The sequence below is a fragment of the Macrotis lagotis genome, chromosome 1, assembly GCF_037893015.1.
Source record: "Macrotis lagotis isolate mMagLag1 chromosome 1, bilby.v1.9.chrom.fasta, whole genome shotgun sequence".
NCBI lineage: Eukaryota > Metazoa > Chordata > Mammalia > Peramelemorphia > Peramelidae > Macrotis > Macrotis lagotis.
In genome coordinates, this window is record NC_133658.1 from 591,594,395 (window position 1) to 591,666,483 (window position 72,089).

General features: G+C 37.7%; 1 protein-coding gene across 1 annotated transcript; it reads right to left on the reverse strand.

The window, feature by feature from the left end:
* Positions 1-4,579: 4,579 nt before the first annotated feature.
* RBP1 (retinol binding protein 1) lies at positions 4,580-47,190 on the reverse strand. The gene is made up of 4 exons (XM_074214885.1): positions 46,824-47,190; positions 46,016-46,194; positions 5,495-5,596; positions 4,580-4,841 (listed from the first exon to the last, which is right to left on the reverse strand). The coding sequence occupies exons 1-4, from the start codon at positions 46,894-46,896 to the stop codon at positions 4,788-4,790; spliced, it is 408 nt and encodes a 135-aa protein (XP_074070986.1). The 5' UTR covers positions 46,897-47,190; the 3' UTR covers positions 4,580-4,787.
* Positions 47,191-72,089: the final 24,899 nt, after the last annotated feature.

A 72,089-nucleotide genomic window follows, 5' to 3' on the forward strand; every position in this document is an offset into this window, starting at 1 on the left:
AGAGCACATAAGGAATTAAAGGAAACATAGGAAGAGTTTCCTGAGGTGATCAAGAATGACGAAAACTGAGCCAAAAGAACAATGTTATGTTTCTTCAATAATGCTTCTGGAAAACAAAAAGACAGCTAAGTTCTAATTTAATGCAATAAACCATCTTGATTGGAGAGAACAGATGAAACATCCGCATGAAATGTTGCAGGAATTGTAAAATTCAGTAGATTATCAGTTAATTTTGTTTTATCTCTTTTTCTTGATTACAAATGAGGATTCATGGAGGGTAAATATATATAGGGAAATGATCATAATGTAATCAAAAACAAAAAAAGGATGCAGTAAAAATAGAGGGGAGGAAAAAAAGGATCACATAGGCAGCAGCTACCTCTTTTCCCTTTGGGAAAAACTCATCTTGATTTGTTCAGAGACTTCTTAGAATGAAATTTTTTCATGTCTTTGAAACCTTCTTGATCCTCATTAAGCTAAACTCCAAAAGTACTTACTTAATCATCTGTATCAGTAACCTGTAAAGTGAGAGTGCTTGGTTCAAATCTGTAGTCAAGCAAAAATATTACTTGAAGAACAAAGTAATGTGATGAAAATAATAGGTTTAAAGTTAAATGAGCTCTGCCCCTGGAACAGGACTCTGGGGCTCTGACAACATTCAGATCCTGATCACAGTCTAAGCCCCCCCCCCCCCCATAGAACAACAGGGCCCCCCCACCTTGGCCCTGTGGCAGACAGGGGCACTTATGTTCATTCACACACCAGGAGGGAGGACAGAATCTCACACACTGAGACCCTTGTGGGAGTGTCCCAAAAGCTCAGGAAGCACCCCCAAAACAGGCTTAGGCTGGGAAAATGAACAAGCAAAGAAACAAGAGGAAGACCGTTGAGAAATATTTTGCAAATGAGCCCAAGAAGGATCAAAATACTCAGTCTGAAGATGAGGAAACACAAGCTCCTGCATCTAAAGACTCCAAGAAAAAAACAGAAATTGGGCTCAGGCTATGATAGAGCTCAAAAAAGACTTTGAAAATCAAATGAGGGAGTTAGAAGAAAAACTGGGAAAAGAAAGGAGATGCAGGAAAAACATGAAAATCAAGTCAGCAGCTTAGTCAAGGAAATCCAAAAAAATGCTGAAGAAAATAGCATGCTAAAAAACAGCTTAGGTCAAATGGATACAACAGTTCAAAAAGTTATTGAGGAGAAGAATGCTTTAAAAAGCAAAATTGGCCAGATGGAAAAAGAGATAAGAAAACTCTCTGAGGAGAACAAATCCTTCAGACAAAGAATAGAATTCAGGGAGATTGATGAATTTAACAGAAATCAAGAATCAATACTTCAAAACCAAAAAAATGAAAAATTAGAAGAAAATGTGAAATATCTCATTGAAAAAACAACTGATATGGAAAACAGACTTAGGAAAGATAATTTGAAAATTATTGGAATACCTGAAAGTCATGATCAGGAAAAGAGCCTTGACATCATTTTCAAAGAATTACTACAGGAAAATTGCCCTGATATTCTAGAAGCAGAGGGCAAAATAGAAATGGAGAGAATCCACTGGTCCCCCCAAGAAAGAGATCCCAAAAAACCAACCCCCAGGAATATTATAGCCAAGTTCCAGAACTCCCAAGTCAAAGAGAAAATATTACAAGCAGCCAGAAGGACACAGTTCAAATATCATTGGAGCTGCAGTCAGGATCACACAGGACTTAGCAGCAGCTACATTGGAAGCTCGTAAGGCTTGGAATACAATATAATAGAAGACAAAAGAGCTTAGAATGCAGCCAAGAATGAACTACCCAGCAAGGCTGAATGTCCTCTTCCAGGGAAAAAGATGGACTTTCAATGAACCAGGGGAATTTCAAAGGTTCCTTTTGGAATGGCCAGAGCTGAACAGAAGGTTTGATCTTCAGATACAGGACTCAGGTGAAGCATGGAGATTGGAGGAGAGAGGGGGAATATGAGGGACTTAATGAGGATGAACTGCATGTATAGAAAAATGATACTGATAATATTCATATGAACCATCTCAGTTAATAGAGCAGGTAGAGGGAGCTTTTATAGTTGAAGCACAGGAGAAAGCTGAATTCAAAGATAAAATATGGTGTAAAAATGGAGTCAATAAGAAAAAAAGTGAAATGGAATGGGAGAAAGAAAAAAGGAGAGGGGGAATAGTCCAGGCTATTTCACATAATAAGATTTTTTTTTATTACATTGAGCTATTGCAATGATATGGAAGGGGGGAGGCAAGGGGGAATGAGGGAAACTTTGCTCTCATCAGAGATGGCTAGGAGAGGAAACAGCAAATATACTCAATGGGGTATAGACAACTGGAGTAAGAAGGAGGGGGGAGCAGGGGGAAGGGGTGGGGATGTAAATAAAGGAGGAGAGGATGGACCATGGTGGGACAGTGGTCAGATATAACACATTTTCTTTTTTTACTTCTTGCAAAGGGCTGGGATTGGATGGCCTGCCCAGGACCATAGGGCCAGGTGGATTCTGGGCCTAAGGGGTGGTATGGGGGCTCAGGGCTTCTTGGCCCCAGGGCCAGGGATCTGTCTGCTGCACCACTCAGCGACCCTACAGCAGAGTCAGAGTGAAAGGAGAGAGAAAATATAGTACATGGTAGTGGAGAAATAAGAAAGGAGGGAGTTGCGATCAGCAATGGCAACGTTGGGAAAAATATGGAAGTAACTTTTGTGATGGACTTATCATAAAGAATGTGATCCACTCATGACAGAGTTGATGGTGTTGGAACAAAGACTGAAATACACTTTTTGTTATTATTATTTGGGGGAGGGTGCAGGGCAAGTGGGGTTGGGTGGCCTGCCTGGGGCCACATAGCAGGGTGATCATTGGGTGTCTGAGGCCGGATTTGGACCCAGGTGCTCCTGGCTCAAGGGCCAGTGCTGTCTGCCACCCAGCCACCCCTACTATTCTTACTATTTTATTTTATTTTGGGTCTTTTTTCTTTCTTCTTTTTGGTTTTTGCAGGGCAGTGGGGATCGGGTGGCTTGCATGTCACATGGCTGGGTGATTATTGGGTTTACGAGACTGGATATGGACTCGGGTGCTCGTGGCTCTAGGGCTGATGCTTCGTCCATTGCACCACCTGGCCATACCTACAATTATTACTATTATTTTTTTTAATTTTAACTTTTTTCTTCCCCCTTTACTTTTTTGCCCTAGCAAGTCTATCTATATTCATGGGGGGAGGGGTATTTTGTTTACTTGTAAACAAGTATATCTTATTAATGTAAAGAAAAACATTTGTACAAAATGAGAATAAAAAATAAATTTAAAAAAAATGAAAAAAAAAAGAAAATGTATGTTGGGGGTGCAGCTAGGTGACGTAGTAGATAAAGCAGCAGCCCTGGAGTCAGGAGTACCTGGGTTCAACTCCTGGTCTCAAACAATAATTACCTAGCTGTGTGGCCTTGGGCAAGCCACTTAACCCCATTTGCCTTACAAAAACCTAAAAAAAAATGAATGTTGAAAATTATCTTTTCATATAATTGGAAAAAAATTGAAATAAATTTAAAATAGAGACAAATGCAATCAAATTAAAAAAAATAAGGGGGGCAGTTAGACTACATGATTTTTTAAGGACCTTTTTAGCTCTAGAGACAAGGAGGCCACATCTTCAGTTGGGTAATTGACTTTCTTAACTCTTTTTTTCCAAACTTTCCCATTACTTTCTCCCAGTCACCTAGGCTTGCAAACTCAGTGACATCTCACTCACACTTACCTGTGATCTCCAATTTGTTGCCAAGTTACATCATTCCTACTGTCCTTCTCTCCTTTCACATAGCCTGAGGTAGACCCTATTTCCCTCACACCTGGACTATGATCTGCCTGTCCTGAGACTCTCCCCCATTCCCGTCCATTCTTCCCTCAGCAGTCAAAACAATCCTCCTTAATGAGATCTAACCATGACACCCCCTGCTCAACAAACTTCTATGGCCTTCTGACACCTCCAGGAACAAATAGAAAAGATTTTAAAACTTTTCAAACTTTACCCTTTCCTTCCTTGCTTCCTTTTCTAGCTTCCCTTCCATATTTCCTTCCTTTCTTCTGTTTCTTCATTCCCTTTTCTTCCCTTCCTTCCTTCTTTCCTTCAATAACTTAAGTGCTTCTGTGTCCTCTTATGATCTACCAGCACTGATGTTATGCCATTTCTTGAACATGATAGTCCATCTCCTAAATCTGCCTGTGCCCTTTTGTCTCCCATGCCTGGAATGTTTTCCCTCTTCACCTCTACTTCCTGGCTTCCTTGACTTTTCTCAAGACTATCTCAAAACCTTCTTTCTTCTGGAGACCTTTCCCAGGTCCCTTCACTGCTGAAATTGTATCGTTTACCACATACATACATATACATACAAACATACACATGTGTTTGCATGTCACCACTACCATTTGATTGTGAATACCACATGTGCAGGGATTAGTTTTGCCTTGCTTTGTATCCAGGTAACCTCACACAATATCGCACATATGGCACATAATAAACAATTAATAAAGTGTTCTTGGCTGAGAGTTCAGAAAGAGAAAGAAAAATCTGTATACAAGAGAGTCTTCACTTTTTTATGTCTGGCAGTGATAATGTTTATTTGTGACAATTTCTTTTTTAATAAAGAAAATATGAAAAAAAGTGAGGGATTAGACTCTGATGACAGGTGCACTGGAACATTTAGGTTCTCTAAGTGGTCAGGCATTCCTGGCCCTTTAATAGCAGGAAGTAATGCGGTCAGACAGACATTTCAATGCTTCTTCAGATGCCAAAGTCACTGTACTTTCTTGAAGACTTGCTTGCATATGACACCTTGTACCCTCATTTCCTGGAAAACAAATATGATGCATAAATATCATTATGATGATTCTCATTTTACAAATGAAGAAAATGAGGTTTAGGAAAGTGAAGTGATTTGTTCACAAGCTCATGGTTAGTAGTTAAGCTGAGATATCTGACTCCAAGTTCAGTGGTCTTTCTCTTATACCAAATTATCTCTCAAAAGGAAAAGTTACAGCTTCTGGGCCTTGAGTTACATACCCAGTGAGGTGATCCTTAGAAGACCAGGAGAAAGAAGTCTTTCTCTCCACCTGATGCAATCTCAGTTCTTTGCCCTCTGAAGCTCAGGCTGGTGTTAATTTTAGTTTACATTACTCAGTTATCACTAATATGTCATCTAGGAACCTATACAACTTAGCCTCTGATAATGATTACATTTGGATTATACAATTCCATCCCGAAGCAAAAATTTATGTATTTCAGAATACATAAAGCAAACATAAGGAAGTTGAAAGCAGAGCTAATGTAATTTATCTGCCGCCTGCCTGGCTTCCCTACTTTCAAGACAAAGTGAATGCATTGGCAATTCTTGATTTCTACCCCCTTCCAACTTGGCCACATATCATGTAATAAAACTGCTACTGTAGGGGTGGGGGGGGGACTAAAATAAAAACAAAAAAACAAAGGTACTTAGTCACATACCAGATGCAGCTCATTGCCTTCAATCCACTGTGTCCACCCTCGGCCTTCCTTCTCACCTTTTTGTACACACTGAAGTTTGTCACCTTCCCAGCTCACCTTGGTCTGCCAAACAAACATAATAAGTGAGTAGAGGGTAAATGGAGGACAGAGTCATACTGGGGTTCAAATTCCCCTTTTATCTACTATTCATTAAAGGAATTCTGTAACAACACAATGGCCATTCTAATTATCCTTTCTAATTAAAAAGCCTAAATCATTTTTTAAAAAAATTTATGAAGCATTCCAGAAATTTCATTTAAAAGTAACAATTAGTGATAGAAAAAAAAAGACCCTGCTGCTAGAGGTTGACCACCTGAGGATATGCAAAAACTGAGGAAATGAGAATACCACAGGGGTGAAGGAAGAATTTCCAAACTTTAGTATTCACATTAAGAAGTGGTGGTGGTTGAATAAACAATCAGTGAGTGTTAAGGCTATTTGTGCTTTCCTGCATGATTGCCAATGGTCACACTTCTGAGAAGTAGCCAGTGTCTATCTTCTGTCACTTTGTTTAATATTCATTTAGTACCTAGGTATAAGACACTGTTGAGCACCAAAAGGGCTTAGGAATTCAAAGACAAGCAGGGTAAATATGCAATTTACTTTTAGTCAAAGAAAGGAGAAAATACATATGCACAAATACCTTTAAGGAATAAAAGATGAACAACAAGAAAGAAAAAGTACATTTTATAATGGCATAAGGGGGAGTTAACAACAAACTGCCATGAGAATTCAGAGGAAAAGATCATTTCCAGTTCAAGGAATAGGAAAGAATTCATGGAAGAAGTGGCATTGGAGCTGGGTCCTGAAGGATAGATAGGATTTTAATCAGTGGGAGTGAGAGGAAAGAGCATTTCAAAAAAAAAAAAAAAAAACTGAAGTGCCAAGAAAAGGCACTTTCAGGAAATAGTGAGAAATCCACAAGTGACTGAAGGAGTTAATGAAAGTAAAGGCACAGTGGATAGAGCTCTGGGTCTGGAGACAGGAAGACTCATCTTACTAAGTTCAAATATAGCTTCAGACACTTACTTCTTGTGTGACCCTTGGCAAATAACTTAATTCTATTCACCTCAGTTTCCTCATCTGAAGAATGAGCAGGAGAAGCAAACGACAAGCCCTTCCAGAATCTTTGCCAAGAAAACTCCAAAGGGGATCACAAAGAATTGTACATGATTAACCAGCAATAGAAGTAAACTAGAAATAAATTTTAAAGATGACTGAGTAGCAAAGAATTTTCACATTTTTCCCCTGGGTCTCATTTACCACCACCACCACCCACCATCACATTCTTTTAAATGGAGCTACAATTGTGATAACTCTGGGAAATGCTGTAGCTAAAGATTATTTGGACTTTAGTAAAACCTTTAATAAAGTATCTTACACAATTCTTGTGGAATTGATGGTTTCATGTGGGATATGCAACAATAAAATAATTAAAGTTAGATAGATTTGGAACTATTGAAATGGCTAGAATTAGAGTAGTTAATGGTTCAATGTTAAACTGAAAGTCAAATACTTTAGAGCTTGGAATACAAGTAGAAAGGACCAAAGAGTTTTTATTTTATTCAAAAGGAACTCAGCAGTCTAACTGAGGATACCACCCATAAAAGAAGGTACATTGGAAGAGCAGTTGACAAGATCTGGAACTCTTAAAGAGTATCAGTGGATGTGACTTCTCAAATCTCCTGAGAGACACTAGGATGAATGTTTGGTCCCATGCTGTTTTTCACTTATAACATTGACTCAAATAGAAGCACAAGATGGCATACTCAACAAATTCATGTCACAAAAAATTGTAAGGGATAAGTAATACAATGAATGATTGATCAGTCATTTAAAAAATCTATTATGCATCTACTATGTGTCAGACATAGCAGACACAAAAAGAGGTAACTGTCACCCAGAAGGAGCTTATAATCTAATGGATCAGTACTGATATCCAAAATGATCTTGACAGACTGAAACACTGTGCTGTATCTAATAAGATGACATTCAGGAGGGAGAAATATAGCCTTATACTTGAGTCCTTGAAATCAACTCTGCAACTCTAGAATGGAAGGAGGCATACTTAGAAAATACTTTGAGAAAGATGAGCAAGTTTTAGCAGACTCCAAGCTGAATATGAGTTAGTAATGTGATGTGGCAATCAACAAAGCCAATGGGATCTTGGCTTGCATTAAGACAGAAATTTTGTTGTTCTGTTGTTTCAGATTCTTTGTGACTACATTTGATATCTTTTGGGCAAAGATCCGGAGAAGTCTGTCATTTTCTTGTCTAGGGTAAAAGAACTTGCCCAACTTGCCACACAGTTAATAAGTGACTGAAGTCATATTTGAATTCAGGAATGCAAGCAGAGCAATCTATCCACTGTGCCACCTAGCTGCTCTGAGAGAAATAGCTTTCAGGGATAGGAGGCAATAGTTTATACACAGTTTGTCCTAGTCAGACCACTTCTGGAATATTATGATCAGTTCCACATGGTTAAAGGGCTTTGAGTCCCTGCCTGAAGATCTGAAGGAGAATCTAGGTATATTTAGCCTGGAGCAGAAGATATATGAGGGCAATGATAGCCTTCTTCAAGCATCTGAATGACTTTCTTATAGAAGAGGGATTAGATTTGTTTTATTTGACTCTGGAAAGAAGAAATCAGAGCAATTTCTAGAAGATGCCAAAAAAATAAACACAGGTTTAACTTCTTTTGGGGGGGGATTTTTTTTTGCAAGGCAATGGGGTTAAGTAACTTGCCCAAAGTCACACAACTAAGCAAGCATTCAGTCTCAAACTGGATTTGAACTCAGGTCCTTGACTCCAGGGCCAGTGCTCTATCCACTGTACCACCTAGCTGCCCCCAACACAGGCTTAATTTCAGAAAAAATTTCCTAATAATTAGAGCTTAACCCCCCCCCAAAAAAATTAAAAAGAATGAAGTTAAGGGGAAAGGGAAAGAAAAAGGGAAGGAAAGAGAAGTAAAAAGGAAAGGAAAAGAAATGGGCTATTTTGGATGGAGGTAGATTCCTCTTTAAGTAAGATGGGGTGCTTACTTGTCAAATATTATAGAGGAAAATCCTTTTTGGAAATGTATTGGACTAAATGACTGGCAAAATCCTTTCCAATTCTAAAATACTGTGATTTATATTTTTGGACATGGTCAATCTGAGAATTTATTTTGCTTGACTGCATATTTAATATAAGGGTATCCTTTCGCCTTTTTCAGATAGGTTACATTAGAAATAAGAATATGAAGAAAATTAAACTCTCCCCCCACACCCTTCCAAAAAAAATTTAAAAAACCAGTTTATCAAAGCAGTTTTAAATGCACAGAACAAGGTTTTTTTTGAATTATAAAGATTTTATTTCTTCTGAGTTTTACAATTTTTCCGCAGTCTTACTTTTCTCCCCCCCCACAGAAGGCAATTTGCCAATCTTTACATTGTTTCCATGTTATACATTGATCCAAATTGAATGTGATGAGAAATCATATCCTTAAGGAAGAAACATTAAGTATAAGAGATAGCAAGATCAGACAATAAGATATCAGGTTTTTTCCCTAAATTAAAGGTAATAGGGGTGGCTAGGTGGCACAGTGGATAGAGCACTAGCCCTGGAGTCAGGAGTACCTTAGTTCAAATCTGACCTCAGACACTTAATAATTACCTAGCTGGGTGGCCTTGGGCAAACCACTTAACCCCATTTGCCTTGCAAAACCTTAAAAAAAATAAATTAAAGGTAATAGTCACAAGGAGAAGTTTTAAAGGAATCACAGATGAATAAGACAACTTTGAAGGATAAATATTGAATTTATTATATACAATATATAAGAGTTTCATACATAATTCTTTTTGCCTTCTATTTATTATGTCTTAAAAGGTATTTAAGTTCAAAATAAAAATATTCAATTCTTTAAAATCTGTTTTTCTGCTTCCTAATTTTTAACTATGAGCAAAACTACAAAAATAGTAAAAGTACTACGCTTTTCCCTCTAATTTTTGCTGTGTTGCTTTTTCAGTCATATCTGAGCCTTTGTGATCCCAATTTGGAGTTTTCTTGGCAAAGATACTGTAATGGTTTGCCATTTTCTTCTCTAGCTCATTTTCCAGATGAGGGGAATTGAGGCAAACCAGGGTTAAATAATTTGCCCAGTGTTAAACAGTTAGTAAGTATCTGAGGCTGGGTTTGACCTTACTAGGATGAATTCTTCCTAGTCTAGGGCTCCATCCACTTTGCTACCTAGCAGGAGCTAATGTAAACTAACTTCTTAAGGCTGGCTTGCTATTGACATATGGGTGGAGAAGATCCTAGTGAAGGGAAAAGGCTATCTATGTCTAAGACACTTAAGCATTTAAGTCATTCAAAAGGCTTTGAAAACCCTATAACAGAACCCAAATGAAACTAGTCATATTCCCCAAACCAATCTGGTTTTCATTCTCTGAATTTAAAAAAAATCATCCAATAACCCATTATTTTTCGATAGCCCATTATTCTCAGGTTCCTAGTATCTGAGGTGAGTTTTGGCCATTTTAACTGGTTCTAGATCTCTGAACCTCCTCCTGGTCTGTTCCAGATCCATTCCATGTCTTCTTATCTCAGACTATCACCTCTCCCTCCTCCTCCTCCCCAATAGACATTAGGATTCTGATCTTGGGTCCCCCAACTCAGAAAAATGAGATTTTTGTCTTATCTTTCCCAGCAGTATTGCTCCTGACCTAATTGTGGCTTGTGTTCTATTGTTTCACCTACTAGAATGTCAGCTCCTTGTGGGTAGGGACTACCTTGCCTGTTTGTGCACATTTTACAATTAAAGAAAGTAATGTTAATTGATTTCTCCAATGTTTCAAAATGTATGAGGCTGGGTTTGAACCCAGGTCTCCTTGACTACAAGTCCAGAGTCCTATTTTATTTTCTGGGTTTATCTGAGGGAAGGAATGGGGAAGAGAAAGCCATGTAGAACAAGAAGTTCTGAGTGTTCTAGGAAAAAATCTAAGTCTTTCCATTTTTCAGCAATTTGGATTTTCCTATAGCCCCTCTCCATGCTGAACCCCTAGACTGGCTTTCTCTGCCATGCTCTATGCCCAGGCATCTTCATTTCTTCCCTTCCTCAAGGTCCTTTAAGGTGTTGTCCCATTGGAATGCAAGCTCCTTGAAGGCAGGAACTGTATAACTTTTAGCTTGTATTTGTATTCCTAATATTTAGCACAGTGGCTGGCACACAATAATTGTTTTTTGGTTTGGGGTTTTTTGGGGGGGGGTTTGCAAGGAAATGGGGTTAAGTGACTTAGCCAAGGTCACAGCGGTAGGTAATTATTAAGTGTCTGAGCCTATTTTGAACTCAGGTCCTCCTGACTCCAGGGCCCATGCCCTATCCACTGTGCCACCTAGCTGTCTCCCTCACATAATAATTGTTAATGAATGCTTATTGACTTGACTGACTAGTAGATACAACCACAACACCCAGGAGTCAAGTCAGGGAAGATATTGAAGTCCAAAGACACTGAGCAGTAGCCCATTCCTCTGGGGTAGATAGGAGTTGAAAATCAGATCATGGAGGTTAAAAGGGACAGCATAGGAGCGGCTAGGTGGTGCAGTGGGTAGAGCACCAGCCCTGGAGTCAGGAGTACCTGGGTTCAAATCTGGTCTCAGACACTTAATAATTACCTAGCTGTGTGGCCTTAGTCAAGCCACTTAACCCCATTGCCTTCAAAATCCCTAAAAAAAGGGGGGGGGGGCAGCATAGGAATCCCTATGATATAGAGAAGAAATTGGTCATTATGGTGGGGTAAAGAAGGGACAAAAAGTAAATAGTAACCAAAGTCTTGCCTCAAAAAAGTTTGATGAGGGAAGAAGTCTTAAGGGATAAAGTTCTTTGCTTTCTCCCCTTCATCCTTTTTCCCCCTGTCACAAAGCAGATTCTTTCTTTTCAGGACTTGGTCTTACATAGAATAGAGTGACTCATATACATTACTTAAAGGAAGACTCCTTGCCTATGTTCCACAGTGTCTAAAATTATTTTAATTCAAAATTAATAATAATTAATAAATAAGTATCCCTGAGAAGCTCAAGGGAGACATTATCAGTCATTCCTATCTTAAGGTGAAAGCTTATGTTGCCCAGGTTTAGTGTCTATAGGGCAGGAATATACTTTGGGCCTTGGATGCAGTAGAGGAAAACACTTAGTGTACAGGAGAGGTGAGACTGAGGTCTAAAGCAATCCCTGGTAATTAACTCATCAATAGCCATGAGTGTGATGTAACAGTGGAAAAAAAGTGGATTGGGAGTCAGGAAATTGGATTCCAATCACTGGCTCTGTCAATAAAGAACTTCATGATGTTTCAAAAGTCTCATCCCATCTATAAATTAGGGGCTGAATTTGACAGGCTCTAAGGCTCTTTTCAACTCTAATATGTGATTACTATATCCCCTCATTCCCAACTCCTCAATCTTCTCCATAACCAATTTCTTCTTGTTCCTCCATACCATCCCCTCAGTGAATATCTATGGTCTGAATGGAGATGAAGTTTTGAGTCAGCTTAGCAATAGAATTTCTAAGAAAGACATTCTTAACCTTTACTGTGTCAAGGATCCCTTGGGCAGTCTAATGAAAGCTATCAACCCTTTTTCACATAATGTTTTCAATGCAGAAATAAAATATATAGATTATAAAGAAATCTAGTTAGCAAAATATATATATTTATTTATTCATGAAAGGGAATAATATATAGTTTACATGTATTGCTGTTGTTCAGTTGTTTCAGTCACACCATATTCATGACACCATCTGGGGTTTTCCTGGCAAATGTACTGAAGTATTTTGCCATTTCTTTCTCCAGTTCATTTTATAAATTAGGAACAAAGTCAAACAGGACTAAGTGATTTGCCCAGGGTCACAAAGCTAGTAAATGTCTGAGGCTAGATTTGAACTCAAGAAGATGAGTCTTGATCCCAAGTCCAATGTTCTACCCTCTTCAGCACTTGCCTGTTTATACACACACACACACACACACACACACGTACCAAAAAATAAGATCATGGAACTTGGATTAAGAACTCCTGATCTAGAGTATCATAAGACTGAGTTTAGAAGGAACCATAGCAGACACATGGGTCAGTCCCTTCATTTTACAGATGAGGAAGCTAAGACCCAAACAAGGGAAATGACTTTTTAAGTGATAAAGATGAGATTCAAATTCAGGTCCTCTGACATCAAATCCAGAGAGAAAGAAAACTGAGAAATAGACATCTGGAGTTCACTGGCTCCTTGGAATTCTTCTGACTTTTAGAACTATCAAGGATAATAAAAAGAGCATTGGATTTGAAATCAAATTCCCATCTCTGCCACTTTATCCCTACCCAACTTCTCCTGTATAATGCCATAGATTAGACCCTCATTATTTCTTGCCTGGATAAGAACTTCATAAATACTATCCCTGCCTCTTCCTTCTCCAATAATTCCTTCATGCAGCTGTCAAATATATCTTCCAAAATACAGCTATTATGTTAATCTTAAACTCAAAATCTTCTCTTGCTTCTAGGATAAAACAAACTCTTAAGCCTGGCATTTGAAGCCCTCCACAAGCTGGTTCAAGTGTGACTTATTTCACATAACTCCCCTTCATGCATTATATTTTACAGCCAAGACAATTTATTATAGACATTCTCCTTTCATTCCCTTTCTCATATCTGCCATGTCTGTGCCTTCTCAAAAAATGTCTCTCTCTTTATGAAAATTCCCTCCTCAATTCTACTTCTTAAAGTCTCTAGCTTCCTTCTAAGCTCAGGTTAGGTGTTAAGTCCTGTGAATATTCTCCCTTTTCTCCTTTCTTCCTTCTTTCCTTTTTTTAAAATTAACTTTCTTCAATAATTCTTTCCTCCCTCTCTTCCTTTCTTTTCTCCTCCCTCCCTTTCCTACTTTCTTCATAATTTCTCTTTCTTTCTCTCCTTCTGCCCTTCCTTCTCTTCCTCCTTTCTTTCTTGGCCTTCTTCCCTTCCTTCCCCCCCTTCTTTTCTTCCCTCTTTTATCCTTTACTTTTTCCTATTGGTCCTTCCATTCTTCCTTCCTTCTTTCCCTTAATGACCTTGGTCAAGTCATTTTCTTTCTGAGTCTTAATTTCTTCATTTGTAAAATGAGAGGGTTGGGCATCACTAATACTATCCAATTTCTGACATTTTATGATATTCCTTTTTTTTAATGACTTCCATGTTTTATCGCTTTGATCCAAAAACATTCATGTATTAGATCTTTGGATCAACTATTGCCCTCTACTGACTGGATTAAAGCATGCAGAAATTATGGTCTGAACCCATAATGAGCAGATTTTGAGGTTAGCGATTTAGCATAGTACCCCCTCCCGCCCCTGACTCAAATCCAATTTATGTGCTTGTTATGACACCACCTCCCTGATGTCATGGTCTTTTTAAAAAATGAAGGACAAACATTATTATTATTAGCACTGGCTAGAAAATGCTGAAGATTTTGGTTTGATCTATGAATTATCTGGTTTGTCTTTCCAGTATGATTCTCTATCATGGAAAAATTCTTTCAGGTTCATCCAGACATCCAACAAATTTTCACCATCAATCAAAAGGAGAATCAGACACAAAAGTATCAATGGTTCTCTTATCTCCTAAAAACAAACAAGCCAATATTATCCCTACCAACAACAGTAACAAGGACAACCACATCCTAAATACTTTGTCTTCCACAGAAGTCTTCTTGGATACTTTTATTAGTAGTGACCATTCCATTTAGACTTCATATAGCATTTGTTTTGTTTTTATCAAGTAATGGGGTACATTATTTTTATCTGACTTTGTATTTTTACTTTGAACCAGACTAAATACTATGGGGTCAAGAGGCTATGTCTAGCAAATTTTGTACTTTTTCTGGTGCCTAGTCTTGTGATTACTAAGTGATATTCACATAGTAAATGTTTAACCAATGTTTGTTGAGTTAAATTAAAATTTAAAAGTATTGATAAATTGACAGGGAGTAAGCTGAATCATTTTGTGAGCATGATGACACATTAAGTCTGGAATGGGCAGAAGAAAAATTAGATAATTCCTGAACTAATCTTACATTTCTACTTTTATTATACAGATTAATTTTTAAATTTTATCTTGCCTTGATTAGCACTATCAACATATATATATGTATACATATACATATATATATATTGGGTTGTATGAATCTTGTTTATAAGAATACAAAAACTTTCATTTATCAATAGTCAGAATCAAATTTTTATATAAATACCTAGTTTTAAGAACAAAGTATTAGCACTGTGAATTTACTAATTGCTTACTAAGCAATTCAACTAAGATTTTACATACATACATTTATGTGTGTGTGCATGCATGCGCACATACATACACACACACACACACACACACACACACACACATATTTTCCTGGATTATTAAAACAAGAATGGAAATTACAGCTCATCTAGACCACCTTTCATTTTATAAATGATGAAACTTGAGACCAGGGGTTAAGTGATTTTCTCAGAGTTAAATATCTAGCTAGTGGCAGAATTTAGGTCCCAACCCAAGGCTTCTGATTCAGTCCAGTATTTTTTCTATTAATACAGGAAGAAACAAGAGAATCATAGAAATCATAAAAAACTCAATTTATTCACTGATAAAATGAGAATTGTGGACTACACAGTCTCTCAGATCCTATAAAGCTATGGATTATGTAAGATTATGCAGGAAGAAGATTATATGATGTAAATGATGCATACATGTATTTAAAAACTAATTATTATAAACACAAGTAGTGTGAAGGATTTGGTTCTATGGGGGAAAAGCAAAACCCAAGAACACTGCAGTATCCTGTGGCAAGGAAGAGATTAGAGACTACAAATGATATCAAGGTCAGGTGATTAATATCCAAAAACTTCAAAGTCTATTGATCAGTTTAGCTCAGAGGAAAGAAATAGATCAACAGAACATCAGGCTGGAAGTAAGGGAGAGACTATAAGGAGACAATCTTGAGGAGAGGCATCATTTAGGCCAACATTCTTGGTACTGATGTCATGTGCCCTAATATCATTGTAGAACAATGAGTAAAAGTGTTAGTTTTACCACCAAGAGCAAAGTTAACCACATAATTCAGCTTGGTTAATTTTCTTTTGTTGGATCAACCAAGAAAAAAATAGAGGATAGGAAGGCAGGATAAAGATCATCCAAAGCATAAATATGGTCGCAGGTTTGAAATCCAAGATGAGGTTAAATTTGTGAGGTCAAATAAGGAGTATGCCTTATCTGGAAGTCACAGAATTGGGTGGGGGGGGAGAGATGAGAAATCTCATCCAGGTTCAGGATCAAAGAGCCTAGAGTGGGAGAATATTTCAAGACTGCATTCCTGAAGCCATATAAAACCAAGTTCAATTGCCAAAGGGAAAAAACTTCCTGCTCAAGGTCCTGGTTTCCCAGTCACAGAGTTAGGAATGCAAAAAGTATATAATTATGAAAATAAAAGGTACTTGGAAGAATGGATCAGGAATTTTTCCCAGAAGGTGATGCTAGAGTTAAACCTTGAAGATAAGGGTTGGGAGAAGTAAAGAAAGAGAATGAGGGGATTCTAAATATGGTGGAAAACATACAAATGCATAGAGGCAGGAATTAGTAAGGTGAATGGGGGAAGCAGTTAGTAGGTCAATTTGACTTGAGTACAGAATGTGTGAAGGGATTTACATAGTATAAAATAAAGCCACAAAGGAACATTGTTGCCACATTGCTGATGGCTGAATGCCAAGGAAGGAATCTGTCTTGTTCTAGAGGCAATAAGGATCTATGGAAGGCTTCTGGAGTAGAGAAATGAAAAAGTCAGATATATTTAGGAAGATCATTATGATAGCTGGGTGGATGATGAATGGAGAATGGAGATGGGAGGCAAGAAGACTAATTAGGAGCATATTGTAATACTCCAGGAGAGAGGATAATGAGGGCTTGAACTAAAGTAGTGGCAATGTAGGTGGAAAGGGGGTATTAAATGCTATGGGAAGAGTAGTAAACAGATCCTGAGATTACAGAACCTGAGTGGGAAGTGGAGCCTTTAGACTACTAAAGTCAAGAGGTGACTTAATCTGCTTAAGGCCACAAAATTAGTAAATAGCAGAGACAAAATCTAAAGCTAGTCTACATTTCCATTGCTTTTTCTATAGCATGTGACATTTCTGTGAACTAAGGAGGTCTTGCCCTAAGACAATACTTTAGAAATATTTATTGAGTTGATACTTTTGTCCTGTGGGAAATAAAAGTTAAAATGAAATAAAACCCATATGTAATTTCACTAGCCTAATCTCCTCTAAAAATGTGAGATGCTTTCTGAGCTCCATCTTTTTTGGGGGGGGTTTCTGATTGAACTTGTTCATCAAAGCTGGCAGAAAAATGCATATAGCCATTGTCCTTTCTTTTATTAAAATTTAGAAATTCAGAAAGGGACCCTGCATGAAGTCTACCAAACCTTGAGACAAGAATCACTGAGACTTTGCCTTCCATGAGAAACTTAATTAGTCTTTGTTTAACTAGAATATTTGTTTAGTGGCTGCTAACAGATAGTTACTACTAATCTCAGAATGTGATTTAGCTCAGATGACTTACCACCTTCAGGCATTGTTCCACATTTGATTTTAGTGAAGGCAGAAGATTTTTTAAGTCTTTTATTCTCTTTATGCTTTTGAGAGCAGGGTCATGTTTAAAGGAACATCACATTCAAATAAGAGAAACTATAGCTCTGAGACTTAGGAAGAAGACTTTGTAATATCCAGTAATAATAAGATTATTCTCCCTCTCCCATCACCAAGATGCACTAGACAGTCTCTTAAGTGGTCCTTCAAATCTTGAGGACATTGAAAACATTTAATATACAAACTGTCATCAATGCTAAATAGAGGAAATCAAGAGAGGAACAAAGAGTCTTTTTTGTATTTTGGAGCCCTTTAATGATGATAATTAGCTAGCATCCTAGAGCTAGAATGATCTTTAAGAAACCAATAGGTTCAATTCCCTTTCTCCAAATAAATGAAGCATTAGTATAACTGCCCATTCTCTTGGTAAAGAGATAGAAATGTTACATTTTCCCTCAATCACTCATTTTTTTTTGTCACACAATTAGGTAATTACTAAGTGTCTGAGGCCAAATTTCAACTCAGGTCCCTGACCAGGGTCAGTGCTCTATCCACTTCAACCACTTGTTTCAAATTTCACTGCCTCATCCTGTTGGGAACAGTATCTTTTGGTGGGTCCACTTGAGTTAGGACAGTCATTTGTTGGAAGGCAATGTGAGCCCCCCCCCAAGATGTTGGTGCTCTGGATTAAAGTTTCTGTCACCCTGTGCTAGTTTGGGCAATAGGCCCAAACTGACTCATGGCAAATTGCTTGGATGTAAGGCCACATGTGATTCTTTGAGGTATGATAGATGATTCTCCAAACTTGCCTTACATGCACCTTCTGGCCCAGTTTCTAAATTAGATTTAATTCATACTTGTTGATATGAATTTTTAAGTTAAAAAGGATATTATGGCACATCTGGTCAAAATTCTTTAGAATCCAATTTCTTGGTCCAAGTCCAGTCTTCCCAAATAAGAACTAGAACCCGGTTCTTCTGACTACTTCTTCATTGAGGAGGAAGACTAAATACAAGATGTCCCTAACTAAGGAGGTGCTACAATTGCCCAATGGCTATACTTTTAGCACTCAATCCATAATCCTTTATCAAATAGCCACTAGATAATAGGCACTGTATTAAGTTTTGGGATTACAAGACCAAAGAAGAAAACAGATCTTTCCCTCAAAAAGTTTACATTCTAATAACGGGTATAAAATGTAGACATTTAAGGATATACATACGTGTGTATGTAGCTACATGTGTGTGAATATGTATATACATACACATAATTGATACAAAATAACTACAAGGTTGTTTGAGAAAGGAATTACCCAACAACTGGGTTGGTGATGAAGGAAATCAGCTAATGCTTCATGAAGAAGATGATACGACCTGAATCATGAAGGAAATTCTGGCAAGGTGGCAGTGAGGAGGGAATGACAGAGGAAGAACATTCCAAGTGCAGCAGAGTAATATCATAGAAATGGAAAATGGAGGGATTTTGTGTAACAGCAATAAGAATATATGAGGGGCAATCACATAATTGGTAGATGGAAATGATATGTAAAATTACTGAAAAGACAGGAGGGCTCCAGATTGTGGAGAGATTTAAATGCCAGAAATCTAAGTTTATATTTGATTCTAAAGATAGTAAGAGAACCACTGGGATTTAGTGATGTTAGATATATACTTTAGGAAAATCACTGGCAACTCTTGGGAAGGGTGATTTGAGGGAAAAAAGACTAGAGGTAGAGAGATATATAAAAATATTGACAGGTTGGGTTTTTTGTTTTTGAGGTAGCCAAGAATGAGAATCTGAGAGGGTGCCTTTTGGGAAATAGCTAAACTAATTAAATTTATAATATGTGATAGAATACTATTGTGCTATAAAAAATTATGGTTTCAGAAAAACTTGGGAGGTTTTTTGACCTGATGCAAAATGAAGTGAATATAACTAGGAAAAGAATGACAAAAACACTATAAAGACAAATAAGTTTGAAAGACTTAGGAACTTTGATGAGTATTATGCCTACCATGATTCCAGGGACTAATGATAAGACCTGCTATCTACCTCTTGAGAAGTGAAAGACTTAAGAGGGCAGAATTAGAACTACACAGATTTTATATATATATATATACATATATATATGTATATATATATATATATAAAACAAGGTTTTTGTTTTTCTTTCATTCTCAGTTGAGGGAGGAGGGAAGATGGAAGGGAAAGAAGGCGGAATATTGCTGACTGTATGTTACCTATCCCCTGTCAGCGAGGTGATGTACACAAGTGGGAAAGACATGATCACTGTATGCATATATTTTGCTCAATTATGCTATAAGGACTTTTATTTTCTTCTAAATTTTTAATAGTGAAGTGGTTGGAACAAAGGAGTAGAGTTTAGTAATAGTGATTTCAAGAAAAAGAGAGCCATTTAAACACTTTTAAATACACAGAAAAGAAGGAAGTACCAATAAGCCAGACAGTTTTGAGTGTTATTTATTGAGTTTATTAAAAGTATGAAATGAGGGGCAGCTAGGTGGCACAGTGGATAAAGCACTGGCCCTGGAGTCAGGAGTAACTGGGTTGAAATCCAGTCTCAGACACTTGAATCATTACCTAGCTGTGTGGCCTTGGGCAAGCCACTTAACCCCATTTGCCTTGCAAAAAAATAGCTTAAGAAAAAAAAGTATGAAATGAAAATTTGTGGGTTTATGTACAACCCTTTTTTTGTATTTTACTGTATATGTGGACATGCTCCTTTTTGGGTCTTTAAGTTCAAAAAGAAAGTTTCAAAGACAACAAAGAAGAAGTCATTAGATTTAACAATTTAGAAATGATTGATGTTTTTGAAGAGGGTAGTTTAAGTTGAGTGATGGGATAGAAAAGTCAGATTTTAGAAAGTTAGTCATAGAATAAAAAGAGGAAATATAGGTATTGAGTAATATGAATGATTAAGAAAGGGAAAAGGATAGGATGATAGTTAAAAAGAATGATGGGTTAGGGGCAGTTAGGTAGTGCAGTGGATAGAGCACCAGCCCTGAAGTCAGGAGGATCTGCGTTCAAATATGGTCTCAGATACTTGATATTTGCTTAGCTGTATGACCTTGGGCTTAACCCCATTGCCTTGCAAAAAAAGAAAAGAAAAGAAAAGAATGGTGGGTTATGCTAAAGTTTCTTTGGACAATTTCAAAATCATCTAAATACCAGATTTAGATGAAAGATATTTGGGTATAGTTTTAAGAGTAGGTAAAGAACTAATATAGAAAGGCAAGATTAGACAGAGGAAGGGATGATAGTGGGGGTAATATGCTAGAGAAGATACAAGGATAAGACAACAAGAATGTATGTGAAAGGATTGGTCTTGGCAAGGAGAGTCACCATCTCTTTGGATTCTGTAGTATAAAAAGATTTGGCTAGTGATGATGATGAGGATCTGTGACATGAGGAAGGAATAAGTTCTCAGTGAATGGCCTAAATTTTTTTTTTCCATGAAGTATGAAATAAAGACTTCAGCTGAAATAGTGCTTTAAAAGATTTGAAGAGAAAAGGCTTGGAATAGCTGTTGTGGTAAGCAAGATAGATAATTATTCATGGAGAAGTAAAAGAATGCCTTGCTGAAGGGTCCAGTTGAGATTAGACAACAAATCTGTAGTAACTATAGTCAGCACACTTGTTTTCTGTTAGCTCCAAAAGAAAAGGGAGAAAGAAAGTAGCTGATAAGAGTATTCTACCAATCAAAGTTGGGGCTTGGAAAGTGAGTAATACAAGGACAAGAGAGCAAGAGATTCCAAAGTGGAGTGGTTTGTGGAGTTTAATTGGTTCACTTAAGATTTGCTTGATTAGGAAGTAGACCATGACCAAAGCAAGGGTGATAGTCTTGCAAAGTACTGAAGGTGGAGGGACTGCAGGTCATGGTGAGGATTAAAATGTTTCAGAGTAAGGCAAAAATAGAAATGATAGGAGTTTATGATTGGAAGAATTTTAAGCTTCTCAGATGGATATGAGACTCCAAAGATCCCCATTTCTGCAAATTGCAAGTCTTCTCATCCTTCATGATTCATGTCCATTTCCCCCATAAATTCTCAAAGTACTAGAGAACTTTGTCTAGTTCTTTTAATATTTTGTTGATACCAATGCCAAACTTGAATGATCCAACATTTTATCATTCCCAATGCTATGCTGGAATTACATTTGTGGTAGGATCCATTTTATAGCTATGAATTTCAGTTGGTTTCTTCACTTTAAAAGAAAAAGTATTTCATTTTCTTCCTTCAAACTATGATCAACAACTTCCATTTCTTCTAATGCTGATGGCCTTTATATGATGGAAATACTCAAGGAGAGCTTTATGTCTGTGTGCTATGGATCTTTACACCAGTTGATCTGTCATTTATTTATCACTATTGCACTATAATCAATCACAATAACCTTCACCTTAGTGGAGCCCTGGAATGGACCTTAGAAGTCCTTGTTCTTGAAGAGGAAAAAACAAAACAAAACAAACAAAAGCCAAAACCAGGGTCCTGAGATTCCCTCAATGTCTTAGCCTGGGTTGAAGGATGTTCCCAAGATTAGTGAATCACAGGATTTTCATCTTTATCCTCTACATAGTTTTTGGTTTTAATTTTATTTTATTTGCTAATTCTAAGTCCTAGAAACCTAAATGCAAGCTTGCCCAGATGGTGTGGAGAAATGAAGAAGTTGGGAGAAAAGGAGCTGACTAAACCTTGGTAAAATTATGTTGACAAAAGCTTGTTTTAAGTCTCTCCCTATCCTAGTCTCTACAGTCTGTTGCTTCCCTTTTACCTTCATTTGGTGTTCCTCCTCCCATCCATTTTACATCACCCCAGCCAGTTCAGTGCTATATATTTTAAGGAATTTGAAGGGGGGAGACATGAAATATAGACTTTCTAATAATAATATTTTTAGATGCATAATAGTTAATATAATGCTTACATTCTCCTGGGTAAGTGGGGCAGATTGGAGAGGGAGAAAATTTGAAACTCAAAATTTTAAAAACTGAATGCTAAAAATTTTTTAATTAAAAAGTAATATTTCAGGCATTGTAGCACACCAAAAGAGGAGATAATTTTGGGCAAGGGGACCTTCCTAGGGCTCTATATACTATATAATTGACCTTAACTTCTTTGTCTGTAGGTACCTCCTACCCTAGAGGTGGCTGAGAATAATGCAAATAGTCACTTAGCAGTAAAGAAAATGAAATCTAGTGCCTCCAGGAAAAGCTCAAAGCATTGAAATTGCATTGAAAGTCTAAGAAGCATCAATATCACTGGGCCAAGAATGAGATTACAATCTGGGCCTCTGATACCTAGATATCAAACTGGTGTACCTCCTTCTTTCTCTTCCTTTTGCCCTTACCTTCTTCAGCAAACAGTGCTAGAATCCTATGTCATATAGCAATCTGATTCCCCAGGTCACTCAGAGAAAGACAGGTGAGAAAGGAGAAAATGTAAAGCTGATCTAACTTTTCTGTTAAAACTACAAAAGTGGCTAGGTGGTGCAATGGATAGAGCACCGGGCCCTGGAATCAGGAGTACTTGAGTTCAAATCTAGCCTCAGACACTTAATAATTACCTAGCTGTGTGGCCTTGGGCAAGCCACTTACCCCATTTGCCATGCAAAAGCCTAAAAAAGAAACTACAATAGCCCAAATATGCCCACACACTTGTGCTTTCCTAGCAACCTTTCCAGGAAGAAAGGCAATGACAGTCCAAAGAAGACAGATTTACTTAGAGTTGGATGAATGACATATCACCTTAGCCATCATACTGCTCCTTTGCTAATTTAAAAGCAGCAGGAACCCAATGATGCAGAATATCTGGTCTGGGATCAGTGACACAGAAAATCTGGTCCTCTGTAACCCATATGCAGGAAGTTCATCTCTGGAGAAACTATATTCAGACAGTACAATAATCTGAAAAGTGACAGTCAATTATGAGATATGACAGACATTTCCCTCAAACTAATTTCTCATTGCTGCCTTTGGTTTAAACCTCATGAAATGATTGAACCTTGGGTCTGATATAAAAGTCTATAAATTCTATATTGGCACACCAACTTCAAATATTCTAATTTCTAGTAGTTCAAAAATAGTCAAAGGGCAGCTAGGTGGTGCAGTGGATAGAGCACTGGCCCTGGAGTCAAGAGTACCTGAGTTCAAATCTGAATTTAGGCACTTAATAATTACCTAGCTGTGTGGCCTTGGACAAGCCACTTAACCCCATTTGCCTTGCAAAAAAAAAATGAATGGTAAAAACAGTCAGTCAAGATGGTTACAGACCCTCCACATCTTAGGAAATGATTTTCATGAATTATTGATATAAATTTTTAAAAAACTGATGAAGAACTATAAGAATTTGCTGTGTCAAAAAAAACCCCAAATATCTGGGGCAGCTAGGTGGTGCAGTGGATAGAGCACAAGCTCTGGAGTCAGGAGTACCTGAGTTAAAATAAATCCACCTCAGAAACTTAATAATTACCTAGTTGTATGGCCTTGGGCAAGCCACTTCACTCCATTTGCCTTGCAAAACAATAAAACAAGCAAACAAACAAAAACCAAATATCTGATGTCCAACATCTAGCACTTTCTCCTTAGTTAAAGTGATCCTCAGATTACTGTCACTCTATATACACCATGATGACCCCTCACCTTTCTGGGGTTCAGTTTCCTCATTCGTAAAATGAGGCAGTTTGACTAGATGACTTCTAAAGTCTGTTCTAGGTCTAAATCTTTCCCTATGATCTCTAGATTTGCTTGACATTCTCAGACGACAGACCAATCTCACCAGACCTGTATCTGAAACACTTCCAGTTTGATAGGACCTGGCAGAACCTGGCTTAACTATCTGAAATACAGGATCATTTTCACATAATAATGGGGTAAGGACGGACACACACACACACACATATGTGTATGTGTATATATATATATATATATATATATGTATGTATGAATGTGTATACACATTTGTATATAAACACATATATACATATATACACTTTACACACATAATACAAAGATACATAATACATATACTCCATGCACACATATATTTCAAAGACCATTCCAGTCTCCTCTATTTAGCCACTAAAGCAATCTTGCATTTAACAAAATTCTATACCAGTGCCTGACAAGAAATTACTGTGATATAGAGAAAGTTTTAGTTCTTCTATCCAAAGGGTATTTGATATGTGAATAAGCTGGTTCCCCTTCCTTTGATCCTGATCCATTCAATTAATTTGAAATCTATTAATGATCACAGTTCCCACCCCCAAAGAACTTACCATCAAGTTGGTGGGAAGAGAAGAAGGAATAAAATATATACAAACATAAATGTTACAGTTAAGTAGCATGAAAAATACATAGAAGAGATGAGAGAAGAAAAGATGATTTCTGGTTGGTGGCTTCTGCGCCAGGTGTTCCTTTTTGAACCTAATGGTCTTACAATCCATTAGGGAAGGGTGTGTTATGGTATCAATCTCAAATTGGTCTCTTCAGGTATGCTCAGTGGACTGATTATGAATGTACTTCTAATATACTACTCCTACCATTATAACATTACCATCACCATTATAACCCCTGCCTGGCAGTCAATTGGTATGTGAAATACCAAAGAGAGAGGTTAAACCTCTTGACTGAGGGCTTTGATCTCTGACAAAATGAAAAATCTCCAAGTAGGGTTCATACTTTAGGAGATAAACAAGATAATGTGTGTAAAATTCTTAGCACAGTGCCTGAATATAGTAGACTCTTATTGTTTTCTCCCTTTCCTTCTCCCTCCCACTCAAAACCTTAACTTTACTCTGATTTAGCTTCCTCATCTATAAAATGGGAATAATAGCACTTAGCTTCCAGTATTGCTGTGAGGATAAAATAATGCTTGTAAAACATGTTGTAAAACTTAAAGTAGTATGTAAATACTATTGTTGTTTATTATTATTATTGTTATTTTTTTATTATTATTCATGATCATAGTAGAATTGTTACTGATATGTGTTAACTCATATCACAAATAGGCCCCTAAACAGAGCTATTTTGGGGGGGAAGGGGAGACTAATCAGCAAGTATGACAAGTTCCAATGATTCTAAGTCAGCAACCATTCTTGTTTCTCAGTGCTTCTCAGTTTTAGCTTAGTTAGTTCACTTGATGTGATCTGTCAAAGAGAGGGGACACATTTCTCCCCTAGTATAAGGCTTTGCTGCTTCCACAATGGTCGCCAGATTTCTTGCCAGACAAGCATTTTGCGACAGAAAATCCAAACCTGGGTGGTAAGAGGTGAGCTCCTACTATGCAGGGTCAATCATCAACATCTGAAATCAATTACTTCTGAAATCTGTGTTCAAAGGGTAAAGAAAAAGATAGTAATAATCAATGCATGGAGATCAGTGATTGAGAGTGGTGAAAAGTGCCCTGAAATGAATGGAAGTGGAACATAGCAAGACCACAAGACCACACTGAGCTAGAAGCCCAGGGCAACTGAAAGCAGGGGGAGATGGAAGTAAACCTTAGAAAACTGTACCACAAATGGATTTTTTTCCTCAGAAAAAGTGTTCTTCCATTAAAGTCTTAGATTGTTTTTTTCTTTTGCTAAGTGAAAAAAAAAAAAGCAATAAATGGTTTCCTTTAGAGAAACTGAACTGACTCAGAGCTTTAAAAGAGGGAAAAAAATTCAAAGTCTCTAAGCCATTCACCTCTGCTGCCAGACAGGGATTCCATCCAAAGGCCATTATTACCTCCTGCATACAATAAATGACATCCTCTGGGTATGCTAGGGGACTGAGTATATCACATAATTAAGGATGTTATTAAGTGTCCCTTAAAATGTTTGACAGATGGATGGGTCTGGGCATAGGACTGGTGAATACATTACCAAGCATGTTCAGCTGAGGCAGGTTGGTTACAAACAATGAAGGTGTTTGTTTTAAAACAGATGGCCAACACTAAAATGAATTAAAGGGATTTAGAAATATGTGGCCAAAGTAACTAAATTGTGCCAGCAATACCATTACTAGGCCCCTCCTGCCAAGAGTCAAAGGAGATGAAAAAGGCCCTTGAGTACAAAAATATTTATATATAGCTACCCTTTCTGTAATATCAAAGGCCTGGAAATGAGGAGTTTATCTATCAAACGGGAATTTCTGAACAAACTAAGAGCATATGAACATAATGTAATAAAATTATGCCGATAAGTGATGAAAGGAAAGTTTCAGAGAAATTTGGGATGATTTGTATGAATTGATGGAGAGTTTAGTGAACTGAATCAGGAGACTAATTTGCATATAACAATAACACTATAAAGTCAAAGACTTTGAAAGACTTCAGAACTCTGATCACAATATAATGATCAAGAGGATGGATAATGAAGCATTTTACTCACCTCCTGACTGGATGTAAATGTAATCAGGAAGTAAAATGAGAGACATTCTTGGTCATGACCAGTGAAGAATGTTTTGTCTAACTATACATATTTGATACAAGGGTTCCCCCCCGCCCCCCCAAAAAATGGGTAGGGAAAAGTGGGAGAGAAAAAAAGTGCTTGGTAATTTTTTTGTAATTTAAAAGAATTCTAAACTGAAGTGTTTGATGCTTGCAAAAACATCTGGCAAATAAAGACCCAATTTACTCAGACAATAAAGAACAGGAAGCCTATCACAAACTAGAGATTCACCTCACCAAGTAGGGATGCCTGGAGAGGAAAGTGGGACAAAGAGGAGCCAAGATGGCAGAGTAAAGGCTGGATATAGCAGTGGGTGGTAGTGAAGGGAAAAATTATTTTATAAAACCTGTGATGAGCTAGGCAGGGCAGCTAGTTGGCATACTAGACAGAGCATTGGGCATGAAGTCAAGAAAACTCATCTTCCTGAATTTAAATTTGACATTCGACATTTGCTGGCTGTGTGACTCTGGGCAAGTCACTAAGGCTATTTGTCTCAGTTTCCTCATATGTAAAATGAGCTGGCGAAAGTGACAAACCACTCCAATACCTTTGCCAAGAAAATCCCTAATGGGATCGTGAAGAGCTGGACATGATGAACTGCAACAGTATGTGCTTGGCACTATGGTAAGCATTTTAACTCAAAATCTGAAGTAGAAGAAGTAGGTTCCATTATTATCATCATTTTACAGTTGAGGAAAGTGAGGTTAAGTCCAAGGTCATATATCAGTAAGTATCTGAGGCTGAATTTGAACTCAGGTCTTGGTGACTCCAGATTTAACACTATTTACTTTGTCAATTTAGGGCAGCTAGGTGGCATTGTGGAGACAGCACTAGTCTTGGAGTCAGGAGGATGGGAGTTCGGATCCAGTCTCAGGCATATGATACTAACTAGCTGTCTAACTAGCTGTGTGACCTTGGGCAAGTCACTTAATCCTGATTGCCTCCCATCCACGTCATCACCAGTTGTCCTGAATCATATCTGGTCATTGAATCCAGATGGTTCTGGAGGAGAAAGTGAATTGGTGAGTTAGCATAGCCTCCCCCTCACTCAAATCTAATTCTTGTGCTTGTCATGGCACCATCTCCCTGATGTCAAGGTCTTCTTTAATATTATTATTATTGTTGTTATTACTATTATTATTATTTATTATTATTATTACCTAGTGGTGGTAGGTGATTCAATTGGTCAGTAAGGCAGGTTGAGGTTATGTCAGCATGACTGATATGGTTTGGATATAATAGGTCTTGAAGGGCATGGAATTCAGGTTGATAGGAGTATCAGGGTCTTTGTTTTTGTTCATCATTTGTTTTCTGAAAGGATCAAGGACATCATGATATTCTAGTCAGGGTGCAATGGGTTTGACATCACCCATCAATTACTATTTTACTATCAGAGTCTTCAGTGTCACTAACAATGGGAAGAACAATGAGGGTGAAAAGGGGAGGAACACTAGGAGACAGACTGATAGGAAAGGTCTGGAGATTATGGGCTATAACAGAAAATGTCACGGGTCAGAACAGATGCCCTCTGAATTTCTTTCCTGCTATGGATGAATTTTTGATTTTAAGCTGTCTCAGAGTTCTTCTGAGCCAATTACCAATTTGTGCCTTTCATTAACTTTCTTAGGCCAACTAAGCAACATCTTCTTCCCTGACACCAAATGTGAACAGCACAAGCTATCCAATCTTAGATGTAACTTCAACATGAAAAACAGAAACTTACATTATACTCGGTGCTTTAAAGTTGATTACTGATAGCCCCAAATTTATGAAGCACTTCGAGGTTTTTGCAGAGTATTTTCAAAAGCCCCTTCTCCACAACAACTCTGATAAATAACTAATGTAACTAATAGAATTATTTCCATCTTATAAATGAGGAAACAGACTCAGCAAGGTTAAAGTGACTTCCTGAAACACTAGGATCTCAGAACTAATAAGTGACAGAGTCAGAACTAGAACCCAGCTCTTCTTAATTTTCTCACTATTGCAATGGGGAAAAGAAAACTTGTATTAACTATCTCATAGCATCAATAAGAAAAAAGTATTCTATACAACAGGAAATCACCAAGATTTCTGAGCTGCTATATTCCATCTCCAAGTCTTGTAATCTTTCTATTTCACCCCATGGGTTGTCTGGACACTCATACTCACACTTTCCCCTCTACATCTCCTTACCTTATATTAAATACAAAAGCTTTCCTTGACTCTGTGACCCTGTGATGTTCTCAGGGCAATAACCACTTCAAGAAATCCCATCCTTTTACTGGTTTTGTCAAGAATAGTGGGAGACCATAGCACTGGGAATAGAGGATAGCCACACTACAAGGTAAGAGAGACCTTTCACATGATAGTAACTTACCTCTACTTCCAAGGAAACAAGAGTGTGTGTTCATGCTCTCAGTCTTGAAGCATTGGGAAATTGGGATGGATACAGCAGAGAAACCTTGAGTAAATAAACTTTCCTGTCAGTGACTTTAGCAAACTTGTTAAGATAGGCTAAAGTGTTCTAATTCTTCTGAAGTATCTCTTCCTCTTTTCATTAGGAAATATTTTGTTATCTCAAATCAGTTTCCTCATAGGAAATGAAGGAACTAAGAAGTATTGGTGAGTAGCATGTATGTTCTAAGTATGAGGAGAATACTATGCAAATAATGGAGATGAGAGATGGCAAAACATGTATTAGTGTGTAAGAATAGTGGTTGAAAAAAGTTGTGAAGGACCTTACGTATAAAATCATCATCAGTCATCATGCTAAGTTGGGTCCTCATCACCCAACTTCAAAAACTTCCTAATTAGTCCTCATCTCCATTTTCTCCATCTCCAATCTGTCCATCACACAACTGCCAAAGTGATATTCCCAAAGCTCAATGACTCCTCAACTGACTAGTGGTGTCTATCTTTTTTTAGGATCAGATACTCTTCTCTTATTATTTTCAAAGTCCTTTACAACCTGATTCCACCTTTCTAGATTTATTATAATTAATGTGAAGTCTTTTGAACTCTTCATGTGAACTGGTTCTTCTCAAACTTTCTCACACATGACCTTTGATCTCCTTTTTCCATCTCTTTGCATTGGCTATCCCCTTATACCCGAACATACCTACTCCTCACTACTGTTTGTTACATCCTTAGCTGCCATCAAAGCTCAGCTCAGGCACCATCCTCTAAATGAAGTCTTTCCTGAGTCTAAAAAATTATTTTGTATTTATTTTATACAATGTATGCTCCTTAAGGGCAGAAATCTTCACTTTTGGTTTTGTATTTCTGATGGCTAGTACATAATGTGAATTAATAAATGATAGTTAATAGATATTCATGCCACCTTCCCCCTTCCCCTTCCCAACAAAAGCTACTTTCAAGAAAAGATCTTATAAATTCATTCACAATGAATTACAAATAAATGTGAGGTTTAATGTATTATCTGTTCCAAATATATTTGCAGTTTTTAAAAACTTCTTGGGCAATCATTGACTCCTTTGGCAGAATTTTTCAACATATATAAATTGATCTTGGGAAAGAAGAAAGGGCTTTTCTCAAGTCCGTAATACTTTGAAGGTGAATGGCATCCAGGTTTAGATTTGGATGAAAGATGGAAGGTCATCTTAAGGATCAGTTACTCTTAAGGATCAGTTACTTCAGCTAAATCACTTATATCCTCCTCAATAAGAAGCCTTTAGATAAAGTACATGAAGGTCTCTCTGGAGAGACCTGGACTCTAAATGATTACAAACAGTACCAAATACAGTAGCAGGCCACAAGGGCCTCAGTAATAAAGAGATGATCAATGAACATCTTAAATATTTTAAGGTGTGAGTGAAACTTCATCTTCTAACACTAGGCCTATAATTCTTGACTGCAGAAAAAAAGCAACAATTCCTCAGAGTCCCCAAAACTGCAAGTTTACCTAACCTTTTACCTGCCCTTTCTGTGACAAAAATCAATGACCATATTGACTCTTGAAGTTCCCATTTTGATAATAATGATAGGAGAGGAAGATTTTTTGACACCAAAGAATCTCATTCTCTATGAGTTATATATCTTTACAGCTGCTCTCAATCTCCAGTCAACTAGCCAAGAATCTGGATAGCAATAAGAGTAATCCTATAAGTTAGGTATCCCTGTTTTACTGATGAGGAAACTGAGGTTCAGGAAAGTTAAGTCCCAAAGAAAATACAAGGTTTGCAATCTATGTAGCTGTGTCTGTGTGTCTGTCTGTCTGTCTGTCTGTCTGTCTCTCTCTCTCTCTGTTGATTTATTTTAAGTTTCTACTCATTTACAAGATCTTACAAACTGATTCAAAACAAGTGGATTTCTGCTTTGTGGACCAAAGAGAATCCATTGTGTCAAGCCTATCAGAAATGAAAAACTAATAAATCTTCAACATGTTTCAGGATTAGCTCATCTCCTCCATAAAACTGTTCCAAGTCCATGGTGCTCCCTGCCTTTCTTTTCTTAATTCTTATAAGCCTTGCTGACTAGGTCATTCATTTTGATACTTGATCACATGCCACCTCATATTACAGTTTGAATTTTCATCCATACTGAGGGAGATTTAGTTCTTCCTGGCAAGGCAGAAGATATCAGTATCACCTGACTGTCAATTCTTGTCCTTGCCTGAACAGTGACACATCTATGTTGCCCAATCACTACAATCCATAGTTCATAACCCTCTTCAAGAATAAGGATTTTTTTTTTAGTATTAGAAAATATTCACAGATTCTCATAGAATGGCACTGAGAAAGCAGAATATGACAAAGCTATTATGTAATTAATTTTTCTAATTAATTTCCATTTTAAAACCAAGCTCATACATTTGATAAAAAGAATTTATTGTATCTCTTTTGCTAGTGTAAAACATCAAAATTACAAAGTGCAGTACACATTTGGATTTAGGAACCTCTTGAAATAACTTTCTCCCCCTCTCTACATCCCTTGAGAAATGAGAGTCCTCATGTTGGATACTAGCTATTCTAGATTCCTTTTGTTGTTTCTGAGTTGACCTTTCCTCAGGGACTTGAAACCCAATCATCTCCCCTTTTCCTCAAAAGGATCTTCATTCAGAATTTCATTTTACTCTGTGTGGTTTCCTTTCATCTTCCTTATAGAAGAAGCAGTCAAGGAGCCAGTCAGCACAACAGATAGAGCACTGGAGAAAGAAGATCTAAGTTCAAATCCAGCCTTCAAGACTTAGCAGCTGTGTAACCCTGAACAACCTTTTTGCCTCAGTTTTCCTAATTATAAAATGAGGCTAATAATAGCACTTTCCAGAGTTGTTGTGATGATTAAATGAAATAATATCCATAAAGTCAGATTCATATTAGGTGCTATATAAATGCTTATTCCCTTCCTAATAAGATAATGTTTGACAATTAATAAAAGCCTATATTCTTCCTTCCCCTATTTTTTTTAGGTTTTTTGCAAGGCAATGGGGTTAAGTGGCTTGCCCAAGATCACAGCTAGGTAATTATTAAGTGTCTGAGGTTGGATTTGAACTCAAGGACTCCTGACTCCAGGGCCAGTGCTCTTCCCCTATGTTTTATCTGAGATGGGAAGGGTAAGAATAATGGAAGGAACAAAGATTTGCCCTTTTTCAGGCAGGCTTGACTGGGTCATTTAATAAATCATCTTAGTGACTTGTTGTTGTTAGTAGTTGTAGCAGTAGTTTTTTAAAAAACACTTCAAAAATACTTATCTCTTTGCTCACTTATAATCTGTTTAAATTCATTCACTATGCAAGAGGTCAAATATTAGGTGTGGTAAACCTGTTTCCTGTTTCAGTTGTCACTCACTAGTAGGATTTCATTTCTTTTTCCTCAGGCTCTTTTTTTTCTTTTCTTTTGAAAGGCAATGGGATTAAGTGGCTTGCCCAAGGCCACACAGCTAGGTAATTATTAAGTGTCTGAGGTTGGATTTGAACTCAGGTCTTCCTGACTCCAGGGCCAGTGCTCTATCCACTGCGCCACCTAGCTGCCCCTCTCAGGCTCTTTCTATAATTTTATGCTTCATCTCTATTTCACATACAATCACAGTACCATCAGCTTTCAATCAATTATTTTTCATCCACATGGTCTGATAAAAGATTCACAGATCTAAAAGCTAAGAGAAAGGCTAAGCTACTATCTAGCTATGTAACCTTTGAAATGCATAGAAACAAACCTAGGTCTCTTTCCTCATCTTAAAAATGGGGGTGATGATGTCTATTTCCATTTCATTTAGGGATGATTATTGTGAGGTTGAAATGAGGTTGGTTGTAAAAATATTGTGCATAGCTAAAAAACATACAAGTACTCATTCAATCTCGAAGGTACAAACAGGAGAAAACCACTTGATTTGGAATGAAACACAAATTTGAAATCCTAACTTAATATTTATCAACAAGATCAAGTGAAATAACATTAAGTGCTTTGAAAACTGATGTATTATATGCTTTTAAAATTCTATGACATCTGGGGTGGTTAGATGGCACATTGGATAGAGCACTGGCCCTGGAGTCAAGAGAACCTGAGTTCAAATCCGGTCTCAGACACTTAATAATTACCTAGCTGTGTGGCCTTGGGCAAGCCACTTAACCCCATTTGCCTTGCAAAAACTTAAAAAAAAATTCTATGACATCATTGTCATCATTACTATTATTATTATTATCAATATTTCTCTATGGCATCACAAGTCACCTCACTGTTTGAGCTGCCCATACCTTATTTGTATAATGGATATAACTGTAGTGCTTAACTCACAGAACTGCTACAAGTATCATATAAAATGATATATAGGAAGTGCTTTGCTAATCTAAAAAATGCTGTCTAAATGTCAGTTGTCATCAACATTACCTGTAAAAGGAGAAAGTTTGACTAGGTACTTTTGAATGTCCCTTACATCTCTAAATTTTGTGATTTTATGATTGTTAGGCATCATCTTGTGCGACTCTTTTATTTGGGTGATAAAGAAATGGAGTTCCTGAGAAACAAGATGGCCCGACCCAAAATGTACAAAGCTGTTCACAGTTTTGGGTTAAAACTCATGTCCTCCAATCCTGCTTCAGACACTTGCAAGCTATGTGCCTTTGGGCAAGTCACTTATTCTCTCCCAGCAGTTTTCTCCACTGTAAAATGAGAGGGTATAACTAATTAGACCCCAAGGACTGCTGTAATTCTGGGATCCTATGACTAGTTTTATTCTTTTATTCTTTTATTCTTTATAATAGCAGATTATCCCATCCTACCCTCACAACATCTATGTAAAGCACTTTGCAAACCATGTGTAGCAAAGGGTTTTGTAAATGTTGGATATTACCACTAGTTTTGATAGCAATGCTTGCATATCATGTTCCAAAAAAAACTCAGATCCCATGAAGTCCCTTTTCCTGTTCTACTTATATTATACTTTCTTAAGGAAAGAATAGTCCAAGTGTACATTTTATTATCTCATTGTGAATTTTATTTCCATCCCTTTCATCATTTTTCATGTAATTTTTTTTGATGTTACTAAAACAACATCATAGAGAATCATTCTGTGTTAGGGAATTATTCAGTTAATTAAAGATCTGCTTTTAAAAGGTGTTAATTCTACAATTAATTGGATATTTTTTAAGCCAACAAAAAAGAAAAACAAGTGGATCCTTGCATCTGAAGACAATGGTGTGAAGAGGACTTTAAATCAAATGAAATGTGATGGAAGAGTCAGAGTAAGGACAGAGCTGAAGCAGATGAGGTCACATGAATGAAGTATTAGATGAAATTGCAACACTGTCTGCCAGAGGAAAAGCTCAATGCAAGATTGATAAATTTAAGTCAATATTATTGAAATGAAAAATGTATTTGGAGACTGCCAGAAGACACAACCTCTTGTTTTCATTTCTGCAATTTCTGGCTTGGGTTCATTCTACACACACACACACACACACACACACACACACACACACACACACACACATGGATTCAGCAATAAGCTGAAAAATATGGGAAGCTTTGGGATGAGAAATGATTAATAAATTCCAAGAGAATTTCTTCTTAGCACTAAAAAACCCCAAAACTATTGCATTTGTTAGCAGTTAAATGAAAACAGAACACTGAAATTAGATGGTAATTTAAAACAATGCTGCATCTTAATTTTTTAAATTGCAAATCAAGAGAAGTTATTTGTGACCAGAAAATATTTCTGCATCTATTTAACACAAACATGGCCTTTTCTCTATTTCCATGGAAATAAAGGTCACATCAACTATCAGACCATTCATTACCTGATTGGAGAAAAATCCAAACAGGAAAAGGAGTGATCAGAAGGCAGCAAAATTTCTCCCCTCCTTTTTGAAATTTGAACTTATTCAGCCCTTCTATGAAAAGGCACCAAGAGCCAAGTTTCACTGTTCTAGAATTACCATTTATGCTTTCACCTGAAAAAGAATGGATATTTATGTAAAATAGTAAATATAATATTAACAAAGAATCTGTAGCAACATTAAAAATTTTATGCACTATAATCAGGTCAGATTTTATCCAGGGTTCCTTTAAAATGAGGAAAATTATATCCTTATTAGACCATTAATAACAAAGTAATGATAAGCAAATGATAAAAGCATTTTATGATGAAAGCAGCACTAGGAAGCAGAGGAATAAATGGACTTTTCCTTTAATGTGGCATTCTAAGATCAAGAGTCAGCACTACTTGTAAAGAAAAAATACTAGAAGAGTATCTAATAATACCAGGAATAAAGCAAGGATATCAATGATTATAATAATTATTATTATTTTTGTTTTATTTTTAATTTTTTAAATGAACTTGCCTTCCATCTAACAAATTTAAAAAAAAGTGCTGTGTTCCTGAATTATGTCAATATTCCCTTACATTTGATAATATCATTACCAGAAAAGTAAACCCTCACAGAAACCATGCTGAAGTTCTTGCTTCTCAATTATATACAGAATGCAAAAGACAGAAGAATACTATCCCACACACATACATTCACATCATCAAAGCTGTATTAACACAGTTCTTTAATATATAAAAAGGGTTTGGGATTTGTAGAATTTCCTTTGTATTTTAGCTACCTCATTATTATGTGATATTGTTCTAGAAATGCCAGCTCTAGCAATAAGTCAAGGAAAAGAAATTGAGGAATAAGCACAAAGAAGAAAAAAATAATGATCATTTTTTTTTGTAGATAATACTTATTGCCATCATGCTTCAGCTGTCTTCTCCTTCTGCCAGTGATCCCCCTTCCCTATTAGTGAGATCTCAAAATTTCTTTCTGCTCTCTAGTCTTTGCCACAATGCATTTCAGTGGGTACCTTTCCTTCCCATTTACAACTGACAAAAACTATTTGGAAAATTTGAAAGCAGTATAAAAGAATTTAGGCATATAACCCCTCTCTTCACACTGTATGCTAAGCAAAGCTACAAAGGATACATGACCTAGCTATAAATAGTCACATCATAAACAAATTAGAGGAGTAGGGAAGGAGATAACTTTCATCACTAGAAATAGAAGAAGAGTTCTTGACCAATGAAAGAATTCAGAGGACCACAGGAATAAAAATAAACTATTCTAATTACAATAGAATTAAAAAGTCTTTGCACAAACAAAATTAAGATGTCAAAATTAGATAGGAAAGTTAATCAGGAAAATAATTCTAGAAGAAAATTTTCTGACAAAGATCTGTTATCTAAGATATGTAGGGAATTTAAATAACTGTAAAGGCTAAAAGCCATTCCCCAGTAGATAAAAGATCAAAGGACCTAATCAAGATCTTGAAAAGGTTCTCAAAAGAAAAAATACAAGCTAGTATCAATAAATGAAAAACTGTTCCAAATCATTAACAATAAGAGAAATTAAAATCAAAAGAACATTGAGATTCTACCTCATGACTATAAAATTGGTAAATATGACCAAAAAGGAAAATTACAATTGTTGAAAGTGCTGACAAAAAACAAACAGTAATGTACTATGGGGGAATTGTCAAGTCATATAACTATTACTCTTGAAAGCAATTTGGAATTATACTAAAAAGTGAGTATAATTAAAATGACCCTCTGATAGCAGTACAAACTTGATACTACAAAGAAACTGAAACTACAAAGAAAAGTCTCATATGTAGAAAAAAATGGTACTTTTTTGCTAAAAGTGAGAACTGGTAACAAAGAAGATACTCATCATTTGTGAAATGACTAAACAAATTATGACTATAAATATGATAAGAAGAAATGATAAAAGGAATTAATTCAGAAGAACATAGGAAGACTTATATGAAATGATGGACAGTGAAGTGAGCAGATCCTAAAGAATTATTTTTCGTTTGAGTACAACAATTTAAAAGGCAACTCTGAATGATTTAAGAATTCTAATCAATGCAGTAACTAATCGTGACTTGAAGACTCATGATGAAATAAATATCCCACTGTTAGCACCAAAAAGGTGACAGACCAAGAGTACATCATGACATACAGCTTCAGATGCAACCAATAAAAAACATTTTATTTTGCTTAACTATACTTGTTATAGGGGATGGTTTTTATTTGGGGAAGGGACTCAGTCTTCAGTGGTTCAAAGAAACAAAAAAAAGTAAATAGTTAAGGAAACATTTTTTAGAAAAAGAGATAAGAGGGGCAGCTAGATGGTGCAGCAGATGGAGCAACACCCTGGAGTCAGGAGGATCTGAGTTCAAAAAATAGAGATAAGAGTAGAAAAAAAGTTCAGAATGGAATACAGATAAGGTATTCTTAGAACTACTATGTTAAATCTGGCAAACACTTAAAAGCAAGCTTCATGTAAAAGTCGTGGTTTCATATATAACCCACTTTTTCTGCCCTTATTTGAATATGAACAAGTCTATGTTTGTTGATAGTATTAAGTTCATAATAATAAACAGATATATAGATGTGTGTATGTATAATGAGGCAAATGTTTTTGCAACCCAAGGAAGTTAGCTTCAGACCCTGTCATTCTAAATCCCCCTCTTTCCTATTTGCTACTGATTTGCTACATTAAAAGAAAAGGAGAGGAAACAGAACAAGGATACTAACATTGGAGAGACAGAGGGTTTTTGTCCATTGCCTCCAATTCCCTATTGCTAAATCAAGTCCCAAACTCCCTTTCACTTGACATTCAATGCCTTCTGAAACCTTACTCTACCCTATGCCAATAATTCTCAACTAAACCCTACAAATTACTGTAGATGAAACCTCTCACTCACCCCCCCACCTCAAGTGCTATATTTATTCTCTTCTGAAAGTGCATCCCATGGGGCGACTAGGTGGCGTAGTGTATAAAGCATTGGCCCTGGAGTCAGGAATACCTGGGTTCAAATCTGGTCTCAGACAATAATTACCTAGCTGTGTGGCCTTGGGCAAGCCACTTAACCCCATTTGCCTTGCAAAAAAAACCTAAAAAAAAGAAAAAAAGAAAAGAAAAGAAAGTGCATCCCTCAAAAGAACAGTCCTCCTATGAAAAAGATTAGTACAGAAAAGGAACACACAAAATCAAAGTCAGTGATTCATAGGAAAAGGGAGAAGAATTCTTATAACCTCATCTATGCTATTTCAACTTTTCACACACACACACACACACACACACACACACACACACACAAACATACACACTCCTACTTTCTATTTCTTAGAATTAGCATATTTCTTCTGTTCTTTGACTATCAAATTGATAATCACCACTGTTATGGAGACCTTATTTAGTAGGGGACACCATGCAATCTTTGTATACCTTAATAGATAGTCACATGGAGTTTCTGTGGCCAAAAAATAATTGTCACTTGATGGTGAACCTCTGGTGAAATGCCTTCCTGAAGCTAGCTAGATTAATCCTGTTGACAGACACACACTATCCACTACTGAGCCTATACCTGAAGTCTTTCCAGCTAAATAGAACCTGTCAAGCTGGCATTGTTTCAATCAATCAACAAGGAATTCTTAAAAATCTAGCATGTGTCAAATACAATAAATGAAACAATCCTTTCTTACCAAGAACTCACAAGCTTACATTCTAATAGGAGAGATAACAAATGCATGTATAAGGATATATAGAATAAATATGAAGAGAATAAATAAAAAGTAGTTGAATAGAAAGTCTCCAGAGGAAAGGATAAGATAAGGCTTGATGTAGAAAGTGGTTTTTGAGTAGTCTCGTAAAGAGGAATTCTCTAGGGGGGGAAAGGGAGTATTTAAAATAGATACACTTAGGTACAAGTTCTTAGGAAGACTATGGCCCCACCCACTAATCCAATCCCACAAAACCCTAGGAGAAACCAGAGAAACAACTATGGAGCCTGAATGCAGATCAAAGTATTTTACTTTCACTTTTTAAAAAATTTATTGTTTGTTTTCTCCTCATTTTTCCCTTTTGTTCTTATTCTTATTTCATAGCACGCCAAATAAGAAAATATATGTAATGTGATTGTACTTGTATATTCTTGGAGAAAGGGGAGGGAAGTGAGGAAGAAAATTTTACGAAAATGAAAATTGAAGACGATCTTTACATGTAGCTGGAAAAAATAAACTAAAAAAAATGAAGATGTCAATTATTCATGAAAGCTTAAATTGTTTCTCAGGATGATAATCTTCTAATGTTAAAATCATGAAGTTAAGAAGAAATTTAGTACTATGATTTTAGAGAAGGGACTTTAGGGCAGCAATGTCAAACTCAAGCTAGAAGTGGGGGAATACTAAACTGTATAAAAGAACCCCTTTAAGCTGTCTATTGACTTAGAAAACCATTTATTAGTTGTATCTGGTTATTGCATTTTTATTTATTTTGTTAAATATTCACCAATTTCATTTGTTGTGGGCTATAGGTTTATGTGTTAGATGCCTCTGCCTTAGAGATTTTATCCAAAAAGGAAGTGAGACATGACAGGTTTTTATACACTATTCCCATGAATAAACACCAATTTAATAAGCCCTCTTCTTTTTCTTTTCTACTTCATATATCACAATGAAGATGCCCAGAACATTAAGTGGATTAATACCAGGCTGAGTGAAGTGATTCATAGCAGTACAGGGAGAAACAGCTCTTTTCCTGGGCTCTACTGGAGTAGCAGAATTGGTAATTAAAGAAGAATAAAAAAGCACACTAGGTGATGTAATGGATAGCCTAGAGTCAGGAAGTCTCATCTTCCTGAGTTCAAATCTGATCTCAGATTTTTAGTAGCTATGACACTGAGCAAGTCATTTAAATGCTATTTGCCTCAGTTTCCTCAACTGTAAAATGACTTGGAGAAGGAAATGCCAAACCACTCCAGTATCTTTGTCAAGAAAACTCCAAATGGACTTATGAAGAGTCTGACATGCAGAGAAAGGAACAAAGGAGTCCACTAGAACTTTAATGAGAAATGTCTTTGCCTAATATTTTGAAGACATTTTTGTTTGATTTAAGACATGATATTGTAGCTCTAGAGCCTGAGAGGTCCTAATGATCACAGATGAGTGAATTGAGGGCCCAAGAAATTTTAACAGCTTGTTCAAAGTCATATAGCTATCAAGTAAAAATGTAGAATTTGAATTCAAGTTCTCTTAACACCAGAGTCAGTATTTGTTCTACTGTCCTGTCAGTAAATTGAGGCTCAGAAAATTAAGTGACTTGCTCTGGGTCATACAGTTGATAAGAATCAGAAATGAGATTCAAACCCAGATATTCTTTGATTCCAAGTGTAGAGTTCTATTCACTCTTGTAAGGAAGGAGACATCTTTTGGATATTGGGTTTTCCCTAAGAAGAGACTTGCACTTAGCAATGTGGTAAATACTTAACAATTAGGAGGTAGGGAGGGGATGTACACAAGATACACTTCTTTTAAGGTTTCTTTTGCAAGGCAATGGGGTTAAGTGACTTGCCCAAGGTCACGCAGCTAGGTAATTATTAAGTGTCTGAGGCTGGATTTGAACTTGGGGGTCCTCTTGACTTCAGAGCTGGTGCTCTATCTACTGTGCCACCTAGCCACCCTGCAAAAGATACACTTTCAAATTGAATCTGCATTATTAATATGTTCTCCCTTTCCTTGAGTATAGACCAGTGATGTCAATAGAAACTGAGCCATTAAACACTACATAAAGATTCCAGCAGGGGCATCTATGTGGCACAGTGGATAGAGCACTGGCCCTGGAGTCAGCAGGATCTGAGTTCAGATTTAACCTCAGACACTTTATAATTGCCTACCTGTGTGACTTTGGGCAAGTAAGTCACTTAACCCCACTGCCTTGCAAAAAAACAAAAATACATAAAGATCCCAGCAACAGCTGGGGAAAACCACATATTAACATAATTTGTGTTCTATTCTCATTTATTTCATTAAATATTTCCCAATTTTATTTTAACCTGGGTCACACCTCATTCTGGAATGTTGCTAATAGCCTATTTGACCCCTCTGGTCCAGACATCAATAAGATAACTCAGGCTCTAGTTTGCAGTCTTTTGCTGATTTTCAAGGTATAAATGCTCACACTAAAATTTTAACTAGGGTAATTTAATTTAACTAGCTGTCTATAGGACACTCCTGTATGAACACCTTCCTTTCAGTATTTTACACAGAGCCAAGAAGCATTAACTGAGAAAAGTCCCCTTTCTAGTTCATACAAAATATTGCTAAGGAAATCACTGAATCTACTAGAGGTAGAAGGGACCTATGAAACTCTCCAGAAACTATCCAATAAGGAGTACCACAAAGAAATTTAGACCAAGATTCCAATTCACTACCCCCACCACTTCAGATTGCCTTTCTACCAGAAGCTAGGGCAATTTAAGCAAGTGAATATGAAATTATATTCCAAGGGGGTAGCTATAGACAACTACTGAAGAGCTCATAGAATATTCTGCTCCTACCACCACATCTAAGTTAAGGATAGGAGAGAATTCCAAAATTCATATTCCTAGGTTAACAACTACCCCAAGGCAAACACTGATACCTCAATGCTCCTTCCCCAACATCACAGTTCCAGCATTTAGTGAATGAGCAGGTGTGCAATTGGTTCCTTTTTCCTAGAGTCTTCTTAATGGAAATAATAGATCACCAAAGTCCTATAAATTAGTCCCTTCAAGGTTTTGTGGCTTTAATTTTGGCTCCGTAAAATCCTCAGACATGTGAAAAGAGCAAATCAGGTACAGAGCTAAAATCTGTACCAGAGGCAAGTTCAACTCATTTAGAGCAATTGGGGGTTCAAACCTACCCATAGTCTCAAACCTAAGAACTTCATCATCTAGTCTCAAATAAATCATCTTTCATGCAAATGCTTCCTTTCAGAGGCTTTCAGGTAGCACCTCATTTTAGAGACTGGATTTAAGTTCTCAGTCTATTCCTCCTCACCCCCCCCCTCCCTTTACATACTTTACAATTTTTACCTAGGCAAGCCCTGGGCAAAAAGCAAACAGGTTAATCTTTTCCTATTTAACAAATTCTGGGCAAATCAGAAAGCCTTGAGGCTACAACAAATATAACATCATCAAATTTCTCCCAGCATCCTTTATTTCAACTTTAAGCATTTATGGAGCACTTAGTAACTATCCAGATGCATGCAGAGGATGATCTAGTCATAAGTTATCCTTCTCATGATGTCAGTGTTTTTAAAAAATTCCAATTAAAATTTTGCAAATAACTTACAATATGATGCCTTGTCCTCAGATTTTCCTAGGGTACTTTATCTGTATTACTCCTGTCTTGTACCACACTTGACCCATATCAATGTCCTTACTCCATCCTCAAATCTAGTAGTAACTAAGTTCCTTAAAGACTGGGAATGTTATATCTTTATTACATTGAAATTTATGTTAAGCAGCCATTTGGTTCAAAAATGATTTAGAGGAATTTTAAATATGCTTGGGAGATAAGAAATTAAAAATAAAATATAATAAAAAGGATGCTAATGGAATGAGATTCATTATCATAAAACTGTACCTTTCCCCCTATCTCTCCATTTCTACTGCCCCACCACTATTCAAGACAAAAGTTCATCTCTGCCTCATAGAAAGACAAAACTGGGAGGAGTTTCAGGAAGTCATCTGTCTAATCCAACCCATACCAGTAGGGACACTTACCCTTTTCATTGACCCTCCCCATCTTTACTTCCCCCAATCCCCTCACTCTCCCATCCCCCACTCCATGGTATCTGGGTTGCCCTGTTTAGATAGCTCCAGGTGTTAGGAAGCTTTTCCTTACATGGTACTGAAATTATCTTCTATCCATTGATCTTAGTTTTGCCCTTTGGGGCCAAGAAGAAAAAGAATCAAATTCCTCTCCCATATGATGACCAATATATTGGATACTCTACATAGTATTTTGCAGAGAGCAGCTGCTTAGAGTGTTTATTGAATTGAAGACAGCTATAATGTCTTTTCTCCTCCAAATTAAATAAACATCCTTAGTTTTTTCAAACAATCAGATAATTTCAAGGCTCCTCAAAGTCCTGGTTGCTCTCCTTTAGATGCTCTTTTAGTTTAACATCCTTCCTAAAATAGGTTGAATTCATTAGACTACAGTGGAATAAATAGGGCAATAAATAGGGCGAGACCTGTGCCTAAACACTAGGCTTCTGCCTAGTAAAATCCACCTTAGTTATTTTAGCTGCCATGCTGCACTTGTGACTCACTAAAATTTCCCTTTTCTCCCTCTCTTCCTCTAAAACACATTATATCCCATCATGAAATTTAAATTTCTAAAACTCTGCATCAAGGAAGGACTCTTTCCTCCATTTACCTTTCTCAGAAATCTAGAATCATTTTAACCTTAACTCTACTTTGTTCCAGTGTGGCTTTCTATTCTATTACCTGAATGGCCCTCAGACTCCTTTCTCTAGAGCTTTCCAGGTCAGATCAGATACTACATCCTCCATGAAGCCTTGCCTCAACTATGTAAACCCTAGTTGATTGTCCTTTCCTCTGAATTTCCATAGTGCACAATTAACCACTTTATTACTTAAATAACCTTTATTACTTAAATATGAAAAACAATTTTCAAATTGTTTCAAATATATAACACATTTCCAATTTGTGTGGGAACTCCTTTAAGTCAGGATCATCTTCTATATACTCCTGTTACCTACCATACCATTAGAGACCTAATAAAATCACTCTGACTTCCCAGTCTGAGCTAAAAATCCCAGAATTTATCAGAAGCCTTTCCTAATCCCTCTTAATTCTATCAGTCCATTATTTCCAGTTTCTCCTATGTTACCTGTTTTTTACATAGTCATATTTACAGGTTGTCTCATATTTTAGATTGAGATTCCCTTAAGAGCAGAAATTGTTTTTTTACATTTCTTTGTATCCCCAGGGCTTAACATAGTACCTGTCACATGGCAGGGCACTAAAATGTTTGACTGATTGACTATCATTGTTTCCTTATAAGGAAAAGCATTTCAGTCTAGTTAGGGGATATCATTATTCTCATTTGCATTGAGTCCTGAAATACAATGGGTTTCATCTGAGATTCAAAAGAAATCTCCACAGCACAACAATCACCTAGGAGAGAGCCAGTGGACAAAGAACACATGTATTGTTCGGACTAAAGCATGCAATCTGATAGGTAGCCCACTGACTTAGTCTGTCAGGATATATATCTTAGACAGACCCAACACATGAACAATGTGGACTCAGAAGGAAGGGATTTGAGAAATCACACAATGCCTACAATGCTGCCATGGGCTTCTCAATTGAAAGTTCCTTTTTTCAACACCAATATTCTTCTGGTGATGCAACATAGCTATGAATCATGGGACATCATGATCTTTTGAGAATTAATTTCAGGTGACTCAATATGGCAAAATATCCATTTGATATCAGGAGGCCTGAGCATTTTAGCATGCAAGAAGTAGATAAAAAGGTATCAAGGACATGCATGACTAGTCAAGTGGATGATCTGGACAAAGGCTAACAGATGAACAGCCTGAGTGTTGCACTGGTATTCATGAAATATTAAGTGTCGTAGAAGAAAGCTTCTAAAGCACTGAGTAGATCTGTGTAAGATTCATGGAAGGGCATAGGCAAGAATTAGACAGGATGAGTCAGTAGAGAAAATGATGACAGCATCAAAAGATTAAGTACAATATTGTTAAAACTTTGATGGGAGAGGGAGGAAAGATGAGAAAGGATTAAAAATAGTACTAATTTACCTTCTAATTAACATGGTAAATTTGAACTTAGAATGAGAGCATAGGACTTATTCTTCCAGAGTCAGAGGGGTTAAGCTTTCTCCTCCCTTCTAACCCTTTGCTCCTCTCCCCTTTTCATTATCACTGTTCTCCCAAGAGATCCAAAGAGCATTGAAATTTTGTTTATTCTCAGCAACTATAGTCTTCTTCTTTCCACATGTCCCAATTGAAGAGGCAGCTTTCCATAGGAACTATAGCTGAATTTCAAGCTGGAAAGTTACCTTAGAAATCATCCAATCCAATCCCCAAACTTAAAAAATGAGAGTACTGAGGCCAGGGAGGTTCCTTTACTTTTTGAAGTTTATACAAGCAGCAAATGAGAAAGAGAGGATTTGAACCCAACCTTAAAGGTATTTAAAGAAAAACCTTCAAAATACTTAATACATATGTATTTATACATGGCCAAAAGGGATCTTAGACTTCCTGTTTATTATGAAAAGATGCTGGCCTTGGACTCCTATCCGCTGGCAGGCCTGCAAGCTGCCCAGGCAGGGGTTCACAAGTAAGACTAGTTTCCAGAGGCCGTGGGAGTTAATGAGAGGAAAGCATTCTGACCTCTGGATGACCCCGAAGAAACAGCAAGCATCCAGCTTTGAACTCTGAAAATGCCCTTCTGGTCTCTGGTCTGGCCACTAATTGGTGTCCTAGTGGTCACCGACTTCCCAGACTGCTAGGGGTGGGAGGGAGGAGTGGGGGCGGGGGAGGAGGTTGTTTGGCACCAAAGTCAGGAATGTTTGGTGGCTTTGTGGGTTTAGAGGGAAGAGTGCCTGAGGGTAGGAGTTCACTGCCAGCAATTCTAAGGAAGCCCTCCACCCCCTTTCCTTCCCTACTAGGGAGGAGGGGGGTAAGGGAAGAAACCACAGAAGTAAGGGGGAGATAAGGATTGTTGGGGGTTGAAGTGGGAACCTTTCCTTCACTATGGCTAGTTTCTTAAAGCCTTTTAAGTCAAAAATTTTTTGTTTCCTCGCCCGAATTTCCATTGTGGTCTATTTGAGGCTAAAAGCAAATTCAAATGGGTCTCTTGTTTTAGCAGAAGCCAATTAAAAACAGCGGCGATTACTTTGGTGGTAAAGGGTTAGGTTTTTAAAAGAAAATACAAGCTTGAGGCTAGAGAAGGGAGAGGAGGCCTAGGAGAGTGCCCTTTTCAAAGAGCAGGAAGAGGGCATCTCGGTAAACACCTCTCCCACCTACTCCCTAGCTCAAAGCCAAGGCCCTGAAAGAAACCCCGAGCAATCCGGGGTTGGGTCCTGGAGCTGCCTAACTCATCCTCACCAGACATTTGCGGTCGTCCACGCCCGACAGATCCTCCTCAAACTCCTGCCCGACGTCGAATTCCATGATGTAGTTCCTGAAAGTGCTCAGAGTACGGATGATCATATGGTCGCCATTCTGGACGATCTCTTTGTCCGGTTTGAGTAAGCTGGCGATTTTTCTAACAGCCACATTGACATCTGTGGGGGGCAAGGAAAGAATGGGTGGGAAGAGTTAGAGTTTGTAAAACTTTCAATAAGCTTTCCTGGAAACCCAAAGGTGGACTACCACATAGAGAAAAGCTCACCGAGACTTCTTCACGGGCATAGTGAAAAATCAAAGGTTTTGCTTTGTTTTTTTAATTTTTAAACCACCTCCAAATGTGGCAGTAACAATGTTTCCGCTGGGAGGGGGAGGTATTAATAAAAGTTTTAAAAAAACCAAAGTCTCACTTTTCCTAATGAAATTACCAATCTCCTCGGGCATGCATTCAGATATTTGTCACTAATTAACCCCAATAAAATTTAATTTCTCTTCAAATCTGCGGCACAAAAGACCTAACCTCAAGACCCTGCTGCAAATTCGGTTTCTGCTGCCTTTGCAAATCTCGGTTCCTGGACTCCCTTGGGTTCCAAGCCGGGGAGAAGCAAACTTTTAAAGTGCTGCTGCAACATCTCGAGCCGCAGACTTAAGAGTTACTTTTTTTCCGATTCAACAAAGGATTGTGTTTCTGGCCAATACACTGTCGCGAGCTCGCCCGACGATACCGCGCAGATTCGCCCTAAGTGGCGCTTTGATGATTAACAAAATAGCAGGCGACCTATCTTACCCAGGGCTTTCAGATACTCCTCGAAGTTCTCATTGCTCAGCATTTTCCAGTAACCGTTGAAATCGGCAGGCATTTCAGGTGTCAGCAAAGTGCAGATGCCTCAGATCAGAAAGGGTCTGCTCCCGCAGCCTGGACTCTCTGGGATGTGGCAGGCGGGACTGGGCTCAACCCGGCTTTTATCAGCTCTCCAAGGGCCTGGACTCGGGTGGCAAATCCCTCTAATCCGATTACCCTTCAAGTGCTACCATTTAATCCCCCAACAAAGCGGTCTCCTTTGGCTTTATAATGAGACGACAGCTTGATTTAAACCTCCCACACAAAGCCGAGAAGATCAATCAGTGGTTAGCCACCATCCGTTTTAATGGAGTTGCTCCTCCCTCCTTAATAGGGGAAGGGGCGGGGAAGGGAAGGGAGATGCCCAGCCCAGTTTGCCTAGGGGTGCTTTGGCAACCTAAGTGCTTTGCTTCAATTATATTTCCCAGTAAAGGAATAAAGGGGGTGGGGGGGACGAGACTGGGAAAGAAGTGGAAGGTAAAATGGTCTTTTATCAGATCTAGCCAGGAAAACCGAGGCCAAGTAAAAACTGAGGGTAGGGTCGCTGTAAATCTGGAATATAATTTGCACTATACTTAAATCGTAATGCGAAAGCTTCTAGAAAAAAAGCATCCATCGATTGGTTGGGGGGGGAAAGGGAGGGGTGGTCTTTGTTGCTTCAGTTATTAGAGAAAGGCAGTTCACAGCCCTTTGTGGGACTCTGCATTGGAGAGGCTGACTGTAGGTTGCTAGTCAGTTTATTGCCAGATAAGAGGAGAAGCTTAAGGCTCTTCTTATCATGAACTGGACAGACCAGATCTTGCTGATTGATGCTTGTCCTTGGTTCTGGAAGGGAACCATCACGTGTGATCCCATGACAAACTAATGAATTGGATTTGATTGAGAGGGTACTGTGATAAAATTCCAGCCTCACTTTCTCCTCCGGAGTCAGCTGGGTCCAGTGGCTTCATATGAATCAGGACCACTAGAGATGACCCTGGATACAAGATCATAGCTTGCTAAGAAAAAAGAGGCAGAATAAGCATGTCGCCCTTATGGTATATTGGAGAAAGGGCCACCCCTCTGAAATCCCAGTTTATTCTTGTGGATAAAGACATTGACTTTAGTCTGGGCAGAACAACCCATTATCAACAATTAGTAGAGGTCATGTAGCCTGACACTTTCATTTTACTGATGAGGACTCAGAATTAGACATGTGAAATGAATGATTTGTTCAGGCTGTCATAGACTGGAGTTTGAACCCAGGAGCTTTGAAATGCAAATTCATCATCCTTTTCTCTAAAGTAAACCTTGCTGCTTCCTTAATCCTGAATGTAAACTCTTATTCTCAATTTTCCAACTCCAATGTCAGCTAAGAGTAGGTTTGATATTGAAGAGAGAGGATCAAGCTAGGGACAATTCTTTCTACCAGCACAATGTGGGTGTAGACACCCTTTGCAGGCTTAGGTTACAAGAGTTTAGAGGACGAGCAGCCTCAGGACAAGGCAAAGTGGAAGACTGAGAGGCAGAACATCAGCAAAGTCTGACTTTGCTGACTTCACAGTTCTTATGAGCACACACTCACATATGCATTGGCCTCTCTATCCATTCTGAGGTTTATAGCTCCATTAACCCTGACTCTGGGATACTTTAAAATATCCATCTGCTACGAAAGAAATAGCAGCATTGATATGGGTTGATTTTCTTTTTCATTAAAGGCCAACTATCTCATTTAAGTGACTTTCAGCTCCAAAGCACAATTTAGTGGCACTTCCCTCTCTCCTCTTCTTTTGTCTTTTCAGATTTTTCCTCTTTTTCCTTTTGTCTTTCTCCTCTACCCTTTAATTCATAGGGATAGAACTAGAAAAGAAATCAGGAAGAATTTAGTCCACCTCAGTTATTTGATAATGAGGGAGGTGAGTTCCAGGGAGGGCAATGGGTGGAAGAGGAATGGGCATTCTAAGTGAGGGAATAAAATGATTAGCGTAGATGAGTCAGTTTTATAATGCCTCAAAAATATGTAGGCCAATTATAAAATCAAAATGCTAAATATTTTAAACTGAATTCATTATCATTTCCACCTAAACCCTCTTCATCGCCTTATAAATTACATGATGAGATAAGTCCTATAAGGATCCATAAATAGTAGAGTTCAACAATAGGACAGCTTCTTGGCTGGTGCTACTCTTTCCTATAACTATGGGAAAAAGTTTTGTATAGCAGACAAAGGACCTGGTCTTGAAGGTAAGAGTTTGAAAGCTAGCTCAGAAAATAACTAGTTGTTTGAGCTTGGGAAGGCATTTAATGATTCTCTGCCTCAATTTCCTCATTTGTAAAATAGCGATGATAATAGCTCTTTCCTCACAGGTTTGTGTGATAAAATGAGATATTCATTAAACACTTTGCAAATCTTGAAGTATTATATAAATGTTGATTACTACCACTATCTCTTTTGAAGTACCTATCAACCCAATGTAGTAATTATGCAATAAATTAAAAAGCAATCATTATATACCTACTGGAATCCCATCTTATCTACACATGCCTGAGTCTGCTTTAATTTCTTGTCAGTCTAGCATCATACATTACCCTTCCCACCTCTGTCCTCTCACTGGGTTGAGTCCTGACATTGAACCATGTGGCTGAGTCCTTACTACCTGCTGGATTTCTAATTCTTTCAAGTTTGTACTAGAGACCTCAGCTGCTGTATCCTACTTGCTTCCCACTGATATATCAGCTAAATTCCAACTGATTCATTTGACCTCCTTAATTCTTCTTCTAAAGCTTATTCCAATGGTCTGACCCATTTCTATGGGTCTATCTGGTTAGAACTACCTCTTGTGAACCAATAAAATTGAGATCCTGACCACTTTTTGAGCTCCAACATGTCTTGAACTCTTACAGGGGCACCCATAATTCTTTGCAAGGCAAATGGGGTAGAGTGGCTTGCCCAAGGCCACACAGCTAGGTAATTATTAAGTGTCTGGGACCGGATTTGAACCCAGGTACTCCTGACTCCAGGGCCGGTGCTTTATCCACTGTGCCACCTAGCCGCCCTGCACCCATAATTCTTAACCAAGAATTAATTTAAAAAAACTTAGACTATGGGGCGGCTAGGTGGCACAGTGGATAAAGCACCGGCCCTGGAGTCAGGAGTACCTGGGTTCAAATCCGGTCCCAGACACTTAATAATTACCTAGCTGTGTGGCCTTGGGCAAGCCACTTTACCCCATTTGCCTTGCAAAAACCTAAAAAAAAACAACAAAAAAACAAAAAAAACTTAGACTAATTAAAAAAACTTAGACTAATTAATAGTCAGATGGAATAAGTTGGTTAACTATAATATTCTGAAAAGGGAAAGATATGCCCAATTTGAGGAGAGACAAGTTTTGCCTGCCTAGGACTAAAATCATTCTTCAGAATTACTCCTTTGCTTAGGCTTAGAGACCAAGGCTCATGACACCCAAACTTGCAAACTTAGAGTCTTCTTCATATCTTTCCTTTCCCTTATCCTTCATATCCAATCCATTGTTCAGAATTCTTAATACTATCTCTACATCAACTCTTCCATCTATACCCTACTTTCCCTTACATGCTGATCTTCAAACTTTGGTGTTTACTCATCTATAGTACTGCAATGAAACTTCTTATCTCTAAAATTTTCCCTTTTCCAAGTCAAATGCCTCACAATTGCCAAATTAATATTAATAAAACACAGGGTGGGGGGAGCCAAGATGGCAACAAGAACGGATTGTGTCTTAGGCACTCTCTCATAAAACTCATAAGCTAAGGACTCTAACTAAATTTTTGAGAGACAGAACTCACAGAGGGACTGAGTGAGACAGTTCTCCTACTCAAGGTAACCTGGAAAAGAGCAGAAAGGTTCTGCTCCCCAGAGTTGGAAGGGTGGCCAGCCAGAGGGGTAGCCCGCCAGAGTGAAAGAAGTTCAGCTTCCAGGAGGCAGCCCCAGGGCTCAGCAGAGGAGTTTCCTGAACTACACCCCAGGGAGCACCAGACACAAATTGGGGGAACAGGGGGGGACTTCTGCCAGAGCGAGCACATGAAGCCCAGCCCTCAGGACACACAGAGAGCAGCATGGCCAGCACAGTTCCAGAAACAGAAGCAGGCTGAGCTGGTAAGCAGGAGCCCCCAGGGCATGAGCCCATTGAACCTAAGGAGAGGAGTGAAGAGAGAGGGACTGCAGAGCTCTGTCCTCTGCCCCTGGAACAGGACTCTGGGGCTCTGACCACATTCAGATCCTGATCGCAGTCTAGGACCCCCCAATAGAACAGCTGCCCCCCCCACCTCAGCCCCATGGTAGAGGGGGACACATATGGTAATTTACAGACCAGGAGGGAGGACAGAGCCTCACACACTGAGACCCTTGTGGGAGTGTTCCAAAAGCTGAGGAAAGCACCCCCAAAACAGGCTTAGGCTGGGAAAATGAACAAGCAGAGAAAAAAGAGGAACACCATTGAGAAATATTTTGCATATGAGCCCAAGAAGGATCAAAACACTCAGTCTGAAGATGAGGAAGCACAAGCTCCTGCATCTAAAGACACCAAGAAAAACAGAAATTGGGCTCAGGCTATGACAGAGCTCAAAAAAGACTTTGAAAATCAAATGAGGGAGTTAGAAGAAAAACTGGGAAAAGAAAGGAGAGAGATGCAGGAAAAACATGAAAATGAAGTCAGCAGCCTAGTCAAGGAAATCCAAAAAAAAAATGCTGAAGAAAATAGCATGCTAAAAACCAGCTTAGGTCAAATGGATAAAACAGTTCAAAAAGTTATTGAGGAAAGAAATGCTTTAAAAAGCAAAATTGGCCAGATGGAAAAAAAGATAAGAAAACTCTCTGAGGAGAACAAATCCTTCAGACAAAGAATAGAATTCAGGGAGATGATGAATTTACCAGAAATCAGGAATCAATACTTCAAAACCAAAAAAATGACAAATTAGAAGAAAATGTGAAATATCCCATTGAAAAAACAACTGATATGGAAAACAAACTTAGGAAAGATAATTTAAAAATTATTGGAGGACAACTAGGTGGCATAGTGGATAAAGCACCGGCCTTGGAGTCAGGAGTACCTGGGTTCAAATCCAGTCTCAGACACTTAATAATTACCTAGCTGTGTGGCCTTGGGCAAGCCATTGAACCTCATTTGCCTTGCAAAAACCTAAAAAAAAAATTATTGGAATACCTGAAAGTCATTATCAGGAAAAGAGCCTTGACATCATTTTCAAAGAATTACTACAGGAAAATTGCCCTGATATTCTAGAAGCAGAGGGCAAAATAGAAATGGAGAGAATCCACTGATCTGCCCCCCACCAAGAAAGAGATCCCAAAAAACCAACCTCTAGGAATATTATAGTCAAATTCCAGAACTCCCAAGTCAAAGAGAAAATATTACAAGCAGCCAGAAGGACACAGTTCAAATATCATGGAGCTGCAGTCAGGATCCCACAGGACTTAGAAGCAACTACATTGGCAGCTCGTAGGGCTTGGAATATAATATACTGGAAGGCAAAAGAGCTTAGAATGCAACTGAGAATGAACTACCCAGCAAGGCTGAATGTCCTCTTCCATGGAAAAAAGATGGACTTTCAATGAACCAGGGGAATTTCAGATGTTCCTTTTGGAATGGCCAGACCTGAACAGAAGGTTTGATCTTCAGATACAGGACTCAGGTGAAGCATAGAGATTGGAGGAGAGGGGGAAAATATGAGGGACCGAATGATGATGAACTGCATGTATTCCTGCATAGAAAAATGACACTGATAATACTCATAAGAACCTCCTCAATTAATAGAGCAGGTAGAGGGAGCTTTTATAGTTGAAGCACAGGAGAAAGCTGAATTTGAAGATAAAACATGGTGTAAAAATGGAGTCAATAGAAAAAAGGGAAATGTAATGGGAGAAAGAAAAAGGAGAGGGGGGAATAGGTCAAGATAATAATAAGATTTTTCTTTATTACAATGAGTTATTGCAATGATATGGAAGGGGGAATGCAAGGAGGAATAAAGGAATCTTCGCTCTCATCAGAGGTGGTTAGGAAAGGAAACAGCATATATACTCAATGGGGTATAGACATCTGGAGTAAGAAGGAGGGGGGACAGGGAAGGGGGGTGATGTGAGTGATGGAGGAGAGGATGGAACATGAGGGGGAGAGTGGTCAGATATAGCACATTTTCTTTTTTACTTCTTGCAAGGGGCTGGGATTGGATGGCCTGTTTGGGACCATAGGGCCAGGTGGATGCTGGGCCTAAGGGGTGGTAGGGGGGCTCGGCCTTTTGGCCCCAGCGCCGGGGATCTGTCTGCTGTGCCACTCAGCTACCCTACAGCAGAGTCAGAGTGAAAGGAGAGAGAAAATATAGTACACGGTAGTAGAGAAATAAGAAAGGAGGGAGTTGCGATCAGCAATGGCAACGTTGGAAAAATATGGAAGTAACTTTTGCCATGGACTTATCATAAAGAATGTGATCCACCTGCAACAGAGTTGTTGGTGTTGGAACAAAGACTCAAGCATAATTTTTATTATTATTATTTGGGGGGGTGCAGGGCAAATGGGGCTGGGTGGCTCACCTGGGGCCACATAGCAGGGTGATCCTTGGGTGTCTGAGGCCAGATTTGGAACTGGGTGCTCCTGGCTCAAAGGCCAATGCTCTGTCCACCACCCAGCCACCCCTACTATTATTACTATTTTATTTTATTTTGGGTCTTTTTTTTCTTTTTTTGGTTTATGCAGGGAAATGGGGTTGGGGTGGCTTGCATGTCACACAGCTGGGTAATTGTTGGGTGTACGGGGCCAGATGTGAGTCAGTTGCTCATGGCTTCAAGGCTGGGGCTCCATCCATTGTGCCACCTGGCCATACCTACAATTATTACTATTATTTTTTTAATTTTAATTTTTTCTCTCCCCTTTACTTTATCATTCAAGCAAGTCTATATTTATGGGGGGAGGGGGTATTTCATTTACTCTTAAACAAGAATATTTTATTAATGTAAAAAAACATCATTTGTACAAAATGATAATAAATATTAAATAATTAAAAAAATGAAACACAGCTCAGGGACGGCTAGGTGGCACAGTGGATAGAGCACTAGCCCTGAAGTCAGGAGTACCTGAGTTCAAATCTGGCCTCAGACACTTAATAATTACCTAGCTCTGTGGTCCTGGGCAAGCCACTTAACCCCATTGCTTTGCAAAAACCCTAAAAAATTTAAAAAATTAAACATTTAAAAAATAAAATAGGTCAGACCATGGTCTCCTTTGCAAGGGGGGAGAAACAAGTTCCAATGATTTTCTGTTATTTTGAGGATAAAATACAACCTCCTTTCTTTGACATTAATGTCCTTTACAATCTAGCTTCTGTCCACTTTTCTAAGCTAATTACATATTTCTTCTTTTTACACACTTTACATTCTAGTTCAAACCAGCTGATTTGTTATTCCTTGCATGCAACATTTCATCTCCTATCTCTTGCTGTTTCCATTGCTTTCAAAGAACTCCCTTTCCTCTCTCTTCTGAGGAATGCTAGGTATCTCAAAGTCATATCTCAATGCCATTTCTTAAATTAGTCCTTTTCTGATCTTTCTTGATGCTGTCTCCCTCAAATTACTCAATATTTATTTTGTATGTATTATATGATATATATATATATATACACATATATATTAAGCAACAGTTTCATGAGGTCAGAAACTGCTTCATTTTTATTTTTGTATCCTAAGAATATAGTACAATGCCTCAAATACAGCTAGTAATAAATGTTGATTGGCAAACCACTTGACCCACACTAACTCTACCATGGTACCTTCTTAATTCTTTAGGTTCACATGAACTGTGTTGCCTAGTCTTTGCTAAATCTGCACCCAATATACTAACTAGATAGATTTGGGACCTAGGACATAGTGAGTCTAGAATGTAACTATCCTTTAAAACTAACTATTTGGATTCCAGATAAGATCAACTGGAATCTATCCTAGGGAGAACACACTATAGACAGACTGATATGGCCCCTAAACTTACAAAATAACTATTCCAGCTATTCTGAGTTTATTTGATAGTTCCCCCCAGACTAATGGATGGGACTCAGATGGTGAATGAATCATCTGGCCATGAGAGAGAGTCTATTCTTTATCATCATGAACCTCAAAAGTTCTGTTTAAGATCTACAGAAAAAAAAAGAAACAAATCTATGATGAACTGCCAAATCTATCTTTCAATTCTATTATTAATATTCAGTTTGAGTTGGGATTCCCCTTAATCAAATTACTTTGACAGAACCCCTGAGATTGATTATTGGCTTTGACTTGATGATGGGTACACAGAAACCCAATATAATAAGGAAATTCTTTCCTTTAAAATAAATAGGGGCGGCTAGGTGGCACAGTGGAGAAAGCACCAGCCCTGGAGTCAGGAGTACCTGGGTTCAAATCCTGTCCCAGACACTTAATAACTACCTAGCTGTGTGGCCTTGGGCAAGCCACTTAACTCCATTTGCCTTGTAAAAACCTAAAAAAAAATGGATAAGAGGTGGCTAGGTGGCACAGTGGATAAAGCACTGGTCCTGGAGTCAGGAGTACCTGGGTTCAAATCCGGGCTCAGACACTTAATAAGTACCTAGCTGTGTGGCCTTGGGCAAGCCACTTAACCCCACTTCCTTGCAAAAAAAAAAAACTAAAATAAAATAAATGGATGATGATATCTATTTCATGCCTAATCAGTAAGGTTGAACATGGTTGTTCTTCAATCATTTATGTCCAAGGTTTCATGACCCAATTGGGATTTTCTTTGGCAAAGATATAAGAGTGGTTTAGCATTTTATTCTTCCATGTAATTTACCAGATGAAAAACTGAGGCAAATAGGTTTAAGTGACTTGTCCAGGGTCACATAGCTAGTAAGTATCTAAGGACAGTTTTGAACTCATGAAGATGAGTTTTTTTGATTCTAAGTCTACTTCTCTGTCCACTGAGCCTCTGAACTACTCTAAGGCTAAAACTGAGGGAGCTTTATCATCCAGAGAAATTAGTTACTATTAGTCACCCTTTTCAGTCAAAGAGATTAAATTAAACATAAAACAGTGCACAGTGAACCTTCTGGTAAAATACATTAATGAGACTCCTGAAATCTCCCAGTGATTGAAGGGAACTTTCAAAACTGTGGTTGATAGAAGTGCACTTTGGCACAGAATTCTGATCCAGAGGAGAGAGATACCAGTGGCATGTGACTGAGTCAGTTCAGGGTGACTATTGTTTATAACTGACTGACCAGCATATTTACCTGGGGAGTAGCAGAAGCAAGGTCCATATATTCAGGACTGTACAATTTAGAGATAGGTGGCCTCAGATTTGAGATTAATGATGGTACCTGGACCCCTAGTAAAGATGCGCAAACTGGGGCATTTGTTAAGGGAAACTGATTATGAGTTAGTATGGACTTGCAAGGAAAGTGCTGAAATGGTCATTTGCAAGAAAGATAATTTAAGGAACATCACTAGGTATATTAGTGGCACAAAATCAGGAATTAAGTTTGGATTTTGGAGGCAGGAAGACCTTTCTAAAGACATTGGTATAAAAACTTGCAGTGGAAGAAGGTACAGCAACTTTGGAAATGTACCTATTATCAGGATGATTATGGGGCCTATTTAAGAGGGGCCCCTTGGAAGTAAAGAGGAGGAACAGTATTATCTGAAGTAAAGAGGAGGAACAGGATTATCTATTTGTTGGAAACTATATTCCTGGAAGACCAACTAGCACTGGAGGGACATTATTGGATTTGTAAGACTACTGCCTATACCCAGTTGTCCAAAGAGTTGGTCAAGGAGTTGTTATCTAGACTTGAGGACCTACCACCTGAGCACAGGATGGGAGTTGGGGCTATGGAACCCCAGTTTATATCCTGAATAGACTAATAAGACTCCAAGCTGTAGTGGAAAAATTCCCAGTCACACAGCTAAGGCCTTGGACTTACTGACTGATCAAGCCTTGCTAACAAAAGAGGCAATTATTCAACATAGATTGGTATTAGACTACCTTTTGGCTGAAGAAGGAGTCTGTGGTAAACTGAACTTGTCAAGCTGCTGCCCAAAGATAGATGACAATGGGCAGGTGGTAAACAAGATAACCAAGGATATTAGAAAGTTGGCACATGTTCTAGTCCAATGGACAAGCCCATTTAGTACCTCTTGGATGAATTGGTTTACTGGTTCAGGGTGGAAACAGTTACTGGGTATCTTACTATTGGCACTAAGTGGGATAATCCTATTAGCCATGTGTGTCTCCCATGTATGATACAGTTTAATAACTCAGATAGTACAAAATTCTATCAGCAAATTAGGACTGGTGTATGGCTCTAATAAGGAAGAGGTAAAGATATTGATAGGGAAAGTCAGTAGTCCTATCAAGGATGAGAATTGTGAATTAATTTGAGGAAGACACTGCTGGCGAAGTGTGAAGACCAAGTTGTTATTAAAAAGAAAAGGGGGGAGGTTGTGAGGAATGTGGGGTGTTGGTCTTCAGAGGGTGTGGAGGGGAACCCTTAGGAAATCCATTACAAAGGGGGAATGACCCAGCCAATCACAAGCCTGGGAGAGTTTTCCTAATCCCATTCCAGGGATAGCAAACCCAAAACCAGCTCTCAACCAGTCAAGAGTGACCTAGAGATTGTGACCTAATGCAACTGAGTTTTTGAAATTAGGTGATTAAATATTAACCCACACACCCCCTGTGATGATTGGGGTTAGCATATCATGGGTGGTATGATGTGGGGGGGAAATCATATTATGGGCATGTCATGGAATGGGTGGATCTCTTAGATTGTAACTCAGACTCTGAGAGCCTATGAAAATCCAAGAGGGAGGCAAAAGAGCTTCTGAAGACTGTAAATAATCTGATGTTCCAAGACCATTTTGTGCCTCACACCAGGTGAGTTACCCATATCTTGCAAGGTTCATGAATAAAATGTACAATTTTCTCTCACTCTAAAAAACAAATGTGGCTGATACCACCTCACACCTCTCAGACTGGCCAATATGACCAGAAAGGACAATGATCAATGTTGGAAGGGATATGGGAAATCTGTGATACTAATACATTGTTGGTGGAGCTGTGAACTCATCCAATTTTTCTGGAGAGCAATTTGGAATTATGCCCAAAGGGCAACAAAAGTGTGCATACCCTTTGATTCAGCAATATCACTATACCCTGAAGAGATTATGAAAATGGGTAAAAATATCACTTGTACAAAAATATTCATAGCAGCCCTGTTGTGGTGGCAAAAAACTGGAAATTGAGTGAATGTCCTTCAATCATGGAAATGCTTAATAAACTGTGGTATATGTATGTGATGGAACACTATTGTTCTATTAGAAACCAAAAGGGATGGGAATTCAGGGAATCCTGGAAGGATTTGCATGAACTGATGTTGAGCAAGATGAGGAGAACCAGAAAAACATTTTATACTCTAACAGCAACATGAGGGTGATGATCAACCTTAATAGACTTTCTCATTCCATCCATGCAACAGTCAGACACAATTTTGGGATATCTGCGATGGAGAACACCATCTGTATCCAGACAAAGAATTGTGGAGTTTGAACAAAGAACAAAGACTTTTAATTTAATTTATTAGTTTTTAGGTTTTTGAAAGGCTAACAGGGTTACGTGGCTTACCCAAGGCCACACAGCTAGGTAATTATTAAGTGTCTGAGACTGGATTTAAACCCAGGTACTCCTAACTCCAGGACTGGTGCTTCATCCACTATGCCACCTAGCCGCCCCCTAAAGACTTTTAATTTTAAAAAAAGTTAGCTTATTATGTAGTTTTGCTCTCTTAGATTTTATTTTTCTTCCTTAAGAATATGATTTCTCTCTCATCACATTCAACTTAGATCAATATATACTATGGAAACAATGTAGAGACTAACAGACTACCTTCTGTGGGGGTAGAAAGCGAGATTAGGGGGAAAATTATAAAAATTGTAAAATTATAAATAAATAAATAATAAAAAATTTTAAGATGTGGCTGAATGAATTGTGTGCAAACCAAATTCTTTTTATCAACTTAAAATAGTAAGAAATGTCATAGATAAAGTAAAAGAATAGCAAAAAGAGGGGCAAGAAAAGAAATAATCAGAGAGAAATGTTCTTTAAGCAGAGACTGAATAAATGAGTAGTAAAAAAGATGTTCAAAAAAAAAATCCATGAGCAGAAAACTGTAGAAAAAGAATGATTATGCAACATATAACTGAAAAGCACCACCACAACAAAATTTTTAGTGAAAAATTGAGTTAATCAGGTCCTTACTGCATTTTATTTTCTGCATCTAAGAACAAATGTTTTCCTAAATGACTGGATGCTGTTACTGTTGTTGTTGTTGATGATGATGATTGGCCATATTGGAAGGATAAGAAATAACTCATGCACAAAACTTCCATATCTTAATGAGATTTATTGAAGGGTATTCTTCATAATTAAGCAATGAAGGCTTAAAACAGGTTGAATATGGAGGAAGCTCTGAATCTTCAACAAGACATTTCTGTCTTAAAAAGAGCTACCATCTGTGCAGCCACTTACAATATCACATCAACCAATGGAGGCATAACCAAATATGAATTCACAACTTTCCCATATTATACAAGAAAAGGTTGATATTTGAAAACTATCAGGCATGGTTTACTAGTTTCACTACCGATTCCTTAGTGCCCTGTGTGGTAGGGAAGTGAAGTACTATGTGATACTTTTGTCCCCAGGTATATGCTTTGGGATATTTGAGCACTGTGATTGCTCGAAGGAATAAAATAGGAGGGAAATTTATTGGTCCTGTTTGCATGGATTGGATTTAGGTTGGTTCTTAAAAATATTTATTTATGAATTTTCAAGAATCCAAAGACACATCTTTTTGGAGATAACGATATAGTTCATTGGATATAGGTCTTCAAACCTCAAGAAATATAATTAAAATACTATTAAGTTACTTCTTGACCTAAATTTCTAAATTTCTGACTTAAGTTTTAATGGTTCTGAGACAGTCTCCAGACTTTTAAGCTGTGGTGAAGAGATTAATATTCACTTAGAACTTTTGTTCCACACTCTACATTTAGATTTTTGTGAGGATATGAGATAATAATCGTCAAGCATTTTGAAACTTTAAAGTACTACATTAATTTTAGACATGGTGTTGATGGTGGCGGTGGTGTTGATTATGGTGTTTGGATTAATCGGTGGGCAATAAAATAGCCCTAAAACAGACACCCTGAAAAAAGAAAATGGGTGATATAAAACTAAAACATTTTTATTTTTAAAAATTTAATTAGGACTTCCAGCCAAGATGGCGGAGAGAAGACAGGCACAGTTCTAAAGTCTCCTGATCTCTTCCCCATCTATCACATGAAACAAACCTCTTAAAAGAAATCTGACCCACAAAACCCAGAAAGAAAAGCCAGGAGAAATAACATCTACCTCAGGATTTGTCTCTGGCAGCAGCTTTGGCTGAATTCGGGCGGGTGAGTCTGGGCTCAAATGGAGGATCAGCCCCAATCAGCAAGATTAGCAGCTGAATTGGAACCAGGAGTCTGAGGGCCTGAGAGCTGGACCTGTTGGATCAGTGGTGGGGATGGATGACAGGGGCTTGAGTCAACTAGGGAGCAGAGATGCTGGTGTTGGTGCTGTCCCCTGGGAGCTTGCAGACAGGGCTGGGGGGAGAGTTCCAGAGCAGGAGAGCTATGGACACCATCCTGGGATCCTCTAGTCCCATTGCAACTCAGACTTCCTCCCAAACAAACAAATGCAAACAACTTCTGCCTCAGGCCCAGGTGTGTGAACAGAAGAACCAGCCCAACTGAGGAATGACCTCAGGCCAGGGTAAAGCCCACCATTGATTGAAGGCAAAAGAATTCAATAGCTCCAACCCCTCCCTTCAAGCAAAGAGAGAAGGCCTCAGTCAAGGTCACAGACACTCCAGAGAAAGCAACCAACACCTCCTACTGGCCAGCCAGAGAAACTGCACTCAGTGAGTAAAGCCTTTAGCAATCCCAAGCCCAGGTGAACCAGCGCCCCCACCAACTCAAGGTCTTAGCAAAATGAAGAAGGGTCAGTAGAAAGGTGAATCCATAGAAAAATTCCTGGAAGGGGAAGACCCTAACTCAGAGAGACCTGGAACCTCTGAGGACAATACAATCTGGTCTCCAGCACAGAAAGACTTCCTTGAAGAAATAAGGAAGGAGCTTAAAACTTTGGGAGAGACAATTAATACCTTGCATCAAGAAAACAAAACCTTAGAAAGTACAATTGGACAAATACAAAAGGAGAATAAATCTCTCAGATCATCAGTTGAACCAATATAAAAGGACAATAATTCTCTCAAATCCTCAAATGAGCAAATGCAAAAAAGAAATTAATTCTCTCAAAACATCAATTGGTCAAATGGAATGCTCTTTTGAAAGTAGAATTGACCAATTGGAAAAGGAGTTACAAAAGGTTAATAAAGAAAACTCCCCCCAAAAAAGAACAGTCTACAGAAACTAATGACTCCATGAGACAGCAAGAGTCAGTTAAACAAAATCAAAAAATAGAAAAAATAGAAGCAAATGTAAAATTCCTCATCAACAAAACTACTGACCTCAAGAATAGATCGAGGAGGGGCAACCTGAAAATTATAGGACTTCCTGAAAACACTGAAGAGAAAAAAAAGCCTGGACTTAATATTACAGGATCTAGTGATGGAAAACTGCCCTGATATCATGGAATCGGAGGGCAAAGTAGTTATTGAAAGAGTACATTGGTCCCCACCAGAAAAAGATCCTAAAATGAAAACACCAAGGAATGTTGTGGCCAAACTGCAGAACTATCAGATAAAAGAGAAAATCCTGCAAGCAGCCAGAAAAAAGCAATTTAAATATCAAGGAGCCACAGTAAGGATCACGCAGGACCTGGCTGTATTAACTTTAAGGGATCAAAGGGCCTGGAACGAGATATTTCGAAGAGCACGGGAACTTGGAATACAGCCAAGAATCTACTTTCCTGCAAAGCTGAGCTTTCTCTTCAAGGGAAAAAAATGGACATTTAACAAAATGGAAGAGTTCCAAATATTTCTGATGAAAAGACCAGAGCTAAAAAGAAAATTTGGATATCAAACAGGAGGTTCAAGAGACACATGAAAAGGTAAAAAAAGGGGGGGGGGCAGTAAAAGGAAAAAAAATGCAATCCAGTAAGTTGAAACTGGCTATATTCCAGCATGGCGGGGGGGGGGGGAGACTCTCATAAATCCTGAGAAATGTAACTCTAACAGAGAGAATACACCTAGCCAGAAATGATGGACATCCATGACCTATCCATGAGACTGCTATTGAATGGGATGTAACTGGCTTTAACTCCACTTGGGAGAAAGACTCTAATAACTCTGAGGAATTTTGACTCTATCCAATAGAATAATACTGAACTAGAAGTGACAGACACTCAGAATTTTCTATGGCCTAGATAGAATGATCTAAAAAATATACACTACCTTCCTAAAAAGGGGGACAGGAAAGAGACGGGAGGAGGGAGGGGATTTAATTGGACAAATATCATTACACTAAGAGGTACAAAAAACCTATGGTAATAGAGGGGAAGAAGGGAGAAGAGGAGAAACACCTGAATCTTCTTCTCATCAGACTTGGCTTAAAGTCAACCTACACATACTCAGTTAACTTATACAACATCTAACCTTTCAAGTATTAAAAGGGGAAAAGGGGAGGGGGGATGGAGAAAGGGAAGGGGAGTGGAGGAAATAAGGGGAAATAATAAAAGGAAGGGAAGGGAAAAGGGAAAGGGGAAAGGAAGGGGATGGGGTGACATAGGAGGGAAAACACACTGAAGGGGGTAGTATTCAGAAACAAAATACTAGGGAATATGGATAAAGGGGGGAAAGGGGGGAAATACAAACAGAGGGAAGATAGCATGGAGGGCAATAAAGAATTAGTAATCAGAACCTTGAATGTGAATGGGATGAACTCTCCCTTAAAATGTAAGCAAATAGCAGAGTGGATTAAAAACCAGAATCCTACAATATGCTGCTTTAAAGAAACTCATTTGAAGCAGAGAGATATATATAGAATAAAGGTAAAAGGTTGGAGCAAAATATATTTTGTTTCAGCTGAAGTAAAAAAAGCAGGGGTACCAATCCTTATCTCAGACAAAGCAGCAGCAAAAATAGCTTTAAAAGAGATAAGGAAGGAAACTTTATCCTCCTAAAATGTACCATAGACAATAAAGTCATTTCAATATTGAATATATATTCACCCAGTGGGACAGCACCCAAATTCTTAGAGGAGAAGCTGAAAGAACTATAGGAAGAAACAGACAGCAAAACTCTACTAGTAGGAGACCTCAACCTCCCACTATCAGATCTAGATAAATCAAATCATAAAACAAACAAGAAAGAAATTAGGGAGGTAAATAGATTGTTAGAAAAATTAGATATGGTAGACTTATGGAGGAAACTGAATGGGGATAGAAAGGAATATACCTTTTTCTCTGCAGTACGTGGAACTTATACAAAAATTGACCATGTACTAGGACATAAAAACCTAATGATCAACTGCAGAAAGGCAGAAATAGTGAATACATCTTTCTCAAATCACAATGCAATAAAAGTCATATGCAATACTGGGCCAAGGAGATATAGACTCAGAACTAAATGGAAACTGAATAACCTCATTTTAAAAAATGAGTGGACCAAAAAACAAATTATAGAAAGAATTAACCATTTTATCCTAGATAATTATAATAATGAAACAACACACCAAAACCTATGGGATTCATTCAAAGCAACTCTCAGGGAATATATTATAGCTCCAAATGCTTATATGAATAAATTGGAGAAAGAGGAAATGAATGAACTAAACATGCAACTAAAAAAATTACAGAAAGAACAAATCAAAAATTCCCAATTAAATATCAAATTAGAAATTCTAAAAATTAAAGGAGAAATTAATGAAATTGAAAGCAAAAAAACTATTGAATTAATAAATAAAACCAAAAGTTGGTATTATGACAAAACCAATAAAATTGATAAACCTCTGGTCAATTTGATTAAAAAAAAGAAAGAGGAAAACCAAAGTGCTAGTATTATAAATGAAAAAGGTGAACTCACCACCAATGAGGAGGAAATTAAAGTAATAATTGGAAATTATTTTGCCCAACTCTATGCCAATAAATTTGATAATCTAAGTGAAATGGATGAATATTTACAAAAATATAAGTTTCCCAGGTTAAATGAAGAAGAGATTAAATACCTAAACAACCCTATCTCAGAAAAAGAAATTCAACAAACCATTACTGAACTCCCTAAAAAAAAAATCTCCAGGGCCTGATGGATTCACAAGTGAATTCTACCAAACATTTAAGGAACAATTGGTTCCAATCCTATATAAACTCTTTGGAAAAATAGGGAGAGATGGAACTCTGCCTAATTCTTTCTATGAAACCAATATGGTACTGTTACCTAAACCAGGAAGAGTTAAAATAGAGAAAGAAAATCATAGACCTATTTCCCTGATGAATATATATGCAAAAATCCTAAATAAAATCTTAGCAAAACGACTACAAGTCATCACTAGGATAATACATTATGATCAAGTAGGATGTATCCCAAGAATGCAGGGTTGGTTCAATATTAGGAAAACTGTTAGTATACTCAATTATATCAACAACAAACCTATCAGAAATCATATGATCATATCAATAGATGCTGAAAAAGCTTTTGACAAAATACAGCATCCATTCCTATTAAAAACACTAGAGAGTGTAGGAATAAATGGACTGTTCCTTAGATTAACTAGCAGTATCTATCTGAAACAATCAACAAGCATTATATTCAATGGGGAGAGGCTAGAGGCATTCCCAATAAGATCAGGGGGTGAAACAAGGGTGCCCATTATCACCACTACTATTCAATATTGTATTAGAAATGTTAGCATCAGCAATTAGAGAAGAAAAAGAAATTGAAGGAATTAGCATTGGGAAGGAAGAGACAAACTCTCCCTCTTTGCAGATGACATGATGGTCTACCTAGAGAATCCCAAGAAATCAGCCAAAAAACTACTGGAAACAATTAGCAATTTTAGCAAAGTTGCAGGTTATAAAATAAACCCTCATAAAGCCTCAACTTTTCTTTATATGTCTAGCAAGATACAGCAGGAAGAGCTAGAAAGAGAAATCCCATTCAAAGTAACCTCAGACAATACAAAATAACTTGGGAGTCTATTTGCCAAGACAGACTCAGAATCTTTTTGAAAACAATTATAAAACACTTCTCACACAAATTAAATCAGATTTAAATAACTGGGCAAATATCAACTGCTCATGGATAGGTAGAGCTAATATAATAAAAATGACAATTCTACCAAAACTAAACTATCTGTTTAGTGCCCTACCAATCAAAATTCCAAAAAATTATTTTAATGAGTTAGAAAAAATTGTAAGTAAATTCATATGGAGAAATAAAAAGTCAAGAATTTCCCGTAGCTTAATGAAAAAAGTGCAAAAGAAGGTGGCTTAGCCCTACCTGATCTAAAATTATATTATAAAGCATCAGTCATCAAAACTGTTTGGTACTGGCTAAGAAATAGAGTGGTGGACCAGTGGAACAGACTAGGTGTAAAAGCAGGAGAGGAGTATAGTAATCTGCTGTTCGATAAACCCAAAGAGTCCAGCCATTGGGATAAAAACTCCCTCTTTGATAAAAATTGCTGGGATAATTGGAAGTTAGTATGGAAGAAACTTGGATTGGACCAACACCTCACATCCTTTACCAAGATAAGATCCAAATGGTTACAGGACATAGACATAAAAAACAATACTATAACCAAATTAGAAGATCAAAGACTAGTCTACCTGTCAGATCTATGGATAGGGGAACAGTTTATGACTAAGGAAGAGTTGGAGAACATCACCAAAAAACAATTAGATGATTTCGATTACATTAAATTGAAAAGCTTTTGCACAGATAAAACCAATGTAACCAAGATCAAAAGAAATTTAGTAAATTGGGAAACAATCTTTACAACTAATGATTCTGACAAAGGACTCATTTCTAAAATATACAGATAACTGAGCCATATTTTTAAAGAAAAAGCCATTCCCTAATTGACAAATGGTCAAAGGATATGCAAAGGCAATTCACAGATGAGGAGATCAAAGCAATCCATAGCCATATGAAAAAATGCTCTAAATCATTAATTATTAGAGAAATGCAAATTAAAGCTTCTCTGAGGTACCACCTCACACCTCTCAGATTGGCCAGTATGACCAGGAAGGATAATGATCATTGTTGGAAGGGAAGTGGGAATTCTGGGACACTAGTACACTATTGGTGGAGCTGTGAACTCATCCAATCCTTCTGGTGAGCTATTTGGGACTATGCCCAAAGGGCAACAAAAATGTGCATACCCTTTGACCCAGCAATACCATTACTGGGTCTATACCCTGAAGAGATGAAGAAAAAGGGTAAAAACATTACTTGTACAAAAATATTTATAGTAGCCCTGTTTGTGGTGGCAAAGAATTGGAAATCAAGTAAATGTCCTTCAACTGGGGAATGGCTTAGCAAACTGTGGTATATGTATGTCATGGAACACTATTGTTCTATTACAAACCAAGAGGGATGGGATTTCAGGGAAGCCTGGAGGAATTTGTGTGAACTGATGCTGAGTAAGATGAGCAGAACCAGAAAATCACTGTACACCCTAACAGCAACATGGGAGTTGATGTTCAACCTTGAAGGACTTGCTCATTCCATCAGTGCAACAATCGGGAACAATTTTGGACTGTCTGTAAAGGAGAGTGCCATCTGTATCCATATAAGGAGCTGTGGAGTTTGAACAAAGTGCAAAGACTATTCCTTTAAATTTAGGGGAAAAAAAACCAGATATCTTATTGTCTGATCTTGTTACCTCTTAGACTTCTCTTCTCTTCTTTAAGGATATGGTTTCTCTCTCATCCCACCCAATTTGGATCAAGGTACAACATGGAAACAAAGTAAAGACTGACAGAGTGCTTTCTGTGGGGGGGGGGGGTAGGGTGGGGGAAGGGAAGCAAGATTGGGGGGAAATTGCAAAACTCAACTAATATCTTTAATAAAAATAAATTTTAAAAAATTTAATTAAATTACATATTTAGATATAAATTTACAAAAATAAAAGGTCATTATTAGTGAAAAATAAAAACAACAAAATTAAGTGTGGAAGGTCTCTGCAAAGACAATTGAACTGAATGGCAGAATTTGAAGGGTCCAGGAACACAATATTAGAGTCATTAACATCTAAGAAAAAGAAAATGAAACAACAACAAAAAATATGAATGCCACATTTTATCATATCATTAAAAAAAAGAAACTATACCCAGAAGTGTTAGATTTAATAGGCAAGGTAAAGAATCCATAAAGCAGTACAAAACAGTAATTCCTGTTTAACTTTACAGAAATGTAGTCACCTAGTAGCTCAAAAACTTTTAGCTAAGAGAAAATATTTCAAGGAACAGGACTTTTTTAGAAGTAACAGATTATATTAGACTAACACTTTACACACTATACCAAGATAAGATCAAAATGGATACAGGATTTAGACATAAAGCAATATTATAAGCAAACTAGAAGATCAAGGAGTAGTTTGCCTGTCAGATCTATGGAAAGGGAAGCTATATATGACCAAGGAAGAGATGAAGAACATCATTAAAAAAAACTAGAGGGGTCACTAGGTGGCTTAGTGGATAAAGCACTGGCCCTGGAGTCAGGAGTGCCTGGGTTCAAATCTGGTCTCAAACATTTAATAATTACCTAGTTGTGTGGCCTTGGGCAAGCCACTTAACCCCATTTGCCTTGCAAAAACATAAAAAAAAACCCAAAACAAAAAAAAAAAACCAAACTAGATAATTCTGACATTCTTATTACATTAAATTAAAAAGCTTTTAGGGGCTGCTAGGTGGTGGTGTGGATAAAGCACCGGCCTTGGAGTCAGGAGTACCTGGGTTCAGATCCAGGCTCAGACACTTAATAATTGCCTAGCTGTGTGGCCTTGGGCAAGCCACTTAACCCCATTTGCCTTCCAAAAAGTAAAAAAAAAAAAAATTAAAAAGCTTTTGCACAGACACAACCACTGTAGAACCAGCCCTGGAGTCAGGAGTATCTGAGTTCAAATGTGACCTCAGACACTTAATAATTAACTAGATGTGTGGCCTTGGGCAAGCCACTTAATCCCATTTGCCTTGCAAAAACCTAAAAAACATGTAGTAAATTGGGAAACAATTTTTACAACTAATATTTCTGACAAAGGATTCATTTCTAAAATATACAGAGAACTGAGTCATATTTTCAAAACAACAAGCTATTCCCCAATTAACAAATGGTCAAAGGATATGCAAAGGCAATTTACAGATGAGGAAATCAAAGCTATCCATAGTCATATGAAAATTTGCTCTAAATTACTACTTATTAGAAAAATGCATATTAAAGCACCTCACACCTCTCAGACTGGCCAGTATGATCAGAAAGGACAATGATCAATGTTGGAAGGGTTGTGGGAAATCTGGGTCACTAATGCATTGTTGATGGAGCTGTGAACTCATCCAACTTTTCTGGACAGCAATTTGGAATTATACCCAAAGGGCAATAAAAATGTGCATACCCTTTGGTCCAGCAATACCACTACTGGGTCTATACCCTGAAGAGATTATGAAAAAGGGTAAAAATATCACTTGTACAAACATTATTCACAGCCCTGTTTGTGGTGGCAAAGAATTGGAAATCAAATAAATGTCCTTCAAATGGGAAATGGCTTAGCAAACTGTGGTATATGTATGTCATGGAACACTATTGTTTTATTAGAAACCAGAAGGGATGGGAATTCAGGGAAGCCTGGAAAGATTTGTATGAACTGATGCTGAGTGAGATAAGCAGACCCAGAAAAACATTGTATACCCTAACAGCAATGTGAGGGCCATGATCAACCTTGATGGACTTGCTCATTCCATCAATGCAACAATCAGGCACAATTTGGGGCTGTCTGCAATGGAGAATACCATCTGTATCCAGAGAAAGAATTGTGGAGTTTGAACAAAAACCAAAGACTATTATCTTCAATTTAGGGGGGGAAAAAACTGTTATCTTATTATGTAATTTTGCTATCTCTTATACTTTATTTTTCTTCCTTATGATTTTTTTCTCATCACATTCAGCTTAGATCAATATATACTATGGAAACAACGTAAAGACTAACAGACTATCTTATGGGGGTGGGGGGAGCAAAGTGAGATTAGTAGAAAAATTGTAAAATTTAAAATAAATAAAATCTTTCTTTAAAAAAATAAAAAAGAAGTAACAGATTGCATGCAGGTTATTACCTATTTACATTACTACATACATATTACATTATTACATACAGGTTAAATTGTGAAGAATTCCAGACCAAATAGCTTAGGACTACTCTTTTGTTTTTTGTTTTTTTGTTTTTTTGTTTTTTGATTTTTGCAAGGCAAATGGGGTTAAGTGGCTTGCCCAAGGCCACACAGCTAGGTAATTACTAAGTGTCTGAGACTGATTTGAACCCAGGTACTCCTGACTCCAAGGCTGGTGCTTTATCCACTAGCCACCTAGCCGCCCCACTAGGACTACTCTTGATGAACAAAAATTAAAGAAAAGATTGGAATACACTGTTTCTAAAAGTAGAGTTTAAAAAGTTTTATATGAGGAAAATTTTTTTTTTTGCTTTGTTTTTTAGGTTTTTGGCAAGGCAATGGGGTTAAGTGGCTTTCCCAAGGCCACACAGCTAGGTAATTATTAAGTGTCTGAGACCAGATTTGAACCCAGGTACTACTGACTCCAGGGCTGGTGCTTTATCCACTGTGCCACCTAGCTGCCCCAAAAAATTATTTTTTAAAGATAAACATAATTTTGTCTATTTGGAGGAGAGAAGAGAATCGGGGATATAATTTTAATACCATTAACTAATTATAAAAATATCTTTTGAGTGGGGCAGCTAGGTGGCACAGTAGAAAGAGCAGCAAACCTGGAGTCAGGAGGACCTGAGTTCAAATTTGACCTCAGACATTTAGTAATTATTTTACCGTGTGATCCTGGGTAAGTCACTTAACCCCATAACTTTGAAAAAATATGTATCGATATTGATATATATGTATATATATGTATCTATCTATATTGAGAAAACCAAATATCATGGCAGAATTCTCAAAATGAAAATATAGTGAACAAAGTAACTTTAGAAACGTAGACCAGTTTAAAAACTAGCAATAGATCTTGTACTTTAAAGACAAGATCACTAATTCCTGGGGATACTAAATTTTTTTTGGGGGGGGGGACAAGGAGGGAAAAAAATCTCTGGGTTTAGATATTAAGAGAAGGGAGAGGGAACCAGAAAGAAAAGGATATCTTTCTTGAAAATGAGACCTAGGGGCAGCCAGGATGTACAGTGGATAGAGCATCAGCCCTGAAGTCAAGAGTGCCTGAGTTCAAATTTGACCTCAGACACTTAATTACCTAGCTGTGTGGCCTTGGGCAAGCCACTTAACCCCATTGCCTTGCAAAAAAAAAAAAACCCTAAAAAAAAGTATTCCTACTAGTGTAGTAGAAATTGAATATGCTTAGAGTTGACATTCCTGACTGACCATGTGGGAAATTTGAAGTTTGCTTCCATCCTTGTGAGAAACAGGGCTTGAGATGAAGAGTTCCCTTAATGTATTCAAACCTAGAAGAGCTGATTCTTTAAGGATGTTTAGAGAGCAACTCCACCACCAGCGCTCTCTTCCTTTTCATTTACCAATCATGTCAGAACTGTTATGACATAGTTTCTTAGAAGAGGTTTGGGGGAAAGAGTGGCTTGCCTTATTCTCATCCAAGCCATCATATCACCATGTGCACATTACATCTAAAACACATAAGCTGTTCAGACAAGCCTGAACTTGGGCTGCTTTTTCTGTTTTTATTTCCTAATGATCTTAGGTAAATAGTTATCTGTCCTAAGAGAGAGATGTGTCAAGGCTTTTAGGCAACTTTGAATATGAAAGGTCTAGAGAGCTTAGGTCCATCAGGTTTAAAGTTGGAGCTGACTACTTGCTGGGAAAAAGACTCCAGCCACCAATTTCAGTGTTCTTAATGGCCCCTGAAAAGAGGATTCAGCTCTGACAGTTTTACCAGAAAACATCTATTGGAAATTGTTGAAACAATGGAAAGCCAAGGTCAACTATAAAATGTCTAATTAGCTACACTGCGACTGCTTTATGTTCAGATGAGGTTTAAGTATAAGCATCCCAACAAACATAATAATAATTATAAATTAAATTATTCAATCTCTTTAAGTTTGATTTTATCAAATATACAGTTGTGTGTCCTATATGTAGCTTATTGTATATAGAAATAAAATAACCTCCTCCCAAATACCTTATTCATAATGCATATTGAATATCTTTCTTCTCCCCCTTTTGGAGGAAGGAAACCTTAGATGTGAGGCATGGGAATGGGAATCTTAATTCCATTAGATAGCTCCCTTCCCTCCCCCCACCCACTCAAACTATGAGGCCAAATCTGTCCCCCAGTACAGACTGAGTACCTGGGCCCAGAGCAGAGGAGCTAATAAAGAAAAGAGTTACATATATTTAATATCTGGGAATTTGTCTGCCCAGCAACCATTACATAAGAATGGTAGAAACAAAATAAAGTGAGAAGAGGCCTGGGATAAAGTAGGAATGGGTAAGAATTTGAAAGCAGTGTTGAGAAGGGAATTCCCTCAAACAAAACAAATGAAAGGGAGGGGAAGTGAGGAAAGAACAAGTCTGAGGCTAGAATGAGAAAGGGATCTGCAACTGAGCTATTCTAAGAAAAACAAAATGCAGATAATTTGTTAGTCTCTGTCCTTTATTACTTTTTCATTCTTTTTCTTCCTCCTTCCCTAAATATTTTAATACAACTTTATGAAAGAAAAAATACTTAAGATCATGACTGTTCAATTCAATAATGATTTATTATTAAGTGCTTATATTTCAGACATTATGTGAGTTGTCAGGGTTGCAAAGACAAAAATGAAAATAATCTCTTCCCTGCCCTAAGAGAACTTAGGTCCAGCTAGGAGAAAACAACTGGAGATAAATAAGTAAATGCCAAATATGCCAAAAGTAAAGAAAATATAATTTCTGAAAGATAAGAAAGAGTTCGCAAGAAGGAAGAAGACAAGGCATGTAGTTA

What these genes read in the sequence shown, in the direction of transcription:
- RBP1 (XM_074214885.1), bottom strand. Translation starts at nt 46,896, where the DNA reads ATGCCTGCCGATTTCAACGGTTACTGGAAAATGCTGAGCAATGAGAAC. An exon ending in TGGACGACCGCAAATGTCTG is followed by an intron (nt 5,597 to 46,015) that starts GTGAGGATGAGT and finishes TTTGTTTGGCAG; the next exon opens with ACCAAGGTGAGCTGGGAAGG. An exon ending in AAGGCAATGAGCTGCATCTG is followed by an intron (nt 4,842 to 5,494) that starts GTATGTGACTAA and finishes TTTGTTTTCCAG; the next exon opens with GAAATGAGGGTACAAGGTGT.